The 72,089-nt window shown below is 45.1% G+C and overlaps 1 long non-coding RNA gene across 4 annotated transcripts; it reads right to left on the bottom strand.

Annotated features, from left to right (window-relative positions):
• Positions 1–38,623: 38,623 nt before the first annotated feature.
• LOC125556389 lies at positions 38,624–54,576 on the bottom strand. Of its 4 annotated transcripts, XR_007305078.1 has the most exons (5): positions 53,715–54,576; positions 53,304–53,527; positions 41,286–41,409; positions 40,374–40,578; positions 38,624–38,971 (listed from the first exon to the last, which is right to left on the bottom strand). It is a non-coding gene; the product is annotated as an uncharacterized LOC125556389 (long non-coding RNA). The 4 variants fall into 4 exon arrangements; XR_007305080.1 differs by lacking the exons at positions 38,624–38,971; positions 40,374–40,578 and having other exon boundaries at positions 41,149–41,409; positions 53,715–53,941; positions 54,260–54,576; XR_007305076.1 differs by lacking the exons at positions 38,624–38,971; positions 40,374–40,578 and having other exon boundaries at positions 41,149–41,409; positions 53,715–53,775; positions 54,260–54,576.
• Between the last annotated feature and the right edge of the window lie 17,513 nt (positions 54,577–72,089).

Here is a 72,089-nt window from a genome sequence, read left to right as displayed (position 1 = left end):
CACCAGCCACGAGGGTGGGGGCGTGCCCTACCCCCCTGGGCGCGCCCCCCTGCCTCGTGGGCCCCCTGGTGGCCCTCCGATGCCCATCTTTCGCTATATGGAGTATTCCGTGGAGGAAAAAATCATAAGCAAGCTTAAGGGACAAAACTCCACCACCACGAGGCGGAACCTTGGCGGAACCAATCTAGGGCTCCGGTGGAGTTGTCCTGCCAGGGACACTTCCCTCCGGGAGGGGGAAATCATCACCATCGTCATCACCCACGATCCTCTCATCGGGAGGGGGTCAATCTCCATCAACATCTTCACCATCACCATCTCATCTCAAACCCTAGTTCATCTCTTGTATCCAATCTTTGTATCCAAACCTCAGATTGGTACATGTGGGTTGCTAGTAGTGTTGATTACTCCTTGTAGTTGATGCTAGTTGGTTTACTTGGTGGAAGATTATATGTTCAGATCCATTATGCATATTAATACCCCTTTGATTACGAACATGAATATGTTTTGTGAGTAGTTACGTTTGTTCCTGAGAACATGGGAGAAGTCTTGCTATTAGTAGTCATGTGAATTTGGTATTTGTTCGATATTTTGATGAGATGTATGTTGTCATCCCTCTAGTGGTGTCATGTGAACGTCGACTACATGACACTTCACCATTGTTTGGGCCTAGAGGGAGGCATTGGGAAGTAATAAGTAGATGATGGGTTGCTAGAGTGACAGAAGCTTAAACCCTAGTTTATGTGTTGCTTCGTAAGGGGCTGATTTGGATCCATATGTTTCATGCTATGGTTAGGTTTACCTTAATACTTCTGTTGTAGTTGTGAATGCTTGCAATGGGGGTTAATCATAAGTGGGATGCTTGTCCAAGTAAGGACAGTACCCAAGCACCGGTCCACCCGCATATCAAATTATCAAAGTACCGAACACGAATCATATGATCATGATGAAAACTAGCTTGACGATAATTCTCATGTGTCCTCGGGAGCGCTTTTCTCTATATAAGAAATTGTCCAAGCTTGTCCTTTGCTACAAAGAGGATTAGGCCATCTTGCTGCACCTTATTTAATTTTATTACTTGCTACCGTTACAAATTACCTTATCACAAAACTATTTGTTACTGATAATTTCAGTGCTTGTAGAGAATACCTTGCTGAAAACCGCTTATCATTTCCTTCTGCTCCTCGTTGGGTTTGACACTCTTACTTATCTAAAAGGCTACGATAGATCCCCTACACCTGTGGGTCATCAAGACTCTTTTCGGGCACCGTTGCCGGGGAGTGAAGCGCCTTTGTTAGGTGGAATTTAGTAAGGAAAAATTTATATAGTGTGCTGAAATTTACTGTCACTTGTTACTATGGAAAGTAATCCTTTGAGGGGCTTGTTCGGGGTATCTTCACCCCGACCGGTAAACCAAATAGTTGCTCCTCAACCTACTGGACCTACTGAAAATGAAAATGTTTACTTCGAAATTCCTTCGGGTATGATAGAGAAACTGCTAGCTAATCCTTTTGCAGGAGATGGAACATTGCATCCCGACTTACACTTAATCTATGTGGATGAAGTTTGTGGATTATTTAAGCTTGCAGGTATGCCCGATGATGTTATCAAGAAGAAGGTCTTCCCTTTATCTTTGAAGGGAGATGCATTGACATGGTATAGGCTATGTGATGATATGGGATCATAGGACTACAAACATTTGAAAGTGGAATTTCACCAGAAGTTTTATCCTATGCATCTTGTTCATCGTCATCATAATTATATATATAATTTTTGTCCTCGCGAAGGAGAAAGCATCAACCAAGCTTGGGGGAGGCTTAAGTCAATGTTATATTCATGCCCTAATCATGAGCTCTCAAGAGAAATGATTATTCAAAAAATTTATGCTCGGCTTTCGGACAACAATTGCTCCATGCTCGATACTTCTTGTACTGGTTCCTTTATGATGAAGACTATTGAATTCAAATGGAATTTATTGGAGAGAATTAAATGCAACTCTGAAGATTGGGATCTCGACAAAGTTAAGGAGTCAGGTATAACACCTAAGTTTGATTGTGTTAAATCTTTTATGGATATCGATGTTTTCCGTAAATTTAGCACTAAATATGGACTTGACTCTGAGATAGTAGCTTCTTTCTGTGAATCCTTTGCTACTCATGTTTATCTCCCTAAGGAGAAGTGGTTTAAATATAATCCTCCCATTGAAACAAAAGTAGTTGCACCTATTAAAGTTGAAGAAAAAACTATCACTTATGATGATCCTGTTGTTCCCACTACTTATGTTGAGAAACCACCTTTCCCTGTTAGAATAAAGGATCATGCTAAAGCTTCAACTGTGGTTCGTAAAAGTAATATTAGAACTTATACACCTCCTGAGCAAGTTAAAGTTGAACCTAATATTTCTATGGTTAAATATCTCTTGGCCGATAATATCGATGGGCATGTTATTTATTTCTGTGATGAGACTGCTAGAATTGCTAAACCTGATACTAAAAATAAACATAGACCTGTCGTAGGCATGCCTGTTATTTCTGTTAAAATAGGAGATAATTGCTATCATGGTTTGTGTGATGTGGGTGCTAGTTCTGGTGCAATACCTATTTCCTTATACAAAGAAATTATGCATGATATTGCACCAGCTGAGATAGAAGATATTGATGTTACCATTAAGCTTGCTAATAGAGATACTATTTCACCAATTGGGATTGTTAGAGACGTTGAAGTCTTGTGTGGGAAGGCTAAATATCCTGGTGATTTTCTTGTTCTTGGTTCCCTCAAGATAGCTTTTGTCCCATTATATTTGGTAGACCCTTCTTGAATACTGTTAATGCTAAGATAGATTGCAAGAAGGATGTTGTTACTATTGGTTTGGATGATATGTCCCATGAGTTTAATTTTTCTAAATTCCGTAGACAACCCCGTGATGAAGAATTTCCTAGTAAAGATGAAATTATTGGTCTTGCTTCTATTGATGTGCCTCCTAATGATCCTTTAGAACAATATTTGCTAGACCATGAAAATGATATGTTCATGAATGAAAGAAGGGAAGTAGATGAAGTATTGTTTAAACAGGGACCTATTCTGAAACACAACTTACCTATTGAAATCCTAGGGGATCCTCCTCCACCCAAGGGTGATCCCGTGTTTGAGCTTAAACCTTTACCAAATACTCTTAAATATGCTTATCTTGATGAAAAGAAGATATATCATGTTATTATTAGTGCTAACCTTTCAGAGAAGGAGGAAGAAAAATTATTGAAAACTCTGAAGAAGCACCGCGCTGCTATTGGATACACTCTTGATGATCTTAAGGGCATTAGTCCCACTCTATGTCAACACAAAATAAATTTGGAGAAAGACGCCAAACCAGTTATTGATCACCAACGACGGCTGAATCCTAAGATGAAAGCAGTGGTCAGAAAAGAAATACTAAAGCTCCTTGAGGCAGGTATAATTTATCCCGTTGCTGATAGTCAGTGGGTAAGTCCTGTCCATTGTGTCCCTAAGAAGGGAGGTATTACTGTTGTTCCTAATGATAAAGATGAATTGATCCCGCAAAGAATTATTACAGGTTATAGGATGGTAATTGATTTCCACAAATTAAATAAAGCTACTAAAAAGATCATTACCCCTTACCTTTTATTGATCAAATGCTAGAAAGATTATCCAAACATACACATTTTTTCTTTCTAGATGGTTACTCTGGTTTCTCTCAAATACCTGTGTCAGCTGATGATCAAGCAAAGACCACTTTTACTTGCCCTTTCGGTACTTTTTCTTATAGACGTATGCCTTTTGGCTTATGTAATGCACCTGCTACCTTTCAAAGATGCATGATGGCTATATTTTCTGACTTTTGTGAAAAGATATGTGAGGTTTTCATCGACGATTTCTCCGTTTATGGATCTTCTTTTGATGATTGCTTGAGCAACCTTGATCGAGTTTTGTAGAGATGTGAAGAAACTAATCTTGTTTTGAATTGGGAGAAGTGCCACTTTATGGTTAATGAAGGTATTGTCTTGGGGCATAAAATTTCTAAAAAAGGTATTGAAGTTGACAAGGCTAAGGTTGATGCTATTGAAAAGATGCCATGTCCCAAGGACATTAAAGGTATAAGAAGCTTCCTCGGTCACGCCGGTTTTTATAGGAGGTTCATTAAGGACTTCTCAAAAATTTCTCGGCCTCTGACTAATCTATTACAAAAAGATATTCCTTTTGTCTTTGATGATGATTGTGTAGAAGCATTTGAAATACTTAACAAAGCATTGATTTCTGCACCTATTGTTTAGCCACCTGATTGGAATTTACCCTTTGAAATTATGTGTGATGCTAGTGATTATGCTGTAGGTGCTGTTCTAGGGCAAAGATTTGATAAGAAATTAAATGTTATTCAATATGCTAGTAAAACTCTAGACAATGCCCAGAGAAATTATGCTACTACTGAAAAGGAATTCTTAGCAGTTGTATTTGCTAGTGATAAGTTCAGACCTTATATTGTTGATTATAAAGTAACTATTCACACTGATCATGCTGCTATTAAATACCTTATGGAAAAGAAAGATGCTAAACCTAGACTTATTAGATGGGTTCTCCTGCTACAAGAATTTGATTTGCATATTATTGATAGAAAGGGGGCTGAGAACCCCGTTGCAGACAACTTGTCTAGGTTAGAAAATGTTGTTGATGACCCACTACCTATTGATGAAGCTTTCCTGATGAACAATTAAATGTCATAAATGCTTCTCGAACTGCTCCACGGTATGCTGATTATGCTAATTATATTGTTGCTAAATTTATACCACCTAGTTTGACATACCAGCAAAAGAAAAAGTTCTTATATGATTTGAGACATTACTTTTCGGATGACCCACATCTTTATAAAGGAGTAGATGGTATTATTAGACGTTGTGTACCTGAGCATGAACAGGAACATATCCTACGCAAGTGTCACTCCAAGGCTTATGGAGGACATCATGCTGGAGATAGAACTGCACATAAGGTATTGCAATCCGGTTTTTATTGGCCTACTCTCTTCAAGGATGCCCGTAAGTTTGTCTTGTCTTGTGATGAATGTCAAAGAATTGGTAATATTAGTAAAAGTCAAGAAAGGGCTATGAGTTATTCACTTGTTATTGAACCATTTGATGTTTGGGGATTTGATTATATGGGACCATTTCCTTCCTCTAATGGGTATACACATATTTTAGTTGTTGTCGATTATGTTACTAAGTGGGTAGAAGTTATTTTCCTGAGGTTTGGAGTCCCTAGATATTTAATGACTGATGGTGGTTCACATTTTATTCATGGTGCTTTTCGTAAAATGCTTACTAAGTATGATGTTAATCATAGAATTGCATCTCCTTATCACCCGTAGTCTACTGGTCAAGTAGAATTGAGTAACAGAGAGCTCAAATTAATTTTTCAAAAGACTGTTAATAGATCTAGAAAGAATTGGTCCAAGAAACTTGATGCATTATGGGTCTATAGAACTGCATATAAAAATCCTATGGGTATGTCTCCGTATAAAATGGTTTATGGTAAAGCATATCATTTGCCTCTTGAGCTAGAACATAAGGCATATGTAGCGACCCGACCCGAATGGATCAAGTCTCTGTGCTTAAGTGTCATCCCTGGATCGGTATGCTGACACACACACTACTCGAGGATTTATAACAGAGGTAAATCACATGTGTAAAGTAACGTAAATACTATTACCTCAATCCAAAATAGCGGAAGTAACAAGGTTGTGGATTCCCATCAACACCAACGACAAAGTTGAGTGTAGAAATCGTAAACCTAACGTATCACTTACTCGTCGTAAGATAATCCTGCAACATGAGACGTTGCAGCCACAAAGGGTCAGTACATTGAATGTACTGGAAAATTCACACCATAGAGAATGATGAACAAAGGCTATCACTACATGCATATTTGGCTGGTGGAAAAGCTCTATGGTTATAGTTTTTGCGAAAAGCCAATTTTTCCCTACTACAAAGGAATAAATTTTATTTAACTATCATGGTGGTTGTTGAACATTGAGAATGGTTGACAGCATTCTCAATCCCAATTAAATAACATCATTAAACCCAACAAACTTAATTTAAAGTAACGTGATGAGATCAACAGGATAATCCAAGTACCAGAGACTCATGATGTCCATAACCGGGGACACGGCTAATCATGATTAGTTTGTACACTCTGCAGAGGTTTGCGCACTTTTCCCCACAAGACCCGATCTCCTCCGTTGGATTTCTCGCACTACAAGGTGTTTGAGAAACGGATGACCGAGACATAGTCTTTCAGAAGCGTTTGCACCTTACGATGGGTAGACCGTTCCACCTACAACCCCTACATCTGCTAGTCTACCACTGTAAGAGTTCACACGACTTAATCAACTATGCTAGAGCCCATAATAGCTTGTGGCTGCACACGGAAGTTTCTAGCATGAATAATCTTATGATCCCTTTGAGCCTGGGTGGCGGACCGTAGGATGATCACACGGTATATCCCCGGGATCTCCTAGGACAACACTAGTATTTCCCCAGGTGTCCGGGCAAGTCCACTGGTATATCCCCAGGGTGCCCCTAGCAATCCACCCAGATGTGTATTAAAGTTGCCACCTTAAGTTGAACCATTAATTAACAATCTCACATTTGTCATGAAATACTCTCAAACCCAATCCACGTCTACGAGCATAGCATGGCAATGTAAGCATAACGTAATAGTAACTCCCAAGGTTTGAATGCAGGGCAATAGGTTCCTACCTCATCAACTACTTCCCAATACCCACATGTTATCAATCCTACTCATGCAATGTTTGAGGTTGAACTAATGCATAAAAACTGGGTGATAAAGGGGTATGATCAAAGTGTGAACTTGCCTGCAATGTTGATGAAGATGATTCGCACTCAAAACTCTTGATTTCTCTACTCGTCACACTCCGGTCAATCTATCGTAAGCAAGCAATAGTAACCACACATAAGCAATCACTCAAAAGATCAGAGAGATCGAAGAAGACAATTCGGAAAACATCAAAACCAAGCAAATAACTCTTGCAACATAAAACAATTTCTAACAGTACCAAAATTATATGTATTTGGCCTTATCAGAAAGTTTAGGTCAAGAGCTTCGATTTGCAAAAAGAATCAACTAAAACGGAGTTACGAAACTCAAGTTATGGTCAAATGAAGTTTGAATTCAAATCTGATCTAATTCAAAATTTTAAACTTTTCAAAAACATATTTAAGTTGTTTTACTGGATAGAGGAGATCATAACGAAGATGTGGGCGTTGGTTTCGTTGGATTTGGACAAACAAGTAAAAAGTTGTGCTTGTTTGAAGAACAGGGACTATTCTGTAAATAAAGTATTCACATCTAGGTCCCTGGCCGAAAATAACAGAAAAAGAAAAAGACTAAAAGGCGAACGTTCGCTTATAAGGTCTAAGCAGCAGACGTTCTCTATATAATTAAACCTAAACAAAACTGGTTTTAAACGAAAACTAAACCAAAAGAAAAAAACGGTGAACCGGGCGGTTTTACTCGGGTTATACCGGTTCGGTCGGTTCGGCGGTTCGGCAAGAAAAACCGACGACCGGTGACGACGGTTGGCGGCGGCAGCGGGGCTCCGGCGAGACGGTGGCTCCGGCGAGGCAGCTAGCGACGGCGAGCAGCGCTTGGGCGGCGGCTTCGACGGCGAGCGGAGGTGGCGGCGCAGGAAGTGAGGCGCGGCAGCGGCGCGGTTCGGCGCCGGCGGCGGCAGCAAGTGCGGCGGCGGCGCGAGGCATGGGCGGCGGGCTGCGGGTCCAGCGGCGGCGGGTTTTATAGGGGAGGAGCGGAGGAGACGTGCGGGAGGGGTAAGGAGAGGCGGCGCGAGGAGTCCGCAGCGGGGACGGCGGCCATGGCGGCGCGGCGGCGTGCTGCGGGCGGAGTCCCGCCCGGGAGGAGACGAGCGGGGCGCGCGGGCGAGCTGGGCTGGGCCTCGGCTGGGAGCTGGGCCGGCCCAGCTTCGACGGAAAGATTTAAAAAAAACATTTCCAGAGAATTAAAATAATAAAACGAGATAATTAAAAATATTATATAGGCATATAATATATCAAAAAATTTAGAAAAAGATTTTCTATAACATGAACATTTTTCTAGCATTAAAGAAAATTCACACAAATTCAGATAAATCAAAGAGTGCTACCGGTCTATTAAAATCCAGCAAAAATCATTTTAAAAATACCAAAATGATTTCAATTTAATTTTTCTCCAATTTTCTAATGTAGGGAATCATGTTACCCTATTTTCCATGTATTTTATTTTTGGAGAAAAATAATTTGAATAAAACTCAAATATCTCCAAATTGAAAATAAATTCCAATGAACTTTGAATTTAATTCTTTGAACTCCCAACTCATATTTCATATAATTTGAAGAAGTCATTTTATCTTCGCTCGTGAAAATCATTGAGTTGCATAAAGTTGCAGAATTGGAAATATTTTCCAAATGAAATTCAAATATTTTCAACACCCCTGGTCATTTAAATAAATGGAAGAAGTCATATCATCTTCTCTCTAGGGTTTTGTGTTGAAAAGAATTTGAATTCATGGAGATCAGAAAGCAAATATGAAAGTTTGGGTAAGTCCTTTTATTCCCTCTCTTTTAACTTTCAAAAAGTTTCGATCACTCAATCAATCACACAGCAATCAAACAATAAATCAATCTATCTATTTATTGTAACATTCCAAAATTTAGAATTTTGGGATGTTACAGCATATTACGCCATTAAAGAGCTCAATTATGATTTCAAACTTGCCGGTGAGAAGAGGTTATTTGACATTATCTCACTTGATGAGTGGAGAACCCAAGCCTATGAGAATGCCAAACTGTTTAAAGAAAAAGTTAAAAGATGGCATGACAATAGGATACAAAAGCGTGAGTTTAATGTAGGAGATTATGTATTATATACAACTCTCGTTTAAGATTTTTTGCAGGAAAACTTCTCTCTAAATGGGAAGGTCCTTATGTTATCGAGGAGGTATATCGTTCCGGTGCCATAAAAATCAACAACTTCGAAGGCACAAATCCGAAGGTGGTGAACGGTCAACATTATATCTCAGGTAATCCTATAAATGTTGAAACTAATATTATTGAAACCGTAACCCCGGAGGAATACATAAGGGACACTTTTCGGAACGTTTCAGACTCCGAAAAGGAATAGGTACGTGGTACGTTAAGTAAACCGACTCCAAAATAGTTCTAATGGCAATATTTCTTTGTTTTGGAATATTTAAGAAAATAGGAAAATAAGAAGCAGACTGGAAAGGACACGGGGATTCCACGAGGGTGGGAGGCGCGCCCCTGCCTCGTGGGCACCTCATGTGCTCTCCGGACTCCGTTTTCTTGCACGACACTCCTTTTGGTCAGTAAAAATTCATTATATAATCTCCCAAAGGTTTTGACCACCGTATCACGCAAATATCTCTTGTCTTTGTTTCGAGCTATTTTTTGACAGATCTAGGTCGTCATGTCATCTTCAAGTGCCCCCAAGGACAAGTTCTTCGAGTAGGTCATCAACCTCTACCTCGCAGAGGTGATGCAACACCCTCAAACCATTGAGATGTGTGAGGGGTTGTTGCACATCCGCGATGTTGAGGGACCAAGGAGGACCGGAAGCACGGAGGCAAGGCTCGAGGCATGGGAGCAACAAGTTTTCAAGTGTCGGGAGATGGTGGAGCATGGACTCGACTCCAATCACATTATGATCACGTAGTTCACCAACAAACACAAGCTAGACGTCAAGGACATTGGGGAGGCCATCTTCAAGCTTCGTGAGAAAATCGAGCACCTCCAAGCCCAGATCTATGACCTGCAAAATCAAAACTGTGAGTATGAATATAGATTCAAGAGGATGAGTTTGGCTGCAGATTTGAGGATTCAGGAGACTCGGTCATCCTTCTAGGATGGTGAGCCTATGCCTTGGAAGAGGGACGACAAGCCTACATCATCAACAACTCCACCTTCTTCACCAACAAAGAAGAACTGGGTATCTGTTATGGGCACTCCCTTTGGCAACTGCCAAGCTTGGGGGAGTGCCCCGGTATCGTATCACCATCACTTTTATCTTTACCGTTTTTCTTAGTTCGATCCTTTTGGTAATATCTTGATCTAGTAGAATAAAGTTTTAGTATGATCTAGTTGTGAGTTTTGCTTTATGATCCGTCTATGTAATCGAGTCCGTGAGCTATATAATAAAGATTAGTTGAGTCAAGGGCTTGATTATTTTGCTATGATCTTGAGGGAATTAAAAAAAGAGAAGAAATAAAAAGAAATAAAAAGATCATATGGATCTTATGGAGAGTAATGAGCTCACTTATAAAGAGTATGATGAATAAAAGTTGTTGAGAGTTGACAAACATAGTTTTGGTCATCGTTGCAAAGAATAGGAAGTAATAAAGAAAGAGAGGTTCACATGTAAATATACTATCTTGGACATCTTTTATGATTGTGAGCACTCATTAAAGTATGACATGCTAAGAGTTGATGTTGGACAAGGAAGACAACGTAATGGGTTATGTTTTCTTTCATCTGAGATATATTATATTGTCATGGATCATCCAACATGTTGAGCTTGCCTTTCCCTCTCATGCTAGCCAATTTCTTTGCACCAAGTAGAGATACTACTTGTGCTTCCAAATATCCCTAAACCCGGTTTTGCCATAAGAGTCCACCATATCTACCTATGGATTGAGTAAGATCCTTCAAGTAAGTTGTCATCGGTGCAAGAAATAAAAATTGCTCTCAAAATATGTATGACTTATTAGTGTGGGAGAAAATAAGCTTTATACGATCTTGTGATGTGGAAGAAATAAAAGCGACGGACTGCATAATAAAGGTCCATATCACAAGTGGGAATATAAAGTGATGTTCTTTTGCATTAAGATTTTGTGCATCCAACCATAAAAGCGCATGACAACCTTTGCTTCCCTCTGTGAAGGGCCTATCTTTTACTTTTATCTTCTACCTTACATAAGAGTCATGGTGATCTTCACCTTTCCTTTTTTACATTGTATCCTTTGGCAAGCACAATGTGTTGGAAGGATCCTGATATATATAGCTAATTTGATGTGAGTCTTCATGAACTATTATTGTTGACATTACCCTTGAGGTAAAACGTTGGGAGGCAAAACTATAAGCCCCTATCTTTCTTTGTGTCCGATTAAAACTTCATACCCATAGATATTGCGTGAGTGTTAGAAATTGTGAAAGACTAAAAGATGGTTGAGTATGTGGACTTGCTTAAAAGCTCTTATATTGACTCATTCCTATGTTATGATAAATTGCAATTGCCTCAATGACTGACATTAGAGTTTGTTGGTTCTCAATGAAGTTTATGATTCATACTTGAAATTGTGATTGAATTGTTACTTTAGCATAAGAGATCATATGACAAAATATACATATGTTTATGTTCTAAGAATGATCATGCTGCCCTCATGTCCATATTTTATTTTTATCGACACCTCTATCTCTAAACATGTGGACATATTTTTTGATTTTGGCTTTCGCTTGAGGACAAGCGAGGTCTAAGCTTGGGGGAGTTGACACGTCCATTTTGCATCATGCTTTTATATCGATATTTATTGCATTATGGGCTGTTATTACACATTATGTCACAATACTTATGCCTATTCTCTCTTATTTTACAAGGTTTACATAAAGAGGGAGAATGCCGGCAGCTGGAATTCTGGGCTGGAAAAGGAGCAAATATTAGAGACCTATTCTGCACAGCTCCAAAAGTCCTGAAACTTCACGAAAGTTATTTCCAGAATATATAAAAAATACTGAGCACAAGAAGTACCAGAGGGGGGCCACCCACCAGCCACGAGGGTGGGGGCACGCCCTACCCCCTGGGCGCGCCCCCTGCCTCGTGGGCCCCCTGGTGGCCCTCCGATGCCCATCTTCTGCTATATGGAGTCTTTCGTCGAGGAAAAAATCATAAGCAAGCTTACGGGACGAAAATCCGCCGCCACGAGACGGAACCAATCTAGGGCTCCGGCGGAGCTGTTCTGCCGGGGACACTTCCGTCCGGGAGGGGGAAATCATCACCATCGTCATCACCCACGATCCTCTCATCGGGAGGGGGTCAATCTCCATCAACATCTTCACCAGCACCATCTCATCTCAAACCCTAGTTCATCTCTTGTATCCAATCTTTGTATCCAAACCTCAGATTGGTACATGTGGGTTGCTAGTAGTGTTGATTACTCCTTGTAGTTGATGCTAGTTGGTTTACTTGGTGGAAGATTATATGTTTAGATCCATTATGCATATTAATACCCCTCTAATTACGAACATGAATATGTTTTGTGAGTAGTTACGTTTGTTCCTGAGAACATGGGAGAAGTCTTGCTATTAGTAGTCATGTGAATTTGGTATTTGTTCGATATTTTGATGAGATGTATGTTGTCATCCCTCTAGTGGTGTCATGTGAACGTCGACTACATGACACTTCACCATTGTTTGGGCCTAGAGGGAGGCATTGGGAAGTAATAAGTAGATGATGGGTTGCTAGAGTGACAGAAGCTTAAACCCTAGTTTATGTGTTGCTTCGTAAGGGGCTGATTTGGATCCATATGTTTCATGCTATGGTTAGGTTTACCTTAATACTTCTGTTGTAGTTGTGAATGCTTGCAATGGGGGTTAATCATAAGTGGGATGCTTGTCCAAGTAAGGACAGTACCCAAGCACCGGTCCACCCGCATATCAAATTATCAAAGTACCGAACACGAATCATATGATCATGATGAAAACTAGCTTGACGATAATTCTCATGTGTCCTCGGGAGCGCTTTTCTCTATATAAGAAATTGTCCAGGCTTGTCCTTTGCTACAAAGAGGATTAGGCCATCTTGCTGCACCTTATTTAATTTTATTACTTGCTACGATAGATCCCCTACACCTGTGGGTCATCAAGATGCTGCCCATTTGCTATTTTTAGTGGACGCTAACCCTGTTGTACTTAATATGCATTTCCATGTACTTACACAGGGTCATAACGGTCGATGTTGTTGTTTGCCGTCGAGGTTAGCTGCATCTCATGTCTTACAGTATTTCACATCATTTGTGCAATTGCAGTTTAACTTCTACCATTTAATGGTTGCCTGTAGGTACATCTGTCGGTGCCACTGATCCACGCTTCAACCCGGAGGAACAGCTCGCCTCCGCCGTCGCTGACTTTGGGCAGGCTCTGGCCAAGATGAAGTGCCCCAGCAACTACCTCTCAGGACTTACCAAGTATGTACTCACCAGTTCAATCTTACCAATACCAGTTGCAATTAATGGCTATGTTCTGTACAGTCAATGTATTAAGCATGTTCTAGTAAACATGCCTAACACGTTTTTGCTACTTTCCCTACCTTTTTATAGACATCTGGGACATTGTATGATCTGGTAGCACCTGCCTTGTGATGTTTAACTATGCGAATTGCATTTTTATTAGTACCGGTTTCAATGTCTATTAAGCCTGTTGCAATTAACAGTTGAATCCATTTTTAAATAGTTGTATTTCAATGGCTACAAACTTACAAAACATGACTTAGGATGTTGTTAAGCCTGTTGCAATTAACAGTTGTATCCATTTTTTAATCTCTCCATTTGCTACCATGCTACTCTCTGCAATGAAGATATACTAGAGATGATGCCCATTTGCTATTTTTGGTGGATGCTAACCCTGTTGTACTTAACATGCCTATCCATGTACTTACACAGGGTCATAACGGCTGATGCTGTTGTTTGCCATCGAGGTTAGCTTCATCCCATGTCTTATAGTATTTCACATCATTTGTGCAATTGCAGTTTAACTTCTACCATTTATTGGTTGCCTGTAGGTACACATGTTAGTGGCACTGATTCACGCTTCGACCCGGAGGAACAGCTCACCTCCGCCGCCGCTCACTTTGGGCGGGCTCTGGCCAAGATGAAGTGCCCCAGCAACCACCTGTCAGGACTTACCAAGTATGTACTCACCAGTTCAATCTTACCAATACTAGTTGCAATTAATGGCTATGTTTTGTACGGTTGATGTATTAAGCATGTTGTAGTAAACACGCCTAACATGTTTTAGCTATTTTCCCTACCTTTTTATAGACAGCCGGGCCATTATCTGCTCTGGCAGCACCTGCCCTGTGATGTTTAACTCTGCCAATTGCATCTTTATCAGTACCGGTTTCAATGGCCATTAATCCTGTTGCAATTAACAGTTGTATCCATTTTTAAAGAGTTGTATTTCAATGGCTACAAACTTACAAAACATGAATTAGGATGTTGTTAAGCCTATTGCAATTAACAGTTGTATCCACTTTTTAATCCGTCCCTTTGCTACCGTGCTACTCTTTTGCAATGAAGATATCACTACAGATGTTGCCGTTTTATTACCATTTGCTTTTTTGGTGGATGTTAACACTGTTGTAGTTAACATTGGCTTTCCATGTACTTACACAAGGCTACAATGGGCGATGTTGTTGTTTGCCGTCGAGGTTAGCTGCATCCCATGTCGTGTACACCATCTATTCCTAAATATAAGTATTTTTAGAGATTCCAATATATACTACATAAGGAGCAAAATGAGTGAATCTAGATTCTAATCTAAACTATATCTATAATTCTATATACATCCATATGTAGTTCATATTGAAATCTCAAAAAAATACTTGTACTTAGGAACATAGGTAGTTGTATTTTACATCATTTGTGCAATCTTAGTTTAGCTTCTAGCATTTACTAGTTGCTTGTAGGTACATATATGAGCGGTACTGATCCACGCTTCGATCCCTTTTGCGTATGGGGCAATGAGATATTCATGAACAAGCGTCAAGTGAGGAAACTAAGAAATATTGTTAGGCGAAAGAAACGGGTGATTGGAATTAAGCTCTTTATTTACACTTTGTCCAATACAACAATGAACTTTAGGATGGTAAGTAATGTGTTTCCTTTTCCCCCTGCCCACAACAAGTTACTCTATTAGACCTCAGTATCTGATATTTTTCTCTTTTCAGTGGTTTCCGAAGCTATTTACTGATGATTACCTTGCAAACTACATGACCAGAGTGGATGCAACTAAGATTAAAGTATATAATTCATGCTACCATGATAATGCTCTAGAAGTCTTACTGAAAGCGGTGAAGGATGGGCAGGCGATCGTCACAAGGGGTTGGACAAAAGTGGTTCGTGCCTATGGCATGCAGGAAGGCACATTATGGGCATTCCGCTTCTTCAACACCGTCGGCAATCAAAATGATTTACACTTGTATCTTCACCTTTACCGCCTTTAAATATTGTGGTTCATCATAGTTAATTGTTGCCTAATCCTGTAATTACTAAACATATTGTACTGGCAATTTCATTTATGGATTCGTTGTTGAACCATTGTGCTGAGAATTTGAATTGCACGTTTCATATTTCAAATTTCCAATTCGAATAATAAACTACAGGCAAAAATAAAAATATACAGGAGCTAATAAAATAGTGTGCACACGGTTACAAAGAAAACAGCATGTGCGATGTAAAAATAGAACAGGCGGTCATGGAACTTTGCAAACGGTTCTGGCAGTAAAAGCGCTTATGATGGATAGCCCAATGCCACACAGTTTTCTACATCAAATCGTGTGTGATGTAGTTCATAAAGCAAACAGTTAGCCAAGGCAGAGCGTGTGTGATAGTTACACCTTTCACACACGAGCATATACATAAAACTGTGTGGGATGTACATACGAACGGAAACATTTTCCCTGGATTGACTGTGTGGGATGTACGAAACGTTTTCCCTGGATTAACTGTGTGGGATGTACATAAGAACGGAAATGTATTCCTTGGATTGACTGTGTGTGATATACATACCTAGGGAAATGTTTTTCTGGGATTCACCGTGTGGGATGTACATACCTACAAAAATGATTGGGTTTCGATGCCTCGCCAGATCGCACCCGAGCTCATTTGGTGTCCGAGGATGGCCTATCCCCGACGATTTCTGGGTCGTGTGGGAAGGACCCCCTATCGCCCACACTCACTTGGCGACGGTTCCAAATGTCGTCACGGAAAGGGGTTAAAAACCATTTGTATAGCACCGACGCGTACCAATGTCCCCTCCAACATATATATATGAGGGGCGGCACCGCTAGAAAAAACATCAACAGTTGTTAGCCGTGTGCGGCGCCCCCTCCACAGTTTACGCCTCTAGTCACATTCACATAGTGCTTAGGCGAAGCCCTGTGCGGATCACTTCACCATCACCGTCACCACACAGTCGTGCTGACGGAACTCTCCCTCGACACTTTGCTGGATCAAGAGTTCGAGGGACGTCATCGAGCTAAACATGTGCAGAACTCGGAGGTGTCGTACGTTCGGTGCTTGATCGGTCGGAACGAGAAGAAGTTTGACTACATCAACCACGTTGTCAAACACTTCCGCTTTCGGTCTACGAGGGTACGTAGACACATTCTCCCCCTCTCGTTGATTTGAATCTCCTAGATAGATCTTGCGCGAGCATAGGAAATTTTTTGAAATTGCATGCTATGTTTCCCAACATGAACGGTCTTTGCGAAGGCCAGCCTCGCCCCTTCAAGGCACGTGGACTGCTTCACGGTATCAATCTGCGGCGATGCGTCACGCAGCCTCTGCACCAAGCCAAAGTAACTATCCGAAATAGGCTCAGTGAGCCACAACCGGACGCAGAGATCCTTTAGGGCTAGCTCTGCCATCCGATGCGGCTCCATCAGCTGCTTCATCTGGTTGATGAGGGGCGGAGGGTGTTCGGGTGCCTGGAACTGCGACCAGAAAAGCCGCCATTCGGAGTCCTCCTCCCACGTCGCGTAGTGCTCTGCCATAGCAGCCGCACTCTTCGGAAGCTCAGCAAAAATGCCTGCAGAGCGTCAGACCCGCATCAGCAAGGCAAACCGGTTGCCGCCAAAAACACTCTGCAGCAAGTACTTCTTACCATCTGCGATCCGCCCCACTTGGCGGAGCTTCTCCTGGACAACCCGCACCTTCGTCCTTGCTTCCTGGAGCTCTTTGTCCACCTTCGATAGCCTGGAGGACTACTCTTTTTGCTTTCTCTCAAGGGCCTCACACTTTGTGACGACATCCTTGAGCTCCACCTGCACTTCGGCCACTTGAGCCTCGTGCTTCTCTCCGGCGATCTTCGCCTTCTCAAGCTCAGCAGCTACCTTGCCGGCAGCCGCTCTCTTTTCGGCCGCCTCGGCCTCGGCCTTCTTCAGCGTCGCCTTCAGGCTCTCAACCTCAGCAGCGGCATCCGCATTCATCATACACCATATGCTCAGCATACAATTCGGAACATAAGCATCCAGCGGTGCCAACTATGTACTTTGATAGAAGCTTACCTTGTGCCTCGTCAAGCCATTTGTTGATGAGGTCAAGCTCTTGATCGGAGAGTTAGAGCTTCCAATCCATCTCCTCCAGGGCAGCGACGTTAGCAGCTGCGGCCAGGGATGAGGCATGCGACATCAAGTCAATTCTTATAAGTCTAACTACTGGCTTACGGATACTTGACCCTCTATAAGGTTTTTGCAATCCTCGTAGAGTCTCAGGGGCTATTATATATATATGACCTGCTCATACTTTGACTAAAAAGGGTAAAGACCGTTCTTTGGGAAAAATACATTACTAGACTAACCTCAAAGCCTGTTAGAAGGCCTTGGACGGCGTCGTTCAGTCTGGTTTGGACGGACTGAACACCCCGTAGAACCGCACCCATGAGGGCACGATGCTCATCAACCATGACGGACTTGTTCACCAGCTCCTCCAGCGCGCCCGGGCAACCCGTCACCGCCCGGTTGTTGGTGTCCGGCGCGGGTGGCAGGACCTCAACCCCCTCCCCATCGGAGGGCGGAACCGGCACCTGTGAAGGCCTTGGGCGATCAGGTGTGGTCGGCTGGGAGGGCCCGGACGACCCGGATTCCCCTCCCGCACTAGCCAGGGGGGACGCACCCTCCTGGTCTTCGGTGATCGAGGCGCCAGCCTCGGCCATGGTGGCGTCGCCCTCCTCCCCCGTGTTCGGACGGGGAGGGGTCTTCCAGGACAACACTTCCCCGACCTCTTCGGGGATCAAGGGAGGTGTGGAGCGCGACGCGGATCCGCTGTTCGCCAATTCGGCGGCAGAGACTTCCCCTCCGAGGTCTACTCCGCGGGGTGGCCACGCGGTGGGCTGAAACGTCATACAATCAGCTTCCATGAGTAAGGGACTATTGAAAATAAAGCAACTACAAATACCAAAATACGTACCTGGCAGCAGGGAGCTTGACCCTGGGTTCCCTCTCCGGAACTTTCTCGGATGCCACAGACTCCTCTTCAGAGTCCGAACTGTCACAGGTTCAGCTTGGGCCTGCACTGCCTCTTTTGGGCCCGAGGAGGTTGTTCCTCCTCGACGTCCCCCGACGACGCCCTCTTCTTGGAGTGGGAGGAGGCGCTCTCCTCCTCGTCCTCCTCTTCGTTCCCGTCTTGGGCAGACGGGGCGGCAGTGTCTCCGGACTTGGTGTCTAGACGACCTCTTCGGCGGAGGCCCTCTCTAGCCTCCGGTAACTCCTTCTTCTTCTTCCCCTTCTTTTCTGGCGCCTTGTAAGGCGCCAAGACAACCAACCCCTCCAGTTGAGCCGATCGAGGCCCTTCGGGTGGAGGAGTCGGGCTACTGATCTTCTTGGACTTCTTGAGCCAGCCCTGTAAAGGCCACAAACGGATGTTGAGATCAGGTTTTGTGCGGTATGTCCTCTCAAATATGGACCGGGGAAGGGATTAATTACCTCCTTCGGCTGGGTTGCGGCGTCGAGGCTGGCGTCTTCATTCTCGGCTGGCCAGTCCTCCTGGGACTTGAATAGTTGACCCCACACTTTGTCATGGGTTGTCCCATAGAGGAACTGCATGGTGGCGGGATCATCAGGCTTGTAAGCCCACGTGGGGCTGGCCCTTTACTGATGTAACACCCACGATGCAGATATATCTCCCATGTGTCGGGGCACGACTTAGAGGCATAGCCGCATGGTAGGTTTGTCGCAAGAGGGGTAATCTTCACACAATCCCATGTACTAAATAAGAAAGGGATAAAGAGTTGGCTTACAATCGCCACTTCACACAAATACAAGTTAAACATACATCATCCAGAATACAATCAAGGTCCGACTACGGAACCAAAATAAAAGAAGAAAACCCCAAATGCTAGATCCCCGGTCGTCCCAACTGGGCTCCACTACTGATCAACAGGAAACGAAACAAAACAACGATCAATATCTTCATCAAGCTCCCACTTGAGCTTGGTTGCATCACCTGCACTGGTATCATCGGCACCTGCAACTGTTTGGAAGTATCTGTGAGCCACAAGGACTCAGCAATCTCACACCCTCGCGATCAAGACTATTTAAGCTTAAAGGTAGGAAAGGGGGTAGTGAGGTCGAGCTGCAGCAAGCACTAGCATATAGGGTGGCTAACTAAGGCAAAAGAGAGCGAGAAGAGAAGAAAAGCACGGTCGAGAAGCTAATAATGATCAAGAAGTGATCCTGAAACTACTTATGTTCAAGCATAACACGAGACCGTGTTATCTTCCCGGACTTCGCCGAAAAGAGACCATCATGGCTACACACGCGGTTGATTCATTTTAGTTAAGTTAAGTGTCAAGTTTTCTACAACCGGATATTAACAAATTCCCATCTGCCCATAACCGCGGTCACGGCTTTTGAAAGTTCAAAACCCTGCAGGGGTGTCCCAACTTAGCCCATCACAAGCTCTCACGGTCAACGAAGGATATTCCTTCTCCCAGGAAGACCCGATCAGTCTCGGAATCCCGGTTACAAGACATTTCGATAATGGTAAAACAAGACCAGCAAGACCACCAGATGCGCCGACATCCTGATAGGAGCTGCACATATCTTGTTCTCAGGGCAACACCGGATGAACACTACGTACAGCTAAAACCATCCCTCAAGTTTCCCCGAGGTGGCGCCGCAAGTGGCTCTGGTTTGGACCAACACTTAGACAAGCACTGGCCCGGGGGGGTTAAAATAAAGATGACCCTTGAGTCTGCAGAACCCAAGGGAAGGTTATACGTTGTTAGGCAAATGTAAAACCAAGGCTGGGCCTTGCTGGGGGAGTTTTATTCAAAGCGAACTGTCAAGGGGTTCCCATAACACCCAACCGCGTAAGGAACGCAAAATCAAGGAACATAACACCGGTATGACGGAAACTAGGGCGGCAAGAGTGGAACAAAACACCAGGCATAAGGCCGAGCCTTCCACCCTTTACCAAGTATATAGATGCATTAATTAAACCAGATATAATAATGATATCCCAACAATATCCATGTTCCAACATGGAACAAACTTCATATTCACCTGCAACTAGCAACGCTATAAGAGGGGCTGAGCAAAGCGGTAACATAGCCAAACAACGGTTTGCTAGGAAAGGTGGGTTAGAGGCTTGACATGGCAATATGGAAGGCATGATAAAGCAAGTGGTAGGTATTGCGGCATAGCAATAGAGCGAGCAACTAGCAAGCAAACATAGAAGTGATTTCGAGGGTATGGTCATCTTGCCTGAAATCCCGCAAGGAAGAAGAACGAGTCCATGAAGAAGACAAACGGACGTAGTCGAACGAATCCTCACAACTCCGGAACGAAACCGAAGCTAACGAGAGAAGCAACCCGGAAAGAAGCAAACAACATAGTAAACAACCATCACATAAACATGTCATGATGCACAACCAAGTACGATGCATGTCCGGTTTAATGAGGTATGGCATGACAAAGTGCAACAACCAAAACTACAAATTAAGTGGAGCTCAAAATGCAACGGGTTGCATGTTGATGGAACACCACATCAATTATTTAGTTCACTCTCATTTAGGTACTCAACAATATTAAATGTTGTTAAACATGGCAAGAGGAGAAGCATAAAGAAATTATCTATTTTAGGCAAGTTTAAATGAGGCCGGAACGCCAAACAACAATTCCGGTAAAACCCCATATGCATTTAGCAATTTAAGGCAAACAACAATTTTAAACATTTCAAATGTTATTATCATGATGCGGATGACATGTGCAAGTTTTATGCAAGTTTATGAAAATGTTGATAAGAGCATGTTATGAAGCATTTGTCATCGTGACAGAAACGAAAGGGGTGCCACGGCAACGATAACGGGAATGGTACCACGGCGGCGAAACAGAAATGATGCCACGGCAACATTCCGCTGATCTGGTAGCTCACGGGGATACCGGTGCAAAAGGAAAAGTGACGGAAGCGTGTCATGCAAGGATGGTGGGGTGCTCCCGGATACCAGGTGTCCCACATGACGGTGGCAAGGCAAAAGAGGGGCTTCGTGCAACGAACAACTCCGACACGGAGCAAACACGGGCATCTCATACACCACACATGCATTCGTTGACGGGTGGTCGTTCTCGGCGGTATACCTTTAAAGCATGCAAACGGGACGGTTTGAGTTCGTCGAGGGAAGTAGAGGAAGTAGTCGTTCCCGCGATGGTAGTATAAGTAGTGGTACTATCGGTCCTCGACGGTAGTGGTACTATCGATCCTCGGCGATGGTAGTGGTACTTGGTGAATCTGAGTTCTTCGCAGGTCGTCATCGAACTTGGTCAAAAAAACACGGCGTGGGTAGACGTTCACTCGACGGTCTTTGGCAACGGTCGTCGCACACGGTTCATAGACGTTCAGGTCTTCCGTAGAGGTACTCGACGCCTCCCGGATGTGTAGTCGTACACGCACGTTGATGAACTTGACGAATCCGAACTCTTCGAGGGTCGTCGTGGTGCTCGTTCATGTAGTAGTCGTACACGTGTCTTCGGCGGGAGTCTTCGGCAGAGGTACTTGACGTCCACGGGTATATTGGGGTCTTCGGACTTGCCGGCTTGATGTGGTCGATGTGGACGGCTAGCAGGAGGTACTCGTGGACGTCGGTGTTGCGTGTACGTTCAACGGAATGGGACTTGACGAAAACCCCGAAGATGTCCTTGGCGTTTCCTGGTTCGATGGTTGCGGCTTGCTCCGGCGCGGGGAAAGGCAAGGAAGAAGGGCGCGTCGAGTAGAGCAGCAGCGAGGAGGTGTGGTCGTGGTAGCCGAACGAGGCAGGGGCAGAACTTGGGGAGGCGATGCGATGGCGGCGCGGTGAACACGTACGCGAGCAGAGGCATGACGTGAGGCGAGGACGAAGCAGAGACGACCCGAGCTCGCAGGTGACTGGGGCGCCGCAGCATGGTTCCGTGAAGCAGAGGCAACGGCGGCTTGCTGGAGGATCCTGGCGGCCGGAGGTAACCGGGACGGTCGCTGGGCTTGGGGAGGCGCCGGACTTGCTAGACCTCGCGATGAAGACCCCGGGGAAGCAGGGAACGAGGCGACGATGGCGGTGCTCCACTCCTCCCAGTGCACCTTCGGTGAGGAGAGTTGGCAGCGGGGACGTGGGCGCAGAGCGACGCGCTTTAGGGCCGGCACGGTGGCCTCCATGGCCGGCGGCCGTGCGGTCTGAAGGAGCTCCAGGCGCGGGCTCGAGGCCAAGGCGGCGGTGAGGCGGGTCGAGGGCGGCGGCGCTGGAGAGAAGCGATGAGGGGAGGAAGGGAGAGGCCATGGATCGGGCGAAGGAGCTCCTCTCCCTCGGCTCGATGCGTGCGGGCGTGTGTGTGGCGGCGGAGGAAGGATGGGATCGAGGGGGAGAGGGTGAGTGCCGAACGGGAGTGCTAGGGTTAGGATGGGCTTCTGGTAGTGGCTTCTGCTGGGCCTTAGGCGCAGATGGCCCAGGGGAGGTTGGGCTGGCGCAGGAGGTAGGGAGGCCCAGCTGGGCTGGCTGAGCTCTGGTGGTGCTGGACTGGGCTGCGCTGGATTGCTGTTGCTGGTACTGTTTCTGCCTCTTTTCTATTTCTTCAAACAGAAATAAAAGGGCAAAAAGTACGGAGGGATTGGAGGGGGTGGTGAGAGATATGAAAATATCCTCAGGACCCTAGAATTATGCCCTATTTCAATAAAATGATTTGGGGGGTTTTAGAGGTTGAAAAATAATTCAAGTTTGAATTAAATTCAAACTTAAGCCATTTTAAAACCTAACCAAAACATTTCCAAAAGAGGTGAAATTTGGCGGAGGGGTTTAGGACAATAAGTTTGACTATTTGGGAGAAAATGAACATTAAAGGAGAAGGGAAAATGGCACTCATAGAAATGGAAGAAAAGGAAGGAAGGAGGGGGTGATGGTGCAAGAACCACACATGGAGCATGCAACATGATGCATGAATACAAACACACAATGCACATGATGGGGATGCAATGCAAATGACAATATGCACAAATGCAATATGATCAAGATAAGCATGGCAATTAAATGAGTAGAAACAACATAACAAAAACAAAAAGAGACCAAAAGATGGAACCCCAAATGGAATTGGATGGAGATCAACATGGATATAATGCCAAATTGGGAAAAGTTACATATGGGGTGTTACAACACTCCACCACTATAAGAGGATCTCGTCCCGAGATCTAGGATGGCACCGGAGAGAAATGAAAAAGGAAGAGAAGAGGTACAACTAAGTTGCTTCTTTGACAAATGAGTGAAACCAAAGAACCTTGAGAGGTTGAACAACTTGAAAGAAAGAATACAATGAAGATGAACAAAGTTGAAAACGCTCCATTAGAAAAGAGGAACGAGGAAGACAAATTTGGACAGCACTCCGGTTGAAAAGAGATGCAAGACTTGATATGTTGAAAAGAACTTGAGCAGAGGACACAACACTCCGGTTAAATGGATAAGCATGAAAGAACATGATCCTCACAAATCGAGATGATTAGAGAATATTGCAACAGCACTGTCGGGGATATACCCCATGGCGTAAACCGGCCGGAAGTATAAACCGGCCGGACTGGATGACTCACTGGTAACCCGCCCGGAACTTGGCGGTTCACGGGCTACCCGCCCGGTCTTGGCGGTTCATTAGTAACCCGTCGGGCGGGCCAGATGGATGACGAGGCCCATGGCCCAGAAGGCCGGTTCATGTTTAATGGTGGGCCGGTTTATGAGAAAAGCATAAGGAATATTCCCTTACAAAGGAGGCAAGACTAGGACTCCACTTGTAATAGAGTAATCCTAGTCCTAATAGGACTAGTCATGTAAACCGCCCCTTCAACATATATAAGGAGGGGCAGGGCACCCCAAGAGGGAGAAGATTCACAAGTTCCACAGGTTGGACAAGTTAGGTTTAGACAATAGCTCTCGAGATAGAGCACTCTTGTAACCGTGATCATGATCATCAATATCAATGAAGCAGGATGTAGGCTTTTACCTCCACCGTGAGGGGCCGAACCTGGGTAAAACCTCGTGTCTCTCGTCCCGCTCAACCCCTCTCAAGCTACCACATAGATGCGTTGGCCTCGCGACTAAGTCCTAACACTAAGGGCCGGCTCATTACAATGTGATGAGTCGGGTCTTCAATAAGGTGAGCAAAAAATGACTTTGCATTAGCCCCCAAGTGTCATGGTGCATGCTTGCAGCGACATGAGACTTGCATATTTGATATAATCTTCAGTTGAATAATGTAGCCCCCAAGTGCCGGGTCGTGAGCCTGCAGCGACTCGGGACTATTCCTTCAATTGTCACGGCAGATGTCATGCTCGAAGAAATTGATGGGTTTAACTATCTCATTCTTGACAACTTGCGAATCATGAAACACGAAAGAAATTGTCAAGAATGACATAACACCACCGCAAGAGACAAGATAGAAAGAATTGCACTTCGGAATGCAAGATGAAGAGAGCTTGAACTCCTGATAACAAGACATGTGTTGAACACCATGTTTATTTTAGAGTATAACTTGGCAGATCAAAACTTCGAGGGAAATCTTGACGAACAACTGAAGAATGAAAGGAATCCTTGATGAACCACCATGTAGAGCCTCCATGAAGAACTCCAGTAAACAAAATGATGATAAAAAGAAAGAGAAGTTGACAACACAAGGTGAAGCCTTATAATGATTTAGATCGATCTCTGTGGTGATATAATTGCGAGAGCTTGGAACTCCGGGAAAGAAAGGATGAAACAATTTAAAACCGAGAACTTGATGAGCCTTCGGAATAAGGAATTGAATTTACTCGATGAAACAAGAATAAGAATTACATTATGCTTATCCTTCACCAATTTAAATTGATGACAAGCAACGGATTTGGCATACTACTTATTCTTGTAGAAATGATTAAGATAGATATAGCGTAAACTTGAGAAAGTCTTCAACGAACCACCGTCAGGATTTGAAAGAACGAATGAATTTATATGATAACCAAGGAATAAAACTCATGAATGAACCACCGTAAGAATTGAAAATGAACGTAGCACAGGCACAATTCACCAGGAAGAATTGGAAAACGAATGAAGATACTTGCTAGGATTCATATACATGAGAACGAAGAGATCACGAGCTGATTAGAGAATACTTGAGCGATGCACCGGTAAGATTTGGAGAACGAGAGCTAAAAGCTGGAACGAGTAATTCTGAGATGATGAGCTCCGGAGAATCAAACTGAAAAGACTCCTGAATTGTTCCTGATGGGTGAAAAGAATTTTCACAATTGAAAACAATTTATGAGAGGATGGCCTTAAGCTAGAACCATGAATCTTTGGAAGAATGGATATGATTGCAGAGAAACTCTCCTTTGGTCTTCAAATCCGAGAATGACGATGAGAAACACCACCATGAACTATTGAGACACTCCGGAATAATAAAGAATAGAAAAGTTGAACCAATGCTGAAAAGAATTTGAAAGATCTTGGAGAAAGACATATGACTGATGATAATTCATTCTTGCGTCAAACTTTGAAATGAATTTGAGAAGCTCCAAGAAAATTTGAAGAGTCAGGTAAGATCCTGGGAAAAGACCTGTGGGTTAGGGCCCACTCAAAAGAAACATCGTTGAAGAGATTGCTTGAAAAGAGAGATTGCACCGGTTGAAAAGGATCGACATGACAATCTCGATTATCATGAAGGATTAGTATTCACATAGAAATGTGAGAACACCGTTTCGGAAAGGTATGGAATCAACACTTGACATCGAAGCAACTCGAATACCACAACTCAAAACAAAACAAAGGTTTGGCTTGCAAAATAAGCCGGAAACAAACATATGATAGATCCCATATCTTATCATGTGTCTGTTGGAAAGATTATTCTAGGAGCTACTTAAATTACCACCTATAAAACTCCCGAAACTTTCTGGTTATGCAATCAGGTGTTGGGGATACAGGGGAAGCATAATATCTCACCCAAAACTAGCAAATCCTACATCCAGCTGTATCCATCCTTCAACACATAACCAAGAAAACTTCGGAAATCATTTACCTCAACCTTCGAAAAGCATCCGTTATACGAGTTATGGCAATACTCCCGAACTCCCGCCCCAGTACTGGGTGGCGTCGAGGTTATCTCACCAACAACTGCATAAAAGAGATTTTCAATGTCGGCAAACTCAGGTATTCCAGAACTGCAACGATAAAATTGTGACGACAACACCTCGGAGCTCAACTCCCCGGGACACTGCCACAACCCCTAAATGTCAGGAGGCACCAAGAACAAAGTTCTCGTCACAAAACCATCGGAACGATTCCAAGATACCCGCGTGATCCTATTTTTTCGTGAAATTTGAGGAGAGAAGAGTCAAAACTCTACGTCAGGAGGCCTCACCAGAGCGACAAAGGGACTGGGGAGTAAAAAGAATCCTACTCTCCGATATATATAATCCTAAGACTCAAAACATTTTGTTCTAGACTCAATAGCGTCAGTGATTCGATCAAGCAGGGGGCTCCTAAGTCGGGGAAGGCTCTGATTACCAACTTGTAACACCCACGATGCGGATATATCTCCCACGTGTCGGGGCATGACTTAGAGGCATAGCCGCATGGTAGGTTTGTCGCAAGAGGGGTAATCTTCACACAATCCCATGTACTGAATAAGAAAGGGATAAAGAGTTGGCTTACAATCGCCACTTCACACAAATACAAGTTAAACATATAGCATCCAGAATACAATCAAGGTCCGACTACGAAACCAAAATAAAACAAGAAAACCCAAATGCTAGATCCCCGATCGTCCCAACTGGGCTCCACTACTGATCAACAGGAAACGAAACAAAACAACGATAAATATCTTCATCAAGCTCCCACTTGAGCTTGGTTGCGTCACCTGCACTGGTATCATCGGCACCTGCAACTGTTTGGAAGTATCTGTGAGCCACAAGGACTAAGCAATCTCACACCCTCGCGATCAAGACTATTTAAGCTTAAAGGTAGGAAAGGCGGTAGTGAGGTGGAACTGCGGCAAGCACTAGCATATATGGTGGCTAACTTAGGCAAAAGAGAGCGAGAAGAGAAGCAAAGCACGGTCGAGAAGCTAATAATGATCAAGAAGTGATCCTGAAACTACTTACGTTCAAGCATAACACGAGACCGTGTTCTGTTCCCGGACTCCGCCGAAAAGAGACCATCACGGCTACACACGCGGTTGATTCATTTTAGTTAAGTTAAGTGTCAAGTTTTGTTCAACCGGATATTAACAAATTCCCATCTGCCCATAACCACGGGCACGGCTTTCGAAAGTTCAAAACCCTATAGGGGTGTCCCAATTTAGCCCATCACAAGCTCTCACGGTCAACGAAGGATATTCCTTCTCCCAGGAAGACCCGATCAGTCTCGGAATCCCGGTTACAAGACATTTCGACAATGGTAAAACAAGACCAGCAAGACCGCCCGATGCGCCGACATCCTGATAGGAGCTGCACATATCTCGTTCTCAGGGCAAGACCGGATGAACACTACGTACAGCTAAAACCAGCCCTCAAGTTTCCCCGAGGTGGCGCCGCAAGTGGCTCTGGTTCGGACCAACACTTAGACAAGCACTGGCCCGGGGGGGTTAAAATAAAGATGACCCTTGAGTCTGCAGAACCCAAGGGAAGGTGACAGGTTGTTAGGCAAATGTAAAACCAAGGTTGGGCCTTGCTGGAGGAGTTTTATTCAAAGCGAACTGTCAAGGGGTTCCCATAACACCCAACTGCGTAAGGAACGCAAAATCAAGGAACATAACACCGGTATGACGGAAACTAGGGCGGGAAGAGTGGAACAAAACACCAGGCATAAGGCTGAGCCTTCCACCCTTTACCAAGTATATAGATGCATTAAAGTAAACAAGATATAATAAAGATATCCCAACAATATCCATGTTCCAACATGGAACAAACTTCATCTTCGCCTGCAACTAGCAACGCTATAAGAGGGGCTGAGCAAAGCGGTAACATAGCCAAACAACGGTTTGCTAGGAAAGGTGGGTTAGAGGCTTGACATGGCAATATGGGAGGCATGATAAAGCAAGTGGTAGGTATCGCGGCATAGCAATAGAGCGAGCAACTAGCAAGCAAAGATAGAAGTGATTTCGAGGGTATGGTCATCTTGCCTGAAATCCCGCAAGGAAGAAGAACGAGTCCATGAAGAAGACAAACGGACGTAGTCGAACGAATCCTCACAACTCCGGAACGAAACCGAAGCCAACGAGAGAAGCAACCCGGAAAGAAGCAAACAACATAGTAAACAACCATCACATAAACATGGCCTAATGCACAACCAAGTATGTTCTACCTCTTGAGCACTGTGTTGGTTTCCCCAAAGAGGAAGGGATGATGCAGCAAAGTAGCGTAAGTATTTCCCCTCAGTTTTTGAGAACCAAGGTATCAATCCAGTAGGAGGCTACGCGCAAGTCCCTCGTACCTGCACAAAACAAATAAATCCTCGCAACCAACGTGAATAGGGATTGTCAATCCCTACACGACCACTTACGAGAGTGAGATCTGATAGATATGATAAGATAATATTTTTGGTATTTTTGTGATAAAGATGCAAAGTAAAATAAAGTCAAAGTAAAGAGCAAAGGAAATAACTAAGTAGTAGGGGATTAATATGATGAAGATAGACCCGGGGGCCATAGGTTTCACTAGTGGCTTCTCTCGAGAGCATAAGTATTCTACGGTGGGTGAACAAATTACTGTTTAGCAATTGACAGAATTGAGCATAGTTATGAGAATATCTAGGTATGATCATGTATATAGGCATCACGTCCGAGACAAGTAGACCGACTCCTGCCTGCATCTACTACTATTACTCCACTCATCGACCGCTATCCAGCATGCATCTAGAGTATTAAGTTAAAAACAGAGTAACACCTTAAGCAAGATGACATGATGTAGAGGGATAAACTCATGCAATATGATGAAAACCCCATCTTTTTATCCTCGATGGCAACAATACAATACGTGCCTTGCTGCCCCTACTGTCACTGGGAAAGGACACCGCAAGATTGAACCCAAAGCTAAGCACTTCTCCCATTGCAAGAAATATCAATCTAGTAGGCCAAACCAAAATGATAATTCGAAGAGACTTGCAAAGATAACCAATCATACATAAAAGAATTCAGAGAAGATTCAAATATTGTTCATAGATAGACTTGATCATAAACCCACAATTCATCGATCTCAACAAACACACCGCAAAAAGAAGATTACATCGAATAGTTCTCCACAAGAGAGGGGGAGAACATTGTATTGAGATCCAAAAAGAGAGAAAAGCCATCTAGTTAATAACTATGGATCCGTAGGTCTGAAGTAAACTACTCACACTTCATCGGAGGGGCTATGGTGTTGATGTAGAAGCCCTCTGTGATTGATGCCCTCTCCGGCGAAGCTCCGGAACAGGCCCCAAGATAGGATCTCATGGATACAGAAAGTTGCGGCGGTGGAATTAGGTTTTAGCTCCGTATCTGATCGTTTGGGGGTATGTAGGTATATATAGGAGGAAGGAGTACGTCGATGGAGCAACAGGGGGCCCACGAGGATGGAGGGCGCGCCTGGGGGGAGGGTAGGCGCGCCCCCTACCTCGTGGCCTCCTCTTTTGTGTCTTGACGTAGGGTCCAAGTCTCCTGAGTCTTGTTCATTGAGAAAATCACGTTCTCGAAGGTTTCATTCCGTTTGGACTCCCTTTGATATTCCTTTTCTTTGAAACCGTAAAACAGGCAAAAAACAACAATTCTGGGCTGGGCCTCCAGTTAATAGGTTAGTCCCAAAAATAATATAAAAGTGGATAATAAAGCCCAATAATGTCCAAAACAGTAGATAATATAGCATGGAGCAATCAGAAATTATAGATACGTTGGAGATGTATCAGTATGATGCATGTCCGGTTTAATAAGGTATGGCATGGCAAAGTGCAACAACCAAAACTACAAATTAAGTGGAGCTCAAAATGCAACGGGTTGCATGTTGACGGAACACCACATCAATTATTTAGTTCTCTCTCATTTAGGTACTCAACAATATTAAATGTTGTTAAACATGGCAAGAGGAGAAGCATAAAGAAATTATCTATTTAGGCAAGTTTAAATGAGGCCGGAACGCCAAACAACAATTCCGGTAAAACCCCATATGCATTTAGCAATTTAAGACAAACAACAATTTTAAACATTTTAAATGTTATTATCATGATGCGGATGACATGTGCAAGTTTTATGAAAGTTTATGAAAATGTTGATAAGAGCATGTTATGAAGCATTTGTCATCATGGCGGAAACGAAAGGGGTGCCACGACAACGATAACGGGAATGGTGCCACGGCGGCGAAACGGAAATGATGCCACGGCAACATTCCGCTGATCCGGTAGCTCACGGGGATACCGGTGCAAAAGGAAAAGTGACGAAAGTGTGTCATGCAAGGATGGTGGGGTGCTCCCGGATACCGGGTGTCCCACATGACGGTGGCAAGGCAAAAGAGGGGCTTCGTGCAACGAACAACTCCGACACGGAGCAAACACAGGCATCTCATACACCACACATGCATTCGTCCACGGGCGGTCGTTCTCGACGGTATACCTTTAAAGCAAATGGGACGGTTCGAGTTCGTCGAGGGAAGTAGAGGAAGTAGTCGTTCCCGCGATGGTAGTAGAAGTAGTGGTACTATCGATCCTCGGCAATGGTAGTGGTACTTGGTGAATCCGAGTTCTTCGCAGGTCGTCATCGAACTTGGTCAAAAAAACACGGCGTGGGTAGACATTCACTCGATGGTCTTCGGCAATGGTCGTCGCACACGGTTCGTAGACGTTCGGGTCTTTCATAGAGGTACTCGACGCCTCCGGATGTGTAGTCGTACATGCACGTAGATGAACTTGACGAATCTGAACTCTTCGAGAGACGTCGTGGTGCTCGTTTATGTAGTAGTCGTACACGTGTCTTCGGCAGAGGTACTTGACGTTCACGGGTACATTGAGGTCTTCGAACTTGCCGGCTTGATGTGGTCGGTGTGGATGGCTAGCAGGAGGTACTCGTGGACGTCGGTGTTGCGTGTACGTTCAACGGAACGGGACTTGGCGAAAACCCCGAAGATGTCCTTGGCGTTTCCTGGTTCGATGGTTGCGGCTTGCTCCGGCGCAGGGAAAGGCAAGGAAGAAGGGCGCGTCGAGCAGAGCAGCAACGAGGAGGTGTGGTCGTGGTAGCCGAACGAGGCAGGGGCAGAACTTGGGGAGGCGCTGCGACGGTGGCACGGTGAACACGTACGCGAGCAGAGGCATGACGTGAGGCGAGGACGAAGCAGAGACGACCCGAGGTCGCAGGTGACTGGGGCGCCGCGGCGTGGTTCCGTGAAGCAGAGGCAACGGCGGCTTGCTGGAGGATCCTGGCGGCCGGAGGTGACCGGGACGGTTGCTGGGCTTGGGGAGGCGCCGGACTAAATGGACCTCGCGATGAAGACCCCGGGGAAGCAGGGAACGAGGCGATGACGGCGGTGCTCCACTCCTCCCAGTGCTCCTTCGGCGAGGAGAGTTGGCAGCGGGGACGTGGGCGCAGGGCGACGCGCTTTAGGGCCAGCACGGTGGCCTCCATGGCCGGCGGCCGTGCGGTCCGAAGGAGCTGCAGGCGCGGGCTCCAGGCCAAGGCGACGGCAAGGCGGGTCGAGGGCGGCGGCGCTGGAGAGAAGCGATGAGGGGAGGAAGGGAGAGGCCATGGATCGGGCGAAGGAGCTCCTCTCCCTCGGCTCGATGCGTGCGGGCGTGTGTGTGGCGGCGGAGGAAGGATGGGATCGAGGGGGAGAGGGTGAGTGCCGAACGGGAGTGCTAGGGTTAGGATGGGCTTCTGGTAGTGGCTGCTGCTGGGCCTTATGCGCAGATGGCCCAGGGGAGGTTGGGCCGGCGCAGGAGGTAGGGAGGCCCAGCTGGGCTGGCTGAGCTCTGGTGGTGCTGGACTGCTGCTGCTGGTACTGCTTCTGCCTCTTTTCTATTTCTTCAAACAGCAATAAAAGGGCAAAAAGTACGGAGGGATTGGAGGGGGTGGTGAGAGATATGAAAATATCCTCAGGACCCTGGAATTATGCCCTATTTCAATAAAATGATTTGGGGGATTTTAGAGGTTGAAAAATAATTCAAGTTTGAATTAAATTCAAACTTGAGCCATTTTAAAACCTAACCAAAACATTTCCAAAAGAGATGAAATTGGCAGAGGGGTTTAGGACAATAAGTTTGACTATTTGGGAGAAAATGAACATTAAAGGAGAAGGGGAAAATGGCACTCGTAGAAATGGAAGAAAAGGAAGGAAGGAGGGGGTGATGCTGCAAGAACCACACATGGAGCATGCAACATGATGCATGAATACAAACACACAATGCACATGATGGGGATGGAATGCAAATGACAATAGGCACAAATGCAATATGATCAAGATAAGCATGGCAATGAAATGAGTAGAAACAACATAACAAAAATAAAAGGAGACCAAAAGATGGAACCCCAAATGGAATTGGATGGAGATCAACATGGATATAATGCCAAATTGGGAAAAGTTACATATGGGGTGTTACAACTGACTGGGAAGGATCCAACGCTTGAGCATTATTTGGACCCCATTAGTCAATTTGGTGCCAGTCTCCATCACGCTAGCGATGTGCTTCTCAAGCATCTTCACCTCAGCGGCGGATCCCTAGTTCGGACCTTTCGTGCATGAGGTCAATCTCACTAGGGGGACGGATCTGAACTCGTGAGCGGTCGTCCAGGCCGCATCCCTTGGTTCTGTGATATATAACCACTCCTTTTTCCACACCTTGACGGTGTCAACAAACCGGCCATCCGGCCGACTCGGGTCAGCTTGCTGATCATAGGTCAACCACGGTCTGCCTGGGCGCCGCTAACCACCTTGTGCTCGATGTTGAACACTTTTAGCCATAGGCCAAAGTGCGGTTAGACTCGTAGGAGGGCCTCAAAGACGATGATGAAGGCCAAGATGTGGAGGAGAGAGTTGGTGGCTAGATCATGGAAATCTAGCCCGTAGAAGAACATCAACCCCCTCACAAAGCGGTGCATAGGAAATCCTAGCCCCCAGATAAAATGGGGAAGAAATACTACCCTCTCACCCGGCTTGGGCGTAGGGATGATCTAGCCCTCCTCGGGGGGGGGGGGGGGCAATGGGCGATGTCGGTCGATAAGTAGCTGGCCCGCTTCAGCTCCAAGATGTCGTTGTTGGTGACGATGGAGGCGTCCCACTTGCCGTTTGCACCGGATTCGGCCATGGCTGGGGCTAGGGAGGAGCTGGACGGGATTTTCCGCGGAGCAGGAAGGAAGGGCGCTGGAGCTCTGGAGATTGCAAAGGCAACAATGGAAGGTGGAAGAAGGCGTAAGATGTTAACTGTAGTTGTTCCCCTCTTTATAGGCCATGAAGGAGCCTAGGGTTCCCCTTTTCATGCCGTGGGCTTCTCCACTTCCCGATGTACTCGCAGCGTTATGCGTGGGTGGGGAATCGAAATCATTGATCATACCCCCTAAAAAATAAGGCACGATCTCTGCCTTGATGAGACGTGCCAATGGAGGGGCGGCCTTGAGCCGCGCATCAAGAACTGACAGTCGTTCGAAGTTATGATCGGCCGTGACCCTTCGCTAAAAGTTGTCAGGCGTGGGCACTGTTCACACTCGAGCACTTTGGCCTCCAAGGCTAAGTAAAGTGGACGCTTCGAATTCCGAAGACTACTCAAACTCTGAGCACACGCAGGACATGATGAGGAACTTACCTCGCAAGCCGAAGACTATGAAGTGTGCAGATGCCGGACACAAGCCCTGACGTCGGAGGCTAGTTCGGGGGCTACTGAGGGAGTCCTGGATTAAGGGGTCCTCGGGCTACCGGCCTGCTGTATACAGGCCGGATTGATGGGCCACTGAGGGGTCAAGCTATAGTGTGGATGTGTGACCGGATAAGGAATCTTCGGAGCCGTGGTGTGCCCTCCAAGCCAAGATTAGACGAGATCTTTCCTTCCTTGTAACCGATCGCATGTAACCCTAACCCTACTGGTGTCTAGATAAACCAGAGATTTTAGTCTTTAGGCTAGAGCAACATCCATCACCCCATTAACCTAGGGTTTAGCTCGCCTGATCTCGAGGTAGATCGACTCTGTAACCATATCATACATCAAATACAATCAAGCAGGACATAGGATTTTACCTCTTCGAGAGGGCCCGAACCTGGGTAAACACAGTGTTCAACGTCCCTTTTTCCCCATTGATCCAAGATCCACAGTTCGGGACCCCCTACCCGAGATCCGCCGGTTTTGACACCGACACCGGGGCGTCTTCGGCGGCGCTGACGAGCTCGATAATGCGTACGTGCCAAGAGTCGTACCCAGCCTCGGTGGGACGGTAGCGCAACAGCACCTGTGCCATGAGCAACACAGCCTGTGGAGCCGGCGGGTCGCGGCAGGCAAGCGAGGACACGGTGGCGGTGTGGGCAGGCTACTAATGTTGTTGCGCCTGCGGCACGGACGGGTGAAGTGAAGAGGCTTGCTCGTCCCCCACCGCACCCTTGGTGGCCGCACGGGCACGGAGGCGGCGGTTGTCGTTGACGATGGGCTTCGTCTGGACCCGACCAGCCCTGCGCAGGGCGCGCTCACATCACGCGTCGGCCATGTCGGTGTCGAGCTTGAAGGCGCGAAACCGAGGGGCCCTACCTGGCGCGCCAAATATCGGGGGATTGATTTGTGCTAGGGGAAATCCTCCAAAACCCTAGTTCGAACTCGGTGGCCCTGTTTCACTACCTAGCAACTAGATGGCGATCTTGGCGTGGCTACAACGAGTGAGGCACGATGGAGAGACACAAGGCACGACAAGGACACAGAAAGTTACCCAGGTTTGGTTACACCATGTGGTGTAAAACCCTACTCCTGCTTGGTGGGTTTGCTTGTGTAGATAGTGCTCTTGGAGCTACAAGGTAGGTGAAGCTCTCATGGGTCGATCGTGTGATCCCCTTCTACGGTGGCAGCACTACCTCTTTTATAGTCGACTTGGTCATCATCCCCCGAAAATATGGTCGGGAAGGGTTGCCACACAACGGCAGTTCAAAGGGGCACAGGTGCTAAGTCTTATCCTGACAAAAGTAGCCTTCGCCTGCTAAAGACCCGATCCTGGCATGCGGGTGGGCTCGGCAATGACGCCTGCCCTAGCGCGTCGGGCCGTCCTAATCTTCTTGCACCAAAGTGGTAAGCTTTGGAGCCTGCTTTGGTGGCAGGCAGACGCCGCTGCTCCCTTATCACCAAAGAAGAAACTTGTCCTGGCCGCGCCCGCTGGCACAATCTTCGCTGTCGTCATCTGGTGCGGGCGCGTCACCCACGTGATGGTCACATGGTCACGCGACCGGCGCCGCGCAGCTCCCCCGCGCGAAGGGCCTTGGGGGGGGGGGGGGGGGGCTCGCGGGGCCGCCTGTCGCTTGGTCTTCTGTGGAGTCTCGCCTTGCGAGAAGGGTCCTCGCGAGGTGTCTTGCTTCGTGGCACCCATGGCTAGGCCGCCTCTTGAGGCCTTCTCCAGGTGTTGCTTCCTAGGCCGTAGGCAGTGGGCTCGTGGTACCCTGGTTTTCATTGGGTCGACAGTATGCCAACTCTCACTTAACCTTATCAATATTTGCCTTATATGTGTTGCAAGGAAATAATGGGAGACACTGAGGTTTACCATCGAGATTTGCACATACATGATCCTTTGGCTAATAGCACATTATTGTGCAATTGCAGAAACCATTCTAATATTTAGATTCTTAACAATTTAGTCTTGCACATGTAGGTCTTGCTATCAGAGGTTTAGACCCACTGTTCGACCCGTTTTGCATATGGGGAAATGAGATGTCCATGAATATTACTCAAGTCAAGAATCTCGGGCAGATTTTTAGGATAAAGAAACTAGCAACGAATAACAGCAAGAGTTTTGTTTGTACAATGAATAAGACATCAGTCAAGTATAGGACGGTACTAACTCTTTTACCATGTAGGTTGTCAGGCATATATCTCGTAACCCTAGGATTTGCGGCGACCGCGACGGAAAATGCAAGGGTCTGTTTGAATTAAGATGTCATCTAGCAAGTCTAGCGAGAAGAATAAAGAAGGGCAGAGCTACCGAAATTACGTATTAACGTAGAGGACACCTTTATCTGGTACTGGACGACGGATGGTCAGTTCTTGGCGAAGTCTGCATATGAGGCAAGATTTATGGGAATGGAAGTATCACCCACGGCCGCATTCACGTGGAAGTCAAGAGCTCCACTCCAGTGTTGTTTTTTCGCTTGGCTTGCCCTGAAGGGACGGGTGTGGACTTCGGACAGACTAGCGAAGCTAGGATTACTACACCAGGATACCTGCCCGTTCTGCGATCAGCATGATGAAACAATCCAGCACCTGCTGGTGGGATGTGTATTCTCGAGGCAAGTGTGGAGATGGTTGAGCGTGAGAACAGGCAGAGACGCTTTCGAGCCGAGACATGAAGAGATTTTAGAGGCATGGTGCATCAGGCAGGACCGAAGCAGACAAGACAAGAAGAACATTCAGGTCTTAAGCCTCCTTGGCATGTGGCTAATCTGGAAGCATCGGAATGGCATCGTCTTCAATGGCGCGACGCCATCGCTCGCGAAGATCACGCAGCGCGTGACAGAGGAGGGCATCTTGTGGGCGAAGGCAGGACTGCTCAAGGGTGTAATTAGAGATTTCGAGGAGGGTAGTCTAGCGTGGGCGGCACAGAAGTAGTTAGCCTACGAGATTGAGGTGGATGCGGCTTGCCCGCTTGTACATCTGATGTAAAATGTGGAGCGTTGGGGAGTCTCCCCCCTCCTTCTTTAATGTATGATATGCACACTCGTGCGTATTCGAGAAAAAAATGACTTTGTTTCCTACTGTTTTTAGCAAAGGATCCATGCCGTGTGATGATCCTGGCGGCGGCTCATATCCATTATATTCGAATACACGCAACAAGAAAATGAAGATACCCGTTTAGAGCTTTGACTACGGTACAACTTGAGTCTTTCTGAGGTGCTCATAGAGATAAAGTGTGCGTGTGTGTTTTTATAGAAGTGAGTATATGTACGTATATATAAGCGCTTGTGTTTGTAATGTGTTAAAAAACACCTGTCCCGTAGAAATCGGAGCCGCTAGAATTGTGTTTCCATGCTTGTCATGTATGGCTCTGGACCCATCCTTTGATTCCCTGGACGAAATTATAACAGATAACCTAACAAAACTAGAAGATACAAAACTAGAAGATTGCCCGTGCGTTGCTACGGACGTTTAATTTTTTTATCATATATATATATATATACTTAAAACTTGAAGAATTTTTTTGCCCCTTACAACGACATCGCTTTGGGACACTTGTTGATGGATTCCTTTTGAACGTCCACATAATCCCCTTTGTTACACCTTTTCTATTTTATTGTGCTACACACATTGACTTACGGTGATTTGTGTTATACAAATTAACTACAACACATGGAAAAATATTGCCAGACATATACTAATTATCATAGGTTGATGCATGCATCTCCTAATTATCTAAGGTACCAATAATCAACACGGGCGGATGTCATACATGAGTCATCGTGTTGCAATGCTGATTTGACACTTGAACAAGACATGGTGTTACTACTTTTTAGCTCTTTAGACAATTCTTCTAAGGACAACTCCGCCCTTCATCATCATGTAGTTTTGTAACATGAACCAAAATAAGATTAGAGTTTAGAAAGTATAATCAATTGTTATGAGAGAATAGTGTATGTTATGCTAAAATACCATGTATACTAAAGACATTGCCACATGGATTAAAAATGAAGTAAAGTTATATATCAAAACTGTATCTCCGCCAAAGTTTCATCTCGAGCTTACTATTAACCTAAGGGATTGCAACAATTAAAGCTAAAAAATCATAACACAGTAGTAGGAATTCAACAACATTCATTATTCCATAGAGGTTCTGGAATGGACAAGATGCAAAACCAACAGGACAAGCAAAGCATAGTAGTTTGTATGAAAATGATTACCAACAGGAAAGAACAATTTTCTTGAAAATTTTCCTTTTGGAGCTACTGAAATGCACTTTACTATTAATCTAAAAATACATGCACTTTACTGAGATACGAAAAATTATGATGCTGCAATAAAACTCTATAATTGAGTAGAAAATGAGCAAAAGGCAGTGCTCCATGTGTCTGGGCACGATGTCCCAGACATTGCGGCTGCGGAGGTTTAAAATTCATGTGTGTTATTTAAAATGAAAACATAGGTTTTAAATGTAAACACAAAGAAATATGTGTTCTCTTAAAGAAAAGGTGTAAAGAATGAACTATATACACTGGATATTCATTACACGAATCAAAGGTAGAAGAGCTACTTCAGGACAAAAAATGTATATATTACAACCAGTTCTATCTATATGTAACCATTCGTCATTAAGCTCAATATACCTTATTTTTTGCCGAAGTCAAGATCTATTGCGGCTCAATTCAAGCAGCTTCAACACTGAACCTTCAATGTAGAAATGCAATCCCTTGTCTATATAGTTGCACAATCAAGATTGCAATATTGGCATGTATCTCAAGAGCAGCAAAATCATATGCTCCTGGGTTCTGGCACTTGCCCAGCTGATATAACTCAAGCAAGAAAACATATTCAGTAAACTAAAATTGAAACTTTTTAGAAAGAGCCATTAAATAGTTGCTACGAGCTACAATGCATTAATGTCGTCTCCAAGGTCGACGCTCATTTCTCCCTCATACGTCTGGACGTGTTTGGACATCAAACGGGCGCCCAACAGGCTCCCCAAAATTCAGCTGACTGGACGGTTCGGACTTCCCCAAATCCAAGCCATATGTGTGGGGAAAATGTGATTGCCCGGAGTATCTATCATGTTATCCACAACACACGATCCAAAAGAGAAAAGAAAAATAAATCATGACACACATTTCTCTTTTCCTGCTGGACCCTCCCCTTTCCTCTCGGTTTCATGCCGTAGCGAAACATTTCTTGTTGGAGTCCTCTCCTTTAAACCAGAGAACGCCCACCTCAGCTTCGCCATGGCACCCTCTCGCTTCACACCATACTTCCCCATGGACTGGCAAGGAGGAGTCTCCCGCCAACCACCCCGCTCTCCGCCCCAATCCCCTCCCCGTGTTCGTGTCGATCCGTGGACTGCTGGTGCATTGCCATGGAATAACAGAAAATGCACCAATCACACAGTTGTTCTAATTTAGAAATGTGAGTCGAATATGATGACGTGTGGCTGCCATTCATATAATGGCAACAAATACCAATTATCTCTACCTCTTCTTTCGTCCGGTAGTCATTGTCTCCTTAACCACTCTCAAAGACAAAGCGACATGTATCTCCTTGCCACCTGCTACTCCTTCCCCGGGAAAGTACACATGGTCGATGAGCGTCCGATGGTTGAACGCGGTCGAGGCAGCCTCGTTGTCGCTCGCGCTCATGACCAGTGGCGAGCTTCGCGTCCTCGACGGCACCGCCAAAGACGACAAGCCCATGCACCACACGGGGCCTAGTCAGGCGTTATCCTCGACTACAACAGCCTCCAGGTGCATGACATGGACCACAACAGTGCTTGTCGTGGGGCACGAAGACAAGGTGTTGGTTGAAATGTCTAGGAAAGAAAGAGGAGGAAGAAGAAGGTAATAACGGCAAATATAACAGTCCGAATAAACGGAGTTCACTTTGCTGCGGCATCAGCCCTGACAAGTGGGTCCCGCATGTCATAACACGTTTAAAACCAGCAAAATGGTCATCTAACGCAAGTGGTAGTTTTTAGGCAAAAAATTAGCATAATCTGGTTTTTTGACGTTTTTTAAACCGGTAGTTCTGTGGGACCGATGAAACCTGTAGTGTGATAGTTTTATGACAAATACTCTCCACTATTGGGGCATATCATAAGCACCTACATGTGACATGTGGCAATGCAACAAAGCGTAGCTTTTCAAAGAAAGATAACTGTAGCTTGCTCGGCAACTAAGACAGAAAAGCTTACTTTCCTACCTAGCTTTGACGGAAACTCTGGCCAGGCTCCATAGGGCGCCAGAAGGGATGGAACGGCTATCTGTTACCTTGGCTCACCGAGAATCATAGCAGCAGATCACTGCCGCCTTACACACAGACCATATCTACCAGCTAGCACTGCGTTCACACTCTTCTCTGCTCTCCCTCTCTCTCCCCTCATGAGCGCAAGGGAAAAAGAATGACACTGGAATCAAATAATAAATTAGGATTAACAACAACCCATTAGGTCAAGGACAAAGAATATTCTGAAGAAAGATGGCACGATACGATAATTTTGATAGCAAAATTCCATGTCTTTTTTATCACAAAATTGTTTGTCTTTTACAAATGCAACAAAATGATCCTTGATAGAATACATGGATATAATTAAAAGGGACAACAATACAAAATAAGGATTAGATAAGCTTCTAGACTAACCTTTTAGCATTTAGTCTAAACATGGAATAGATAATTTCAGTAATCATTTATTTATTAGAAATGTAACCTGATGTGTGGCTCACATCTGCAAAACAATTGTTCAGTGGGCTTGGGGCTTGAACCTAAGAAAAACTTATATGAAATTTTAGAGAAGATCAATGCCAAGTTGGGCCCGTCACATTGAGCTTCATCCCAGCTACATTTTATTTTCGACCAATAATAAGCTACAATTCTCCTGTTCTGCTATGATAAGTAACGGAATCCATTCTTAACTACAACTAGTAGAGGAATATCATCAGACATGTGGTAGTTGCTCTTAAAGAAGGCGCAAGACAAGTAGACAACAAGTCAAAAGCTTATAAACCATGAACATTATCCAGTGAGCCTCACCAAGATGCAATTTTTGCTAGAACTGAGTGTCATGGTCTACATATAGTAACAGAAGTAGGACTGGAAGAAGTGGGTGAGACAAACCTGCACCAAACTATCAATTTTGAGCAGCGAGAGGCCATAGCGCTTAAGTGACACGAGCAAGTTGACAAGGCCTTGCAGCTTGCGGTGCAACCAAGAGCTCCCTAGCGGTGGTGGGATGGTTTCCCTGTGCAGAGATAGAAGTCATGAAAACAGAGCAATTTTCAGTTTCGATACAAAATTCAAGGAAGAAAACTTTTCACCTACAATCAGATCAAGGGATCCATATCAGAGCATGAAAAGTATTCATTTAGTACCAGTACTGATATGAAACAATCTACGGAATTCAAAATCAAGAAAATATAGTATAGAAGATTATATGTGCAAATTCCAGCAGTGAATTACAGGGTACGAAACAATCTACGGAATTCAAAATCAAGAAAATATTGAAGGAAATATGCCCTAGAGGCAATAATAAAGTTATTATTTATTTCCTTATATCATGATAAATGTTTATTATTCATGCTAGAATTGTATTAACCGGAAACATAATACATGTGTGAATACATAGACAAACAAAGTGTCACTACTATGCCTCTACTTGACTAGCTCGTTAATCGAAGATGGTTATGTTTCCTAACCATAGACATGTGTTGTCATTTGATTAACGGGATCACATCATTAGGAGAATGATGTGATTGACATGACCCATTCCATTAGCTTAGCACCCGATCGTTTAGTATGTTGCTATTGCTTTCTTCATGACTTATACATGTTCCTATGACTATGAGATTATGCAACTCCCGTTTACCGGAGGAACACTTTGTGTGCTACCAAACGTCACAACGTAACTGGGTGATTATAAAAGAGCTGTACAGGTGTCTCCAAAGGTACATGTTGGGTTGGCGTATTTCGAGATTAGGATTTGTCACTCCGATTGTCGGAGAGGTATCTCTGGGCCCTCTCGGTAATGCACATCACATAAGCCTTGCAAGCATTGCAACTAATGAGTTAGTTGCGAGATGATGTATTACGAAACGAGTAAAGAGACTTGCCGGTAACGAGATTGAACTAGGTATTGAGATACCGATGATTGAATCTTGGGCAAGTAACATACCGATGACAAAGGGAACAACGTATGTTATTATGCGGTCTGACCGATAAAGATCTTCGTAGAATATGTGGGAGCCAATATGAGCATCCAGGTTCCGCTATTGGTTATTGACCGGAGACGTGTCTCGGTCATGTCTACATTGTTCTCGAACCCGTAGGGTCCGCACGCTTAAGGTTTCGATGACAGTTATATTATGAGTTTATGAGTTTTGATGTACCGAAGGAGTTAGGAGTTCCGGATGAGATCGGGGACATGACGAGGAGTCTCAAAATGGTTGAGACGTAAAGATCGATATATTGGACGACTATATTCGGATATCGGAAAGGTTCCGAGTGATTCGGGTATTTTCGGAGGAACCGGGGAGTTACGGGAATACGAGGAAGAAGCAATGGGCCTTAATGGGCCTTAGTGGGAAGGACCAGGAGGTGGCACGCGCCCCTCCCAAGCCCAGTCCGAATTGAACAAGGGGTTTGGGGCGCGACCCCTCTCTCCCTTCCTTCCCCTCTTTCCCCCTTTCCCCCCTTCTCCTAGTTGGACTAGGAAAGGAGGAAACCTATTCCAACTAGGAGTAGGAATCCTACTCCCTGGCGCGCCCCTCCTAGGGCCGGCCTCCTCCCCCTTGCTCCTTTATATACGGGAGCAGGGGGCACCTCTAGACACACAAGTTGATCTCTAAGATCGTTCTCTTAACCGTGTGCGGTGCGCCCTTCCACCATAGTCCCCGATTGTAACATCCCAAATTTTCAATTTGGAATGTTATACATTAGATTATCATTGCATACCATATTTTATTTTTGCATTTTGGTTGATCCTAGAAATTCTACGCAACTCAATGACCCACGGAGAGAGTTGGGGATTTCGTTATTTTCATATTTGAGTTTTCTCAAATTTTGAGAATAGGATCGTTTGATTTTATTTATTTTATCATCAATTATTTCTATTACAAAAATATGAGAGAGGGAATAAAATGACTTTCCCAAAATAAAGAAATATTGAGGATTTAATAATAAAATCAAATAAGATTTTATTTCGGAGTTTTTCGGTGTTTTATTTGAATTTAGGAAAAATGTGCGTTTTTCAAAATTGCATTTAGGTCCCAAATAAATGTTCACCTTGTGCGGCTTGATTTTAGAAGCCCGTGAAAATTTATTTCGGAATTTTTGGAGTCCGTTTAGTATTTCTTTTTATTTTTCTTCTGCGCGTAATATTAAAAAAAACGAACCGACCTACGGGCCGTGTCCGACTAGGACTTCGGCCCGAGGTGACCTTTATAAGCCGGCCCAGCCCCGGGGGGAAACCCTAGCCCCAGCCCCGCCCCGCACCCGCGCCCGTCGCCGCCGCCAGCGTCGCCGCCGCCCCGCTCACGCCGCCGCCGCCGCGCCGCCTCGCCGCGCCGCCGCCCCGCTGCGCCGCCTCGCCGCCCCGCCGCCCCGCCGACACGCCGCCTCGCCGGAGCCGCCGCCCCGCCCGCACGCTCGTCGAGGTTCGCCGCCGCCTCGTTTTCCGTGTCGCCGTTTTTTTTCGGAAAACCGTTGGTTTTTCGTTGGTTTTTTAGATTCGGTTTTTTTAAATAGATCGGTTTTCCGGTTTATTTAATTAGCGAGCGTTCGTCCGTTCGTTTGTTCTAATGAACATTCGTCGTTTTTCTTTTTCTCAGATTAAATCCGTGATTTTTCCTGATCCGATTTTCGTTTTAGTATAACTTTTCGCTCGTTTATCGGAATGAGGCGATTCAAGCGCCTAGAGTTTCATCTCGAAACCCTCTATCCGTTTAATCAACTTAAACAAGTTTTTGCTATTGTAAAATTTGCCCTAGATCTAGATTAGTAGAACGAAGTTGTTTTCTTTCGCCGTTTGACTTTCGTTGCTTCGTTCGATTTGATTTTTTTTGCCAACCGGAGTTCTTAAGTTGAACCTTCTGGTTAGTTCTCTTATTTGAGTTTTACCCGTGCATTAGATGAGTACTTATTGTATGCTTGTTTGTTTATCTGCGATAGAGTATCCGGAGTGCGCCGCCTGTTACTTCAAATCTCTAGGTTTCCCGGATCATCAGCAAGGCAAGTAACACTTTGATCATACCTTTTCTACTACCCAGTTTTATTGCATTAGATCAAATCTTCACACATTGCATGGTTAGGATCTAATTAAATTGTGGGATGGGAAGTAGATGAGGTAGTACCTATTACCTATTTATTATCAAACCTTTGGGAGTTACTTCTACGTTTGCTTATTATGCCATGCTATGCTAGTAGACGTGGATTGGGTGAGTGATATCCATGACAGATGTGAGTTTTGTTAATTAATGATTTATCTAAGGTGGCAACTTAAACACACATATGGGTGGATTGAGGCACCTGGGTATTCCAGGACTTGCCTGTTTTCTTTTGGACCGCCACCTAGGTTCAAAGGGATCATGAGACTATTCATACTAGAAACTTCCGTGTGCAGCCACAAGCTATTACGGGCTCTAGCATAGTTGACTAAGTTGTGCGAACTCTTACAGTGGTAGACTAGCAGATGTAGGGGATGTAGGTGGTACGGTCTACCCGATCGTAAGGTGCTAGAGCTTCTGAAAGACTATGTCTCGGTCATCCGTCTTATCAAACACCATGTAGTGCGAGAAACCAAACGGAGGCGATCGAGTCTTGTGGGGAAAAGCGCGCAAACCTCTGCAAAGTGTAATAAACTAATCATGATTAGCCGTGTCTCCGGTTATGGACATCTTGAGTATCTAGTACCTGGATTTTCATGTGAATCTCAACATGTTACTCCAAATTAATTTTGTTGGGTTATGTTTAATGATGATGCTTAATTGGGATTGAGAATGCTGTCAACCATTTTCAATGTTTAACAACTACCATGATAGTTAAATAAATTCTATTCCTTTGAAGTAGGGAAAAATTGGCTTTACGCAAAAATGTAACCATATAGCTTTCCACCAGCCACATATGCATATAGTATAGCTGTTTCATTCCATTACTCTCCATGTGTTACATTGCCAGCATATTCCATGTGCTGACCCGTTTCGGGCTGCAACGTTAATGTTGCAGACTTTTCAGACGATGATTAAGGAGTTTTTAGGTCGTGGTTCTATACTCAGTGATGCCGTTGGAGTTGATAGACTCACTTATCTTCCAAGCCTTCCGCTGTTATCGTTATTAGATGGCCTTAAGCCATATTTATTGTAATAAGTCTCTTTTGAGACACTCGATGTAATAAGTGTGTGATTGCTACTCTGCTATAAATCCTCCGAGTACTGTGTGGTGTCAGCATTACTGATCCAGGGATGACACCGGAGCACAGAGATCAGACTGTTTGAGGTCTGGTCGCTACAGAGATGGTATCAAAGCACACGCTGACTGTAGGACACGACCACTAAGCTAAAAGACCTAGATCACTATTCACTCTCTCCTCCTCTGACCTCTCATCTTTTCTACTCTTTTAGGATGGCGGATGCAAGGAACAAGTTCACGCAACCGGATGAAGATACACCCTTTGGACGTCACTTGAAGGAAGTCACTAGATACCTGAACATAGGAGTACCAAGCTTCACAGGAACCTACAACGCCACTTTACCTGAAGAAGAGCGCTGGATGATTCAAGTTCAAGTTCCAGGAAGAACGTTCATGCCAGTCACTGAGCCAATAGAGTTTTCTTTTGATGCACCAACTTGGAGTCTAGGAAAGAGCATGGCAGCTCACATCGCCATGGGACGCATTGGAGAAGTCTACCGCAATGATCTCAAGGATACTATCTACCAGATTTGTGGGCGCCAAGATGAGCACTGGGAGATGATCAACACTAGGAAGGATAGATCAATTGCAGCTTTTATCCAGGAGTTAAACCAGCACATTCGACAACAGGAGAACCAGATTTGCGCCGACATGATAGATCTGAAAGGGATTTGTGGATCGCATTCATACATCTCAAGGGGATTTGTGGATAAGTATAACCTATCAACCCAAGCCCTTAGGTCACCCATGTTAGTAACCTCGCCTGGAGCAGAGTATGTGGCTAGTCTATGGTGTGATCGGTTACCATTAAGGATTGGTAACTATGTTTTTCCCTCAGACCTAATAGTATTGGAATCTCAAGGATTGGATGTGATATTAGGCATGGATTGGTTATCAAAGTATGAAGGGAATATTAAATGTGCTAGTAAGTTAATTTTGCTTACCACCCCAGAAGGGAGAAGGATCAAGTATGTATCCTGGCATGTGCCAAAGAGGACTCAAGTAAATTGCCTAACAGGAGTTGTGTAGGAGGAAGTACCAGTGGTAAGGGATTTTCCTGAAGTATTTCCAGAGGAGTTGCCAGGCATGCCACCGGATAGAGATATTGAGTTTTTGATTGAGCTATTGCCAGGCACAGGGCCAATATCAAAGAGACCATATAGGATGCCAGCAAAGGATTTGGTGGAAATTAAGAAGCAGATTAAGGAGTTACTAGATAAGGGATATATTCGTCCAAGTTCTTCGCCTTGGGGATCGCCCGTACTACTAGTGGAGAAGAAAGATGGATCGTTAAGGATGGTTGTTGATTATCGAGGATTGAATGAAGTAACGATCAAGAACAAGTACCCACTACCAATGATCAACGATTTGTTTGATCGATTGCAAGGAGCTAAGGTATTTTCCAAGATCGATCTGCGATCAGGATACCACCAGTTGAAGATTCGAGAACAGGATATTCCGAAGACAGCTTTTACCACCAGGTATGGGTTGTACGAGTATACCGTTATGTCATTTGGTCTGACTAACGCACCTGCCTATTTTATGAACATGATGAACAAAGTATTTATGGAGTTTTTGGATAAGTTCGTCGTGGTGTTCATTGATGATATCCTGGTTTACTGAAAGAATGAAGAGGAGCATAAGGAGCATTTGCGTTTGGTACTTGGAAAGCTCAGAGAACATCAATTATATGCCAAGTTCAGCAAATGTGAGTTTTGGTTGAAGGAAGTAGGATTCCTCGGACACGTTATATCTGGAGAAGGTATAGCAGTAGATCCCACTGAAGTTGATACCGTGACCAAGTGGGAAGTCCCAACAACAGTTGGAGAGATCCGGAGTTTTCTTGGACTCACAGGATACTACCGGAGATTTATTGAGAATTTCTCAAAGATTGCGAAGCCTATGACGGAGTTGTTGAAGAAAGATACCAAGTTCATATGGACAGAGGAATGCGAGGCTAGTTTTCAGGAGTTGAAGAAACGTTTGGTTACCTCACCAGTGTTGATTTTGCCAGACCAGACCAAGGATTATGAGGTGTATTGCGACGCTTCACGTCGAGGACTTGGAGCAGTGCTTATGCAGGAAGGGAGAGTTGTTTCATATGCCTCAAGACAACTGAAGCCTCATGAGTTGAATTATGCTACGCATGATTTGGAGTTAGCAGCCGTAGTGCATGCTTTGAAAACATGGAGGCATTTCCTCATTGGAAACCATTGTGAGGTGTACACAGATCATAAGAGTTTGAAGTACATTTTCACCCAGAAGGAGTTGAATCTCAGACAAAGGAGATGGTTGGAGCTTATCAAGGATTATGATATGAAATTGCATTATCATCCCGGAAAGGCTAATGTAGTAGCTGACGCATTAAGCTGTAAGAGCCATATCAATACGTTAATGATGGGAGAAATACCCAAGGAGTTAGCAGAAAATCTTCGTGAACTATGTGTGGAAATAGTTCCGAGAGGCTATGTAGCAGCATTGGAGATTCAGTCAACGTTGATGGATAGAATCAGGGAAGCACAGAAAACTAACAAAGAGATTGCCGCTATAAAGGATAAACTGAGCAAAGGAAAAGCTAAAGGATTTCGTGAGGATGAGCACGATACCCTATGGTTTGAAGACCGCGTTTATGTGCCCAATGACCCGGAGATCCGGAAGTTGATTTTGTAAGAGGCACACGATTCACCATATTCAATTCACCCAGGAAATACCAAGATGTATTTGGATTTGAAGAATATTTTCTAGTGGACCGGAATGAAGAAGGATATTGCGGAGTATGTAGCAGTCTGTGATGTATGTCAGAGAGTAAAGGCAGAGCATCAGAAGCCAGCAGGATTGTTACAACCATTGCCGATACCCGAATGGAAGTGCGATAAGCTAGGCATGGATTTCATCACGGGGTTACCCAGGACTCGTTCAGGCTATGACTCGATTTAGGTTGTAGTCGATCGATTGACGAAAGTAGCTCATTTCATCCCAGTAAAGACCACTTATACCAGTGCTAAGTTGACAAAGATATACATGACCAGGATCATATGTCTGCATGGAGTTCCAAGGAGTATCGTATCAGATAGAGGAACCCAGTTTACCTTAAAGTTCTGGAAGCAGTTGCACGAAACTTTGAGAACCAGGCTAGAATTCAGTACAACTTTTCATCCACAGACAGATGGACAGACCGAGAGAGTCAATCAGATTTTGGACAATTTGCTGAGAGCTTGTGCGCTAGATTACGGATCTAGTTGGGACGACAATTTGCCATATGCAAAGTTCTCTTACAACAACAGTTACCAAACCAGTTTAAAGATGACCCCTTTCAAAGCTTTGTACGGAAGGAGGTGCAAGACACCGTTGTCATGGGACGAAGTTGGAGACCGCCAGTTGTTTGGACCTGACCTGATTAAAGAGTCTGAACAGAAGGTGAAGTTGATTCGCGATAGGCTCAAGGTAGCCCAGTCCAGACAGAAAAGTTATGCAGATTCTAGACGTAAGGAGACAGTTTATGAAGTCGGAGATAAAGCTTATCTTCGAGTATCTCCACTTCGGGGAACAAAGCATTTTGGAGTTAAAGGGAAGTTAGCGCCACGATTTGTAGGACCATATCGAGTTTTGAAGCGTATGGGAGAAGTGGCCTACAAGTTGAAATTGCCTGAAGGATTGTCAGGAGTTCATGATGTGTTCCATGTTTCTTAGTTAAAGAAATGTCACGCGGAGATGGCTGACATACCTTTGAGAGACACAGTGCCATTGGAAACTATTCGGTTGGATAACGATTTGACCTACGAGGAGAAACCAATTAAGATCCTCGAGTCTGCCAGCCAAGTTACTCGCAACAAGGTTATCGAGTTTTGCAAAGTTCAGTGGAGCCACCACCCAGAGGATGAAGCCACCTGGGAGCGAGAGGAAGATTTGCTTAAGGACCACCCTCACCTATTTTCTAGCCAATCCGAATCTCGAGGGCGAGATTCATCTTAAGGGGGGTAGGTTTATAACATCCCAAATTTTCAATTTGGAATGTTATACATTAGATCATCATTGCATACCATATTTTATTTTTGCATTTTTGTTGATCCTAGAAATTCTACGCAACTCAATGACCCACGGAGAGAGTTGGGGATTTTGTTATTTTCATATTTGAGTTTTCTCAAATTTTAAGAATAGGATCGTTTGATTTTATTTATTTTATCATCAATTATTTCTATTTCAAAAATATGAGAGAGGGAATAAAATGATTTTCCCAAAATAAAGAAATATTGAGGATTTAAAAATAAAATCAAATAAGATTTTATTTCTGAGTTTTTCGGTGTTTTATTTGAATTTAGGAAAAATGTGCATTTTTCAAAATTGCATTTAGGTCCCAAATAAATGTTCGCCTTGTGCGGCTTGATTTTAGAAGCCCGTGAATATTTATTTTGGAATTTTTGGAGTTCGTTTAGTATTTCTTTTTATTTTTCTTTTGCGCGTAATATTAAAAAAAACGAACCGACCTACGGGCCGTGTCCGACTAGGACTTCGGCCCGAGGTGACCTTTATAAGCCGGCCCAGCCCCGGGGGGAAACCCTAGCCCCAGCCCCGCCCCGCACCCGCGCCCGTCGCCGCCGCCAGCGTCGCCGCCGCCCCGCTCACGCCGCCGCCGCCGCGCCGCCTCGCCGCGCCGCCGCCCCGCTGCGCCGCCTCGCCGCCCCGCCGCCCCGCCGACACGCCGCCTCGCCGGAGCCGCCGCCCCGCCCGCACGCTCGTCGAGGTTCGCCGCTGCCTCATTTTCCGTGCCGCCGTTTTTTCAAAAAACCGTCGGTTTTTCGTCATTTTTTTAGATTCGTTTTTTTAAATAGATGGGTTTTCCGGTTTATTTAATTAGCGAGCGTTCGTCCGTTCGTTCGTTCTAGCGAACGTTCGTCGTTTTTCTTTTTCTTGGATTAAATCCGCGATTTTTCTGATCGCGATTCCTGATCCGATTTTCGTTTTAGTATAACTTTTCGCTCGTTTATCGGAATGAGGTGATTCAAGCGCCTAGAGTTTCGTCTCGAAACCCTCTATCCGTTTAATCAACTTAAACAAGTTTTTGCTGCTGTAAAATTTGCCCTAGATCCAGATTAGTAGAATGAAGTTGTTTTCTTTCGCCGTTTGACTTTCGTTGCTTCGTTCGATTTGATTCTTTTTGCCAACCGGAGTTCTTAAGTTGAACCTTCTGGTTAGTTCTCTTATTTGAGTTTTACCCGTGCATTAGATGAGTACTTATTGTATGCTTGTTTGTTTGTCTACGATAGAGTATCCGGAGTGCGCCACCTGTTACTTCGAATCTCTAGGTTTCCCGGATCATTAGCAAGGCAAGTAACACTTTGATCATACCTTTTCTACTATCCAGTTTTATTGCATTAGATCAAATCCTCACACATTGCATGGTTAGGATCTAATTAAATTGTGGGATGGGAAGTAGATGAGGTAGTACCTATTACCTATTTATTATCAAACCTTTGGGAGTTACTTCTACGTTTGCTTATTATGCCATGCTATGCTAGTAGACGTGGATTGGGTGAGTGATATCCATGACAGATGTGAGTTTTCTTAATTAATGATTTATCTAAGGTGGAAACTTAAACACACATATGGGTGGATTGAGGCACCTGGGTATTCCAGGACTTGCCTGTTTTCTTTTGGACCGCCACCCAGGCTCAAAGGGATCATGAGACTATTCATACTAGAAACTTCCGTGTGCAGCCACAAGCTATTATGGGCTCTAGCATAGTTGACTAAGTTGTGCGAACTCTTACAGTGGTAGACTAGCAGAAGTAGGGGATGTAGGTGGTACGGTCTACCCGATCGTAAGGTGCTAGCGCTTCTGAAGACTATGTCTCGGTCATCCGTCTTATCAAACACCATGTAGTGCGAGAAACCAAACGGGGGCGATCGAGTCTTGTGGGGAAAAGCGCGCAAACCTCTGCAGAGTGTAATAAACTAATCATGATTAGCCGTGTCTCCGGTTATGGACATCTTGAGTATCTAGTACCTGGATTTTCATGTGAATCTCAACATGTTACTCCAAATTAATTTTGTTGGGTTATGTTTAATGATGATGCTTAATTGGGATTGAGAATGCTGTCAACCATTTTCAATGTTTAACAACTACCATGATAGTTAAATAAATTCTATTCCTTTGAAGTAGGGAAAAATTGGCTTTACGCAAAAATGTAACCATAGAGCTTTCCACCAGCCACATATGCATATAGTATAGCTGTTTCATTCCATTATTCTCTATGTGTTACATTGCCAGCATATTGCATGTGCTGACCCGTTTCGGGCTGCAATGTTAATGTTGCAGACTTTTCAGACGATGATTAAGGAGTTTTTAGGTCGTGGTTCTATACTCAGTGATGCCGTTGGAGTTGATGGACTCACTTATCTTCCAAGCCTTCCGCTGTTATCGTTATTAGATGGCCTTAAGCCATATTTATTGTAATAAGTTCTTTTTTGAGACACTCGATGTAATAAGTGTGTGATTGCCACTCTGCTATAAATCCTCCGAGTACTGTGTGGTGTCAGCATTACTGATCCAGGGATGACACCGGAGCACAGAGATCAGACTGTTTGAGGTCTGGTCGCTACATCGATAATATTGTAGTGGTACTTAGGCGAAGCCCTACGACAGTTGAACATCAAGATCGTCACCACGCCATCGTGCTGACGGAACTCTTCCCCGACACTTTGCTGGATCGGAGTCTGGGGATCTTCATCAACCTGAACGTGTGCTAGAACTCGGAGGTGCCGTAGTTTCGGTGCTTGATCGGTCGGGCCGTGAAGACGTACGACTACATCAACCGCGTTGTCATAACACTTCCGCTGTCGGTCTACGAGGGTACGTAGATCACACTCTCCCCTCTCGTTGCTATGCATCACCATGATCTTGCGTGTGCGTAGAATTTTTTCTAAAATTACTACGTTCCCCAACAAATATAGTATAAAAGATTATATGTGCAAATTTCGGCAGTGAATTACAGGGATGCTACAGGGACACCAACTTCTAATTCTTCCATCCTGCACAAAACAGTTACTTCGTCGAAGGCAAACTGAACAGATTCAGATCCTCGAGAAGAACTTTGGTTTGGAGTAGTATTTGCGAAATTCTCCTACGATGGTGAGGTTCCACTCCCATGCATTGCAGTGGTATTTTCTGAAGTCTCCTGCCATGGTGATACTCCACTCCCATGCATCACAGAGCTAGATATTTGATTATCAAACTATAACCCGCTCTGGTAAGTAGACAAGGTCCAACCTAAAAAAACACAACCATCTGGTCATAAATTACTAAGATTGTAGAGGTACATGCTTGTCTAACAAAGTATCACCCACTCTGGGTCCATCCTCAGAAGTAATAACACCAAGACCGCTAGAGGGCACGTGAACGAGCCAAATTCAGTGTGGTTTCACATTTCAGGCTACAGAAACTTAACAATAATAAAATGACCAGGCATGCATCAAATCACTGTTTTCAGTGGTGAATTGGTACATAGACATATAATCCTATGTTTTTAAGGTGACGCTTCGCTTTAAGGCGCTGGGGGGAGACTCGACGCCTAGGCGCCTAAAGCGGACGCCTAGGTGCCTAAAGCGGGCCTATTTGCAAAGCGCTGGGGGGCGCCTCAACGCCTAGGCGTCGCCTAAGCGTTGCCTTACAGACGCCTTAAAAACATAGATATAATCATCATCGGAAAGAAGAAGAGATCGAAGCAAGACACTTACGGCTTTCATTGTCGAGTAGGCGGTAGTGGTGTGGCCACCGTGGGGCACAAAAAAAGCTTCTTTTTCATCCCGATGGCCCTGCCGCGGTGCATCACCATCTGATCCTTGGCCATGGTATTCTCATACTTGCGTGCTTGGAAGTGCGCTAGAAAGATGGATGGTGCTAACATCGGTGTTGATAGCCGTTTGCCCAATCAGCACGAAGCAAAATATCCAGCCTGAGCCTGTATAGCAAACACATCCATAGAAAAACATATACTAATTTCTAACAGATCTTCAGTTCTTTTAATATTGTTGTTGCTGCTTCCAACAGAAATTGACCAACGCACTTCATCCAAAATAATGAGAGGAAAAGCACGGCAGAACAACAAAACACATGGGGACGAAAGTCAAAAAGGAGTCGGGAAGCACCATAGCAGTTGTGAGTTGTGAAGGACGTCAAACAATTGCAGTCGTCTCCAAGGTCGACGCGCTGGGATCACATTTGCTTCAGTCAAATTAAAGAGCCATTGCACATAGACTATGAACTACATGGCATTTGAAGTCAGCATTTCAATGCTCAAACTTTTGTTCTTCAAGCTTGACGTTTTTTATCACTTCTCTAAAAAAATTGTCAAGTTATCCCATGGGGAAAGCATCTGCATCATCTAGTCAATAGTTAATAGTTTAAATAACAGAATATGGTAGATTTTAAATAAGTGGAGTAGCAGATGTACTCAATCTGAACTATCATTTGGCTATAGAACTTTAATATCAAATCCAATGAATTGGAACTAAAGAAATACAGTAGAAAACAGCTTATAGCTCAATTTGACCTCTCCATTCAGCTTAAGAAATAAGTGCCAAATCAGACTTCGATGCATCTATTAACATATCGTATAGATACAATCAACACTATTAGAAAGAGAAAGAAGAAAAAAGCACGTTGGTGGTGGTCGTGTTTCAAATTGACTCACCTTTTATTTCCTAGGCTGTACCGCGGAACCTCTTTGAGCTGAATAGAAAATTGAAGATAAAATCAAGTGAGTTGATGGTGCTCCTCCTCAACCCCTGGTGGTGAAAGAAGAGAAGGGTGGGCTGACGAATCTCGACGGGGCTTGTTGAGGTCGAGGCGGTTGGCCGGAGCACGTCGTGCTCATCACTGGTAGGGATCATGTTATCGTCGTCGCCGGCCTGGACCGCTGGAGTCGAGCTCGATGGAAGGGCTACAACACCTCTCATCCCCACCATGGTGCGTGGTGGTACCACGTACGTGGTGCCCCTCATCGCCGCGGCATTCTCCAATCTCCACCTCGTCCCACAGGGCTCCGCTCCATGGTTGATGTCGTCCCCCCGCATTGGGATCACGCAGGCCGGTCACGGAGGAGGGGAGACGATGGTGATGGCTTGAGGAGGAGGATGGCGTGGGCGTGAGGAGGAGCACCATTTGGATGGTCAGAGCGGAGCGGAGGAGGGCTGCGGGCGTGCGGCGGCGGCGGCTGTGGGTGGAGAAGGGGAGAGGAGCTAGGGATTGGGGAGGGATGTGTTTTTTTTGGTTTTTTGTCCACTCGTATGGTGGGGGGTCGATGGGCTTCGCTCAATCGATGCGGTGGGAAGTGGTGGACGAACAAAAAAACCCACGAAAAAAACCCGACGAAAGTGGTGGGATGAAAATTGACCGGCGGAAACTATCAACTGCTTTACTAGGAGTAGAGATTAATCGTCACGAGTACTAAGTGTTGGGTAACATAGTAATTTCAAAATTTTCCTACGCACACGCAAGATCATGGTGATGCGTAGCAACGAGGGAAGAGTGTGATCTACGTACCCTTGTAGATTGACAACAGAAGCGTTTGGTTGATGTAGTCGTACGTCTTCACGGCCCGACCGATCAAGCACCGAAACTACGGCACCTCCGAGTTTTAGCACACGTTCAGCTCGATGACGATCCCCGGACTCCGATCCAGCAAAGTGTCGGGGAAGAGTTCCGTCAGCACGACGGCGTGGTGACGATCTTGATGTACTACTGTCGCAGGGCTTCGCCTAAGCACCGCTACAATATTATCGAGGACTATGGTGGCAGGGGGCGCCGCACACGGCTAAGAATAAGATCACGTGGATCAACTTGTGTCTCTGGGGTGCCCCTGCCTCCGTATATAAAGGCTCAAGAGGGGGAGGCCGGCCGGCCATCATAGGGCGCGCCAGGAGGAGTCCTACTCCCTCCGGGAGTAGGACTTCTCCCCCAATCCTAGTTGGAATAGGATTCGCGAGGTGGGAAAAGAGAGAGAGAGAAGGAGGAGGGCGCCGACCCCCTCTCTCCTTGTCCTATTCGGACTAGGGGGGAGGGGCGCGCGGCCCAGCCCTGGCTGCCTCTCTTCTTCTTCCACTAAGGCCCATTAAGGCCCATATAGCTCCCGGGGGGTTCCGGTAACCTCCCGGTACTCCGGTAAAATCCCGATTTCACCCGAAACACTTCCGATATCCAAACATAGCCTTCCAATATATCAATCTTTAAGTCTCAACCATTTCGAGACTCCTCGTCATGTCCGTGACCACATCCGGGACTCCGAACAACCTTCGGTACATCAAAATGCATAAACTCATAATATAACTGTCATCGTAACCTTAAGCGTGCGGACCCTACGGGTTCGAGAACAATGTAGACATGACCGAGACACGTCTCCGGTCAATAACCAATAGCGGAACCTGGATGCTCATATTGGCTCCTACATATTCTACGAAGATCTTTATCGGTCAGACCGCATAACAACATACGTTGTTCCCTTTGTCATCGGTATGTTACTTGCCCGAGATTCGATCATCGGTATTCCAATACCTAGTTCAATCTCGTTACCGGCAAGTCTCTTTACTCGTTCTGTAATACATCATCCTGCAACTAACTCATTAGTTACAATGCTTGCAAGGCTTATGTGATGTGCATTACCGAGAGGGCCCAGAGATACCTCTCCGACAATCGGAGTGACAAATCCTAATCTCGAAATACGCCAACCCAACATGTACCTTTGGAGACACCTGTAGATCTCCTTTATAATCACCCAGTTACGTTGTGACGTTTGGTAGCACACAAAGTGTTCCTCCGGCAAACGGGAGTTGCATAATCTCATAGTCATAGGAACATGTATAAGTCATGAAGAAAGCAATAGCAACATACTAAACGATCGGGTGCTAAGCTAATGGAATGGGTCATGTCAATCAGATCATTCACCTAATGATGTTATCATGTTAACCAAATAATAACTCTTTGTCCATGGTTAGGAAACATAACCATCTTTGATTAACGAGCTAGTCAAGTAGAGGCATACTAGTGACACTCTGTTTGTCTATGTATTCACACATGTATTATGTTTCCGGTTAATACAATTCTAGCATGAATAATAAATATTTATCATGATATAAGGAAATAAATAATAACTTTATTATTGCCTCTAGGGCATATTTCCTTCAGTCTCCCACTTGCACTAGAGTCAATAATCTAGTTCACATCGTCATGTGATCTAACATCAATAGTTCACATCTTTATGTGGTTAACACCCATAGTTCACATCGATATGTGACCAACACCCAAAGGGTTTACTAGAGTCAGTAATCTAGTTCACATTGCTATGTGATTAACACCCAAAGAGTACTAAGGTGTGATCATGTTTTGCCTGTGAGAGAAGTTTAGTCAACGGGTCTGCCATATTCATATCCGTAAGTATTTTGCAATTTTCTATGTCTACAATGCTCTGCACAGAGCTACTTTAGCTAATTGCTCCCACTTTCAATATGTATCCAGATGAAGACTAAGAGTCATCCGGATCAGTGCCAAAACTTGTATCGACGAAACCCTTTTACGACGAACCTTTTGTCACCTCCATAATCGAGAAACATATCCTTATTCTACTAAGGATAATTTTGACCGCTGTCCAGTGATCTACTCCTAGATCACTATTGTACTCCCTTGCCAAAATTAGTGCAGGGTATACAATAGGTCTGGTATATAGCATGGCATACTTTATAGAACCTATGGCCAAGGCATAGGGAATGACTTTCATTCTCTTTCTATCTTCTGCCGTGGTCGGGCTTTGAGTCTTACTCAATTTCACACCTTGTAACACAGGCAAGAAACTCTTTCTTTGACTGTTCCATTTTGAACTACTTCAAAATCTTGTCAAGGTATGTACTCATTGAAAAAACTTATCAAGCGTCTTGATCTATCTCTATAGATCTTGATGCTCAATATGTAAGCAGCTTCACCGAGGTCTTTCTTTGAAAAACTCCTTTCAAACATTCCTTTATGCTTTGTAGAATAATTCTACATTATCTCCGATCAACAATATGTTTTTCACATATACTTATCAGAAATGATGTAGTGCTCCCACTCACTTTCTTGTAAATACAGGCTTCACCGCAAGTATGTATAAAACTATATGCTTTGATCAACTTATCAAAGCGTATATTCCAACTCCGAGATGCTTGCACCAATCCATAAATGGATCGCTGGAGCTTGCATATTTTGTTAGCACCTTTAGGATTGACAAAACCATCTTGTTGCATCACATACAACTCTTCTTTAATAAATCCATTAAGGAATGCAGTTTTGTTTATCCATTTGCCAGATTTCATAAAATGCGGCAATTGCTAACATGATTCGGACAGACTTAAGCATAGATACGAGTGAGAAACTCTCATCGTAGTCAACACCTTGAACTTGTCGAAAACCTTTTTGCGAAAATTCTAGCTTTGTAGATAGTAACACTACTATCAGCGTCCGTCTTCCTCTTGAAGATCCATTTATTTTCTATGGCTTGCCGATCATCGGGCAAGTCAACCAAAGTCTACACTTTGTTCTCATACATGGATCCCATCTCAGATTTCATGGCCTCAAGCCATTTATCGGAATCTGGGCTCATCATCGCTTCCTCATAGTTCGTAGGTTCGTCATGGTCAAGTAACATGACCTCCAGAATAGGATTACCGTACCACTCTGGTGCGGATCTCACTCTGATTTACCTACGAGATTTGGTAGTAACTTGATCTGAAGTTACATGATCATCATCATTGGCTTCCTCACTAATTGGTGTAGTAATCACAGGAACAGATTTCTGTGATGAACTATTTTCCAATAAGGGAGAAGGTACAATTACCTTATCAAGTTTTCTACTTTCCTCCCACTCACTTCTTTCGAGAGAAACTCCTTCTCTAGAAAGGATCCATTCTTAGCAACGAATGTCTTGCCTTCGGATCTGTGATAGAAGGTGTACCCAACTGTCTCCTTTGGGTATCCTATGAAGACATATTTCTCCGATTTGAGTTTGAGCTTATCGATATGAAACTTTTTCACATAAGCATCGCAACTCCAAACTTTAAGAAACGACAGCTTAGGTTTCTTGCCAAACCATAGTTCACACGGTGTCGTCTCAACGGATTTAGATGGTGCCCTATTTAACGTGAATGCAGCTGTCTCTAATGCATAACCCCAAAACAATAGTGGTAGATCGGTAAGAGACATCATAGATCGCACTATATCTAATAAAGTACGGTTATGACGTTCGGACACACCATTACACTATGGTGTTCCAGGTGGCGTGAGTAGTGAAACTATTTCACATTGTTTTAATTGAAGGCCAAACTCGTAACTCAAATATTTTACCTCTACGATCATATCGTAGAAACTTTTATTTTCTTGTCACGATGATTTTCCACTTCACTCTGAAATTCTTTGAACTGTTCAAATGTTTCAGACTTATGTTTCATCAAGTAGATATACCCATATCTGCTCAAATCATCTGTGAAGTTCAGAAAATAACGATACTTGCCGTGAGCCTTAACACTCATCGGACCGCATACATCAGTATGTATTATTTCCAATAAGTCAGTTGCTCACTCCGGAGAACGGAGTTTTAGTCATCTTGCCCATGAGGCATGGCTCGCAATCATCAAGTGATTCATAATCAAGTGATTCCAAAATACCATCAGCATGGAGTTTCTTCATGCGCTTTACACCAATATGACCTAAATGGCAGTGCCACAAATAAGTTGCACTATCATTATTAACTTTGCATCTTTTGGTTTCAATATTATGATTATGTGTATCACTATGATCGAGATCCAATGAACTATTTTCATTGGGTGTGTAACCATATAAGGTTTTATTCATGTAAACAGAACAACAATTTATTCTCTTACTTAAATGAATAACCATATTACAATAAACATGATCAAATCATATTCATGCTCAACACAAACACCAAATAACACTTATTCAGGTTCAACACTAATCCCGAAAGTATAGGGAGTGTGCGATGATGATCATATCAATCTTGGAACCACTTCCAACACACATCGTCACTTCACCCTCAACTAGTCTTTATTCTGCAACTCCCGTTTCGAGTTACTAATCTTAGCAACTGAACTAGTATCAAATACCGAGGGGTTGCTATAAACACTAGTAAAGTACACATCAATAACATGTATATCAAATATACTTATGTTCACTTTGCCATCCTTCTTATCTACCAATCACTTGGGGTAGTTCCGCTTCCAGTGACCAGTCCCTTTGCAGTAGAAGCACTTAGTCTCGGGCTTAGGATAAGTCTTGGGCTTCTTCACTTGAGCAGCAACTTGCTTGCTGTTCTTCTTGAAGTTCCCCTTCTTCCCTCTGCCCTTTTCTTGAAACTAGTGGTCTTGTCTACCATCAACACTTGATGTTTTTTTTCGATTTCTACCTTTATCAATTTCCACATTACGAAGAGCTTGGGAATCGTTTCCATTATCCCTTGCATATCATAGTTCATCACGAAGTTCTACTAACTTGGTGATGGTGACTAGAGAATTCTGTCAATCACTATCTTATCTGGAAGATTAACTCCCACTTGATTCAAGCGATTGTAGTACTCAGACAATCTGGGCACATGCTCACTAGTTAAGCGATTCTCCTCCATCTTTTAGCTATAGAACTTGTTGGAGACTTCATATCTCTCAACTCGGGTATTTTCTTGAAATATTAACTTCAACTCCTGGAACATCTCATATGCTCCATGATGTTCAAAACGTCTTTGAAGTCCCGATTCTAAGCCATTTAAGTATGGTGCACTAAACTATCAAGTAGTCATCATATTGAGCTAGCCAAACGTTCATAACGTCTGTATCTGCTCCTGCAATAGGCCTGTCACCTAGCGGTGCATCAAGGACATAATTCTTTTGTGCAGCAATGAGGATAAACCTCAGATCACGGATCCAATCCGCATCATTGCTACTAACATCTTTCAACACAATTTTCTCTAGGAACATATCAAAATAAACACAGGGAAGCAACAACGCGAGCTATTGATCTATAACATAATTTGCAAAATACTACCAGGACTAAGTTCATGATAAATTTAAGTTCAATTTAATCATATTACTTAAGAACTCCCACTTAGATAGACATCCCTCTAATCCTCTAAGTGATTACGTGATCCAAATCAACTAAACCATGTCCGATCATCACGTGAGATGGAGTAGTTTCATTGGTGAACATCGCTATGTTGATCATATCTACTATATGATTCACGCTCGACCTTTCGGTCTCCGTGTTCCGAGGCCATATTTGTATATGCTTGGCTCGTCAAGTATAACCTGAGTATTCCGCGTGTGCAACTGTTTTGCACCCGTTGTATTTGAACGTAGAGCCTATCACACCCGATCATCACGTGGTGTCTCAGCACGAAGAACTTTCGCAATGGTGCATACTCAGGGAGAACACTTCTTGATAATTAGTGAGAGATCATCTTAAAATGCTACCGTCAAACTAAGCAAAATAAGATGTATAAAAGATAAACATCACATGCAATCATAATATGTGACATGATATGGCCATCATCATCTTGTGCCTTTGATCTCCATCTCCAAAGCATTGTCATGATCTCCATCGTCACCGGCATGACACCATGATCTCCATCATCTTGATCTATATCAATGTGTCGTCACATGGTCGTCTCGCCAACAATTGCTCTTGCAACTATTGCTATCGCATAGCGATAAAGTAAAGCAATTATTGGGCACTTGCATCTTATGCAATAGAGAGACAACCATAAGGATTTTGCCAGTTGCCGATAACTTCAACAAAACATGATCATATCATACAACAACTTATATCTCATCATGTCTTGACCATATCACATCACAGCATGCCCTGCAAAAACAAGTTAGACGTCCTCTACTTTGTTGTCGCAAGTTTTACGTGGCTGCTACTGGGCTTAGCAAGAACCATTCTTACCTACGCATCAAAACCACAATGATAGTTTGTCAAGTTGGTGCTGTTTTAACCTTCGCAAGGACCGGGCGTAGCCACACTCGGTTCAACTAAAGTTGGAGAAACTGTCACCCGCAAGCCACCTATGTGCAAAGCACGTCGGGAGAACCGGTCTCGCGTAAGCGTACACGTAATGTCGGTCCGGGCCGCTTCATCCAACAATACCGTCGAACCAAAGTATGACATGCTGGTAAGCAGTATGACTTATATCGCCCACAACTCACTTGTGTTCTACTCATGCATATAACATCAACATATAAAACCTAGGCTCGGATGCCACTGTTGGGTAACGTAGTAATTTCAAAATTTTCCTACGCAAACGCAAGATCATGGTGATGCATAGCAACGAGGGAAGAGTGTGATCTACGTACCCTTGTAGATTGACAACAGAAGCGTTTGGTTGATGTAGTCGTACGTCTTCACGGCCCGACCGATCAAGCACCGAAACTACGGCACCTCCGAGTTTTAGCACACGTTCAGCTCGATGACGATCCCCGGACTCCGATCCAGCAAAGTGTCGGGGAAGAGTTCCGTCAGCACGACGGCGTGGTGACGATCTTGATGTACTACTGTCACAGGGCTTCGCCTAAGCACCGCTACAATATTATCGAGGACTATGGTGGCAGGGGGCGCCGCACACGGCTAAGGATAAGATCACGTGGATCAACTTGTGTCTCTGGGGTGCCCCTGCCTCCGTATATAAAGGCTCAAGAGGGGGAGGCCCATATAGCTCCCGGGGGGTTCCGGTAACCTCCCGGTACTCCGGTAAAATCCCGATTTCACCCGGAACACTTCCGATATCCAAACATAGGCTTCCAATATATCAATCTTTATGTCTCGACCATTTCGAGACTCCTCGTCATGTCCGTGACCACATCCAGGACTCCGAACAACCTTTGGTACATCAAAATGCATAAACTCATAATATAACTGTCATCGTAACCTTAAGCGTGCGGAACCTACGGGTTCGAGAACAATGTAGACATGACCGAGACACGTCTCCGGTCAATAACCAATAGCGGAACCTGGATGCTCATATTGGCTCCTACATATTCTACGAAGATCTTTATCGGTCAGATCGCATAACAACATACGTTGTTCCCTTTGTCATCGGTATGTTACTTGCCCGAGATTCGATCGTCGGTATTCCAATACCTAGTTCAATCTCGTTACCGGCAAGTCTCTTTACTCGTTCTGTAATACATCATCCCGCAACTAACTCATTAGTTACAATGCTTGCAAGGCTTATGTGATGTGCATTACCGAGAGGGCCCAGAGATACCTCTCCGACAATCAGAGTGACAAATCCTAATCTCGAAATACGCCAACCCAACATGTACCTTTGGAGACACCTGTAGAGCTCCTTTATAATCACCCAGTTACGTTGTGACGTTTGGTAGCACACAAAGTGTTCCTCCGGCAAACGGGAGTTGCATAATCTCATAGTCATAGGAACATGTATAAGTCATGAAGAAAGCAATTGATACATACTAAACGATCGGGTGCTAAGCTAATGGAATGGGTCATGTCAATCAGATCATTCACCTAATGATGTGATCCCGTTAATCAAATAATAACTCTTTGTCCATGGTTAGGAAACATAACCATCTTTGATTAACGAGCTAGTCAAGTAGAGGCGTACTAGTGACACTCTGTTTGTCTATGTATTCACACATGTATTATGTTTCCGGTTAATACAATTCTAGCATGAATAATAAACATTTATCATGATATAAGGAAATAAATAATAACTTTATTATTGCCTCTAGGGCATATTTCCTTCACTAAGAGCATCTCCAGCCGTTGGCCCCCAGGAGGGGCTAAAAATCGCTCCCTGGGGCGCACCGGCGCTAAACCGCGCACTGGGGGCGTGATGCCCCCCAGCCGCGGCGCCCACGTTTTTTTGAAAAAGTCAAATACGGCGGAAACACGGCTCAAGTTTATCGCAAACATCAGCGAGTTCGTTCAAATTTAAACATATTTTACAAAAAAAGAAAAAAACTAGCATGGGCTGCCCCCGTCGTCTCCATCACCGCTCCTCGCCGTCTACCTCACCGCTCGCCGCCCGCCGCCCGCCTTTTCAGTTCTACATGCCGAGGAGGCAGTAGAACCGCGTGTAGTCGTCGCCGTAGTCGTCATCGTCGTCGTCTCCGCCGCCGCTGCCGTCCCTGCTGCATCCCTCCCCCGGTTGGCGCGGCGGGTTGGACGGTCCTGGGGCGTTGTCGTCGTCACTGTCGAGGACGACGATGCCGTGATCGTCCTCACGCCCACGCTTGCGGGCGGCGATCTCCTCCTGGGTCCGGGTCTGCCGGGTCATCTCCGTCCGGAGGTAGTCGTCCCGCGTCCATCGTAGGGCGTCCTCGTCGGAGAAGCCGCACCGGGCTATCTCCTCGTACTCCTTGGGGAGGCCGGGCTCCGGATTGCGCTCAACGAGGACGAAGCGGCCGGTGGGGGGGCGTTGTCGTCGATGCGGACGCCGGAGCTGCAGGTGCGCGCACTGACAGGCATGTCCTGGGGCTCCGGCTTGACGGGGCGGAGGCAGGGAGAGCCCGACGAGCGGCCGGACGAGGAGGAGGACGCCCGGGCCGCTCCATCCGCCTCGGCGTCCAGGAGCTTCCATGGCGACGTGAGAAGGATGGGGGAGCGGGGTACTCGAGGCGCGGCGTGTTGCCGCCCTCGATGTACTCGAGGACGGCCTCCAACGTGCGGCCGGGCACGCCCCACCACTGGCGCCGGCCATTGGAGTTGAGCCTGCCGGAGGGCACGACGCCGTTGGTGGCCTCGAGCTGCTCGGCGTGACGGCGTCGGAAGTAGGGCTCCCAAAGCGGGCTGTCGGGGACGTACCGTGGCCCCTCCCTCGCCGCCCGGGGCAGGGACGCGCGGATACGTGCGATCTTCGCACGCTGCGCCGCCCCGGTGGGTGGTGGTGGCACCGGCACGCCGCCGGTGCTGATCCTCCAAGCCCCGGGCACCCGCATGTCTGGCGGGACCGGGTACTCGGCCTCGAAAAGGAGGCGAGCCTCGTCCTCGTGAAGATGGCGGCGCCCGAAGCCATTCGCCGCCGCGCCGTCGCCTGGAGAGCGCTCGGCCATTCTAATGGACTGGATACAACGAGAGGAGGAAGGAGGAGAAATGGGCGCGTCGGCGGTGGAGTGTCTATGCGTGCCTCCGGCGCGCTGGTGGTCGGCTTATATAGGCGGAGGCGCCGCGTGGTAGGCTTGGCCGGCGCGTTACGCATGGCTTGATGGCGTGCCGGCCGAGGGGACGCGCGTCGCCTGGCCTTCACTGCGCCGCCCGTGAGGCATCAATGGAGGCTGACCGGCGCGGCAGCGCTGAAAGTGCAACTATCCCTAGGTGGTTTTGGTAATTCATAACAACATATAGCTCATTGAGCTAACACTATTCCAAGTTGATTATTTCAGGAAAGCTCAATGATTGTCTTGGCATGGATATGAAAGTGGAACCCTCAAAATGCTAAGGACAATGGATTGGCTCAAGCTCAAAAGCTCAAGACTCTTCTTTTTATATTTTAGTGATCCAAGATCACATTGAGTCCATAGGAAAAGCCAATACTATCAAGGAGGGATGAGGTGTTGCTTAATGAGTCTCTTGCTCCATGTGCTTAATGATATGCTCCAAAACCCTCAACTACTTTCCCATATCCACATATGACCTAAACTCTAAGCCAAACTCGGTCCTACCGATTTTTCCTATCCGGCGCCACCGAGTTTCAATTGTCATTAGCCACTGCCAAACCCTAGCAATTCGGTCCTACCAATAAGGATCTCGGTCCCACCGAGATGGGGTTGCAAACTCTCTGTTTCCCTTTCGTAACTTTTCGGTCCCACCGAAAGAGCGAATCGGTCCCACCGAGATTGCAATGTAAACTCAGTGTTTCCCCTTTGTAACTTTTCGGTCTCACCGAGTTCCACTCGGTCCCACCGAAAGAGCAAATCGGTCCCACTGAGTTTGCCTGACCAACTCTCTGGTTAGCTAATTACCAAACTCGGTCCCACCGAGTTTGTGTAATCGGTCTCACCGAGATTACGGTATGCCCAAACCCTAACCGAATCGGTCCTAGCGAGTTGCATGTCAGTCCCACCGAAATTCCTAACGGTCACTAGGTTTACCATTTCGGTCCGACCGAGTTTTCTTATTCGGTCCCACCGAGATTGGAAATCTGTGTAACGGTTGGATTTTGAGTGGAGGCTATATATACCCCTCCACCTCCTTCTCATTCGAGGAGAGAGCAATCAGAACACACACATCATTCCTACTCATATGTTCTGAGAGAAAACCACCTACTCATGTGTTGAGATCAAGACATTCCATTCCTACCATATGAATCTTGATTTCTAGCCTTCCCAAGTTGCTTTCCACTCAAATCTTCTTTCCACCAAATCCAAATCCTATGAGAGAGAGTTGAGTGTTGGGGAGACTATCATTTGAAGCACAAGAGCAAGGAGTTCATTACCTACACACCATTTGTTACTTCTTGGAGAGTGGTGTCTCCTAGATTGGCTAGGTGTCACTTGGGAGCCTCCGACAAGACTGTGGAGTTGAACCAAGGAGTTTGTAAGGGCAAGGAGATCGCCTACTTCGTGAAGATCTACCACTAGTGAGGCAAGTACTTCATGGGCGTTGGCCATGGTGGGATAGACAAGGTTGCTTCTTCGTGGACCCTTTGTGGGTGGTTGCTTCTTCGTGGACCCTTCGTGGGTGGAGCCCTTCGTGGACTCGCGCAACCGTTGCCCTTGGGTGGAGCCCTGCGTGGACTCGCGCAACCGTTACCCTTCGTGGGTTGAAGTCTCCATCAACGTGGATGTAGGATAGCACCACCTATCCGAACCACGGGAAAAACATCCGTGTCTCCAATAGCGTTTGAATTCTCCAAACCCTTCCCTTTATATTCTTGCAAGTTGCATGCTTTACTTTCCGCTGCCAATATACTCTTTGCATGCTTGCTTGAATTATGTGATGATTGCTTGACTTGTCCTAAAACAGCTCAAATCTGCCAAGAACTAAAATTGGGAAAAGGTTAAGTTTTTATTTGGTCAAGTAGTCTAATCACCCCCCCTCTAGACATACTTTCGATCCTACAAGCGCGCGTAGCGCGCAGCTTTGGCATTGATTCGCTGCGGGAAACAAGGCGATGAGGACGACGAAGCGGCGAGAAGAGAGTCGAGTCGCTGACGTGGCTGGCCCATGGCTCTTCGCGCCAAAAAAGATTCGCCCGACGCCCCCGATCGACCCCCAATGCGCCGGGTTCGGGTTGGGTCCGCCGGCGCCAATTTCGGCCCGAGCTGGCGAAAACTGGGCCCTTGGGGGCGCGACTGGGCCGATTTTTTGGCGCCGGCGGCCGAAAAATCGCCTGGGGTGCCTTCTTGGGGGTGCGGCTGAAGATGCTCTAAGGTCTCAATTTCTCAAGTTCATCATCGATTTCGCCGTTGCAGATTTCAGTGTTGTTTGGTGTCTTGGGTTCGCGCCCGATCACTCACCATCTCTTGAACGGTCATCTTCATCGGTTGCTCCTGGCCTCCCGTCCTGGCCTAGTGGGTCCGTGTGTGGCCCCGCGGCTGGGCCGGCGCCCGCGGAATCGTCGGCAGGGCGGAGGCAGTGACGCTTGGCCGCATCGTCGTGACTGGACCCTGCAGTGGAGCTTGTGTCGAAGGCGAGCTCGAGGTCCGTCCACCACGTGGAGTACCTCCCGGCGCCGCGATCGAGCAGAAACGCGGTCCAGAGCTCCTGGTTCATCTCCTCCTCGGACAGCACGCCCCGGCCGGGGACGAGGCCGAGGTAGAACCTCTGCCACGGCTCCGGCTTCTGCGACCAGTTGCTCTGCGGGCGCGGGGAAGGCATGTGAACCTCCCGATCTCGCCACCGGTCGGCCACCATCAAGCTCCCGCGGTCGACGGGGGCAAGGAAACGGATCGAGTCCGACCCGACCACGTAGCGCGGCCGCGGCTTCACCTCAGGTTCAGGTTCAACTTCATCTAAATCCAAGTCTTCACCGTCATCCGAATCTTCTTCACTGCTCCAGCACTCCAAGGTCGGCTCCTTGGTCTCCCGAACCAGCGACGACGGCTCGGCCGGACAATCTGCGCCGGCGTAATCACCGCCGGCCGCCGCCACGTCGCGTCGCGCGTTTCTTCTTTTCGCCGAAGGGATAAACGCCCTGAGATCAACAGGGCGGAAGATATCGGAGAGGCGGAACGGCCGACGCACACCCACGCGACGGCTGAGCAGGGACGGCCTGGGCCTTGGAGAAAGGGTTACGCGATCGTACCGAAGCTCGCGTAGAGGGGGCATGCCGGGCGATGAGAGAATGGACCGATCAGCGGCCTGAGGAAATTTCGGGTGATCTAGAGTTTGGAGGCAGCGGTTCAGTACATTATTCAGAAGCAACACGATATTTTTTATTAAAGAAAATGCTTGCACGATCTTAACGTAAAATCAATGACATAGGACTTAGATGTGCAATACTTAAAGCACATCTAGATGTGCTTTAGCAAAACTGATTGTTATTACCGGTTGTTTTTTTCGGTAACTAGAGCATTGTCCAATCATTTTAATAAAAGGAAAAAACGAAATTTATGTAGGGGTCCGGGTTGTGTAATTCTTCGATGCATGACCAGCCGGATATTGCAGCTATCTGCACATGGGGAAGCTATACTGGTATTTGGGTGTAAGTATACACCCATAACCCATTATTTCTAGCAAACATATTGAACATTTTTAACACTTTTAGTGTGATTTTTGGACGGTCGGTGTACACGTAGCACCACAAGGCGGGGACCAGCTCATGTCACCGTCGAGCCGCCTACATGTCCGTGCCAAGATGTGTTCTAGGCTTCTGCCTCCGAGCAACCCCAAGGAACACTAGTGGCAGGGGGAGGGGGTCACCATGACTGGGTGACCGCGGGCAACGACGATATCGATCGGTGTGTTGCTTGCCAACCTACGCTTGAATGCAACAAACCTTGCTACTCCACTTACGCACCTTACTATCACTCCACCGTGTCTCGATCTCGCGGCTCGCGCTAGCATGTTAGGCCACAGGTTGAAGAAAACACTTCATCAGTGTCACTCCACTGCACTCGATCTCGTGACTCGTCGCACCCTGTCAGCCTTAGATTGAAGAAATCAACACTTGAGAACAAGTTTAGTTAAATCATCTTACCACTTCGTTGGGAATTCAAACTCTGAGTCATTCATCACCGATCCAACAGACTCCGCCTTTTCTTAGGGCTTCACATTAACCAAGGCTGGAGTCCTTCGTCAATCTATCATGGGACAACTTCACTTCGTCGAAGGATCGTTGTTCAACTTTCTGGCAAAATCTCACATGTTCCCCTCTTTATTTCTTACTTTTATCTCAAAGTGTAATGGCAATAACGCCTTAGATCCTTGTGGAATAAAAATCTACCTTGTAACTGGTTAGGGCATATCCAAAGCGGATCACCAAACATACCTCATCAAATGTCTACGGACATGTCCGGACGTGTCCATGGATAGTCCAACCCTCCAACGATATCCCTCATTTCGCACTACGGGATGACTGATGGTGGTTCAAACAGACCGAGCTAAGAAAGAGATTGTTTTTGAGTGGTGAATAAACTCTTATGAAACAATGTAAGGGAGAAACAGAAAGTCTGGCTTAGATAATAGCTATACATGACGACCAAAATTTAAAGTACAACAGCTTTAGCAAAATTGTGAGCTTCATAGTTGTGATCCCTCTTCTCATGTGTAATTTGGGCTTGAGCAAACTCCCGCTGCTTCTCCTTTATGTCACCAATGATCACACTACTCAGGCCTAAATAAACTCCCTAAAGATTCTTGACAGTTGCTAAGCAATCAGTAGCAAGCTAAACCTTTTGCAGGTACAGATCACTGGCCAAAGCCAGACCTTCTACACATGCCATGGACTCAAGAGCTTCAGGGTCAAATTGATCCCTGATAATCACAGTCGATGAACCCATACAACCGCCAGCATCATTCTGACATATAGCAACCAGTGCTCCTCTATCTCCATGCCTTGACACAGTGATACGTCTTCAACGTATCTATAATTTTTGATTGCTCCATGCTATATTATCTACTATTTTGGACATTATTGGGCTTTATTATCCACTTTTATATTATTTTTGGGACTAACCTATTAACCGGAGGCCCAGCCCAGAATTGTTGTTTTTGCCTATTTTAGGGTTTCGAAGAAAAGGAATATCAAACGGAATGAAACCTTCGGGAACGTGATTTTCTCACCAAACATGATCCAGGAGACTTGGACCCTACGACAAGAAATAAAGGAGGAGGCCACGAGGTAGGGGGCGCGCCTACCCTCCCCCCAGGCGCGCCCTCCATCCTCGTGGGCCCCCTGTTGCTCCATCGACGTACTCCTTCCTCCTATATATACCTACGTACCCCCAAACGATCAGACATGGAGCCAAAACCCTAATTTCACCACCGTAACTTTCTGTATCCACGAGATCCCATCTTGGGGCCTGTTTCGGAGCTCCGCCAGAGGGGGCATCCATCACGGAGGGCTTCTACATCAACAGCATAGCCTCTCCGATGAAGTGTGAGTAGTTTACCTCAGACCTTCAGGTCCATAGTTATTAGCTAGATGGCTTCTTCTCTCTTTTTGGATCTCAATACAATGTTCTCCCCCTCTCTTGTGGAGATCTATTCGTTGTAATCTTCTTTTTGCGGTGTGTTTGTTGAGACCGATGAATTGTGGGTTTATGATCAAGATTATCTATGAACAATATTTGAATCTTCTCTGAATTATTTTATGTATGATTGGTTATCTTTGCAAGTCTCTTCGAATTATCAGTTTGGTTTGGCCTACTAGATTGATCTTTCTTGCAATGGGAGAAGTGCTTAGCTTTGGGTTCAATCTTGCAGTGTCCTTTCCCAGTGACTGTAGGGGCAGCAAGGCACGTATTGTATTGTTGCCATCGAGGATAACAAGATGGTTTTTTTTATCATATTGCATGAATTTATCCCTCTACATCATGTCATCTTGCTTAAGGTTACTCTGTTTTCATGAACTTAATACTCTAGATGCATGCTGGATAGCGGTCGATGAGTGGAGTAATAGTAGTAGATGCAGGCAGGAGTCGGTCTACTTGTCTCGGACGTGATGCCTATATACATGATCATACCTAGATATTCTCATAACTATGCTCAATTATGTCAATTGCTCAACAGTAATTCGTTCACCCACCGTAAAATACTTATGCTCTTGAGAGAAGCCACTAGTGAAACCTATGGCCCCCGGGTCTATCTTCATCATATTAATCTTCCAATACTTAGTTATTTACTTTGCTTTTATTTTACTTTGCATCTTTATCATAAAAATACCAAAAAAATTATCTTATCATATCTATCAGATCTCACTCTCGTAAGTGACCGTGTAGGGATTGACAACCCCTTATCGCGTTGGTTGCGAGGATTTATTTGTTTTGTGCAGAGCGTAGCTTCCTACTGGATTGATACCTTGGTTCTCAAAAACTAGGGAAAATACTTACGCTACTTTGCTGCATCACCCTTTCCTCTTCAAGGGAAAACCAACGCAGTGCTCAAGAGGTAGCAAGAAGGATTTCTGGCGCCGTTACCGAGGAGTCTACGCAAAAGTCAACATACCAAGTACCCATCACAACCCTTATCTCCCGCATTACATTATTTGCCATTTGCCTCTCGTTTTCCTCTCCCCACCTCACCCTTGCCATTTTATTCACCCTCTCTCTCTATCCTCCCTCTCTTTCTCTATTTGCCTCTTTTTGCCCGTTTCTTGCTTGCTTGTGTGTTGGATTGCTTGCTTGTCACGATGGCTCAAGATAACACTAAATTGTGTGACTTTACCAATACCAAAAACAATGATTTTATCAGCACTCCGATTGCTCCTCTTACCGATGCTGAATCTTGTGAAATTAATGACGCTTTGCTGAATCTTGTCATGAAAGATCCGTTTTCCGGCCTTCCCAGTGAAGATGCCACTTCCCATCTAAATAGCTTTGTTGATTTGTGTGATATGCAAAAGAAGAAAGATGTGGATAATGATATTGTTAAATTGAAGCTATTTCCTTTTTCGCTTAGAGATCGTGCTAAAGCTTGATTTTCGTCTTTGCCTAAAAATAGTATTGATTCTTGGAACAAGTGTAAAGATGATTTTATCTCTAAGTATTTTCCTCCCGCTAAGATCATCTCCTTTAGAAACGATATTATGAATTTTAAGCAACTTGATCATGAACATATTGCACAAGCTTGGGAGAGGATGAAATTAATGATACGTAATTGCCCTACTCATGGTTTGAATTTGTGGATGATTATACAAAAAATTTATGCCAGATTGAATTTTGCTTCTAGAAATCTTTTAGATTCGGCCGCGGGAGGCACTTTTATGGAAATCACTTTAGGAGAAGGTACTAAACTCCTAGATAATATTACGGTTAATTATTCTCAATGGCATACTGAAAGATCTACTAAAAAAAGGTGCATGCGATAGA

This window comes from Triticum urartu, chromosome 1 (genome assembly GCF_003073215.2).
Source record: "Triticum urartu cultivar G1812 chromosome 1, Tu2.1, whole genome shotgun sequence".
Taxonomy (NCBI): domain Eukaryota; kingdom Viridiplantae; phylum Streptophyta; class Magnoliopsida; order Poales; family Poaceae; genus Triticum; species Triticum urartu.
Note: the sequence above shows the minus strand (reverse complement) of the source record. Positions and strands in the feature narration are given on the sequence as shown.